This window comes from Ranitomeya variabilis, chromosome 7 (genome assembly GCF_051348905.1).
Source record: "Ranitomeya variabilis isolate aRanVar5 chromosome 7, aRanVar5.hap1, whole genome shotgun sequence".
Taxonomy (NCBI): Eukaryota; Metazoa; Chordata; class Amphibia; order Anura; family Dendrobatidae; genus Ranitomeya; species Ranitomeya variabilis.
Window position 1 is genome coordinate 9,181,144 of NC_135238.1, and position 72,089 is coordinate 9,253,232.

Here is a 72,089-nt window from a genome sequence, read left to right on the forward strand (position 1 = left end):
TGACCATAAGATCCATTAAGTCCTCAAAACTGTTAACAGAAAGTCCCCTAATCCATTGGTGGAACGTGGTCCTCAAGGTGCTCACAACATCCGCATAGCTGTCAGTTGATCCACGTTGTAGGTTACGGAACTTTCTCCGATACACTTCTGGTGTCAGGTTGTATTTCCTGACCAGGGCCTCTTTTATGGCCTCATAGTTCGCATCTAGCTCTGGTGGGAGGCCAGCAAAAACTTCCAGGGCTTTGCCTCTCAACCCTGAGGTTAGATACTGTGCCCACTGCTCACGGGGTAGATGGTATTGCCTGCAGGTTTTTTCAAATCCCCGCAGGAAAGTATCTAAGTCCGTATCCTTCTCCATCACAGGAAAGTTTTCTAGACGTGGTCTCCTTAGATTTATGTCCTGGGAGGGGGTTATCTGAGGACTGATACCTGCTCTATTTGAGCCATCTGAAGCTGGAAAGCTCTGTCCTCCCGGTGTTCTGCAGCCTCTCTTAGCCTGTCAGTCCCTGTGTTCTGCAGCCTCTCTCTCAGCCCAGTCCCGGCGTTCTGCAGCTTCTCTCTCAGCCCGGTCCCGGCATTCTGCAGCCTCTCTCTCCTCCCGGCGTTCCGCAGCCTCTCTCTCGGCCTGGTCCCGGCGTTCTGCAGCAGCAGCCTGTCGGTACTGTAGAATCAGCTGCATGCGCAGATTGGGATCACTTGTTCCCAGCCGTTGGAAGTCCATTTGCAAAGTACAGTCCATAGGCTCCTCAGCACTGGCATTGCTGACACTTCCATCAGGCACCTCCGGTGCAAGAGCTGACATTGCTGGGTCTCTCTGAGGTGGGCTCTCTCCTTGGCCAGATGTTCCAGCACTTTGCTCTATGTCCTGCTCGACCAAGGCACATATCAGCAGCTCCCTGGATCTGTCGGCCGTCTCTATTCCTCTCTGCTCACAGAGGTCGGTCAGAGCCTCTTTGCTCTGCTTCTTGTACTGGGCTGCCATATCGATGAACAGCCTTTGCCAAATAAAAGATAGAAAAAAAAAAAAAGGGGAAGGGAAACTGTTTGCAAGTATGTCTAAGTAAGCACTGAGTTGAACCTTGAAGAACTGGTGCACTCCTCGCAAGGATACCAATTCTTTAGTACAGGGAATAATTGCTTAAACCATGCACTAATGCTCTAATAGAAATAATTCTATCCCACCGCTCTGCCACCAATTGTCACGGATCCCTACTCCGTGGTTTCACTAATTCATCACGTGCCCGCTCTCAGCACGCGACTTGGGTTGTGCCTGCGAGGGTTAATCTATCTCCCCCCTCTCAGTCCAGCATTCAGCCTCTGTCCTATGCTGTAATGGGAGCATAAATCACACACCGACCCAGGCCACACACCCATTCATACACGCTGCCACCACTCACCGAATACACGGGCGATGAGTCCCGGAAATGTTAATACTAATAATGTCTACCACTCATAAGGCTCACACACCTTAGGCTATGGATTATTTAGAACATACAAGGTTCAACTGTTAAAGTTTTATGTTTTAATACAAAAAGGTACAGTGCTTACAATAAAGAAAAAGCTATAAAAATATGGTAATAAAAAGACATACAATTATGCAAAACAGTATAAAATAAACAGGAGAACTTACAGAAATAGCTAACTTGTAGTCTGCTTCTGCTCCCTGAGGGTAGGATGAATATAGACTGGAACAAAATCAGCTTCCCAGGCTGCCCGCACATGTGAACAATTTTGAATGTATACAAGCCAAATTTATAGAGTCACCCTGGAGGTCAGATTTCTAGACCAGCCACTCAAGTTGATATTCTAATTGCTTGTTTTTGATTGGACCACGGCCGCGCCCCCAATGAATATATTTTCTCTGAGATTCCCTGTGTAAAGCTTCCCACAGATAGTGTCAAGCTGTAATTGACATCTCTCTTCAAAGAACTAGGAGGTGTCAAATGTTCCCTTTCTTCTTGGTTCCCAGCACGACCCCCTGGTGAGATCGGAGACAGTAGACTGCCTTCTCAAGAAAATACATATTAACCCCTGGGTGATACCTGCAGCCTTTAGGACAGGTGTTAGATTATTACTAGTCACACAATAATCCTATACATAGTTCACTGCACACATATATATATATATATATATACATATTTCACTACAGTATGCAATCATAGAATGCTACTGTTTCTTTTTTCTGCTCTTTCATTTTTCCGTCCCCTTCTTCCAAGGCCGGTTTCACGCGTCCATTTATTTCCGGTACAGGAGATATCCGTGTCCATGTGTGTAATACTGGCGGCACATGTGCTGCAACCCTGAGCCGTACCACACAGACTGCCGGCAGGGAAGAAGTGCTACAGTAAGCACTGTTCCCCGATGCTGCACACGGCTATCATCATTCTCCCCTGCTCTGCCAGCGATCAGCACAAGAAGGGGAGAATGATGAGAGGCCAGGGTCACACTTGCGAAAACTTGCACATCAATACCCAGCGCTGCCGCCAGGTATTGATGCGCACAGACTCATTCATTTGGGTCTATGTGTGCCAGTGTCTCCGGTCCGTGTGAAAACCGTCACCACACGGACCGGACACACTGATGTGTGAAAGACGCCCAAGAGCCGTAACTATGACTTTGTCAGCAGGAAAATAAATAATGTTGTGTGGGCTTGTGTGTGTTTTCTATTTTATTTGGGTGAAAAAAATTGAGAAATTCATAACAAAAAAATTACTCGAGTTGCAATTTTCCAAAACGTCTGGGGCTTCTATATATGAAATGTTGGGGTACATATGATGCTTCGATTCCTTCTTACTGCATTTTTGTCGCATTGTGACCAAAACCCCACAATTCTGTCATTAAACAATTTTTTTTTTCTTTTATAGTTTTTACAGATCGTGTTAATTTTAGATTTAAAATAGATTGTACTTTTGTGGACAGGATTATATTTAAAAAACAAAACAAAAAACCCACTTCTTTATTAGGGCTCTCTCACACGTCAGTATGTTCGGTACTTGTGGTGACCGTTTCTACGCGTATCGGAGACACTGACACACAGATGAGTCTGCGCACATCAGTGTGTTTCCACAGACCGCGTGTCCTGGACGACAGCACAAATCACACGGAGCCATCCAAGTCAACGAGTGACACGGGCCCCACATGGATGCCACACGGGCGACACATATGGGAGCCTGGAATCACCGAATGCTGAACGCTGCCCTCATCATGGTTCCCTGCACCAGCAGGGGATAATGATGAGAGTAGTAGTCTGCTCCACATGTAAAAAGAAGGCTAAAATACAAAAATAGTAGTTACTCACCGATAACGGTGTTTCTCTGAGCCCATGACGGCACCACGGAGAGAGGGGATCCGCCCACCAAGGACAGGAAACCTACAGATAAAAAGGCGGTACCTCTCTCCCGCATCAGTTTGTTTACAGAGCATAAAGGGAACATCAGGTTAACGATCACAAATGTTTCAACATTACTAAACCTTAATAAAGATACCGCGTGCTTAATGATTATATACATAACTAAACATTGTAAGAACGTGCACACCCACGCGTGAGGGAGGGAATGTACGGGTGCCGTCATGGGCTCAGAGAAACACCGTTATCGGTGAGTAACTATTATTTTCTCTGTCCCCCATGACGGCACCACGGAGAGAATTGCAGAGACTGTACATTAGGGAGGGACTACCGCTTCCAGAACCCTTCTACCAAGGGTAAGGTCTGAAGAAGAAGTTAAGTCCAACCGATAGTGCTTAAAGAAAGTTGAGGGTGAAGACCAAGTAGCAGCTCTACATATCTGGTCTATTGTTGCTCCGGCTCTCTCTGCCCAGGAGGCCGCCATCGCCCTAGTTGAATGAGCTTTAACTTCCCCTGGAGCTGGCATCCCGCTTGAGGTATACGCAAGGTTGATGGCATCTCTGATCCATCTTGCCAATGTACCCTTGGAGGCCTTTTTGCCTTTCCGAGGGCCCTGAAAACACACAAAAAGAGATCCTTCCTCTCTACACTCCCTAGTAGCCTCCAGGTAATGGATGAGACACCTTCTAACATCCAATGTGTGTAGTGATTTTTCCCCCTCGTTCTTAGGGTTAGGACAGAAGGAGGGAAGAGAGATCTCTTGGGACCTATGGAACCGGGAGGCCACTTTTGGTAAGTATGCCGGATCAGTTTTTAATACCACCCTGTCCTCCAATATTAGCGTGAAGGGTGGCCCGGCTGACAAGGCTTGTATGTCGCTAATTCTTCGGGCTGAAGTGAGGGCTATCAAAAGGGAGGTTTTAAAGGATAGAATCTTTAAGGGAAGTTATTTTAAGGGCTCAACGGGGGTTTTGGTAAGGGCTGTGAGAACTAGATTTAAATCCCACTGTGGGGCTCTACGTAAGGGTAGAGGCCTAGATCTTTCTGCCGCCTTAATGAATCTGGAAACCCAACGGTTCTTTGCTAGATTGTAATTAAACAGTGCCCCAAGTGCGGCAATATGAACCTTTAGTGCATTAGTGGCTAGGCCTTTTTCCAGCCCATTTTGCAGAAATTCTAACACTGATTTGAGAGGGATTCCTTCGGAGACTTTAGCACCTGAGGAAGAGGGGAATTTTTTCCAGATTTTACCATACTGTTTAGTAGTTGTTAATTTTCTACTTTTTAAGAGGGTTGAACCTTGAGAAAAGCCTTTCTCTATCAGTAACCCCCTCTCAAATTCCAAGCTGTCATGTGTAACCTCGCTACCTGCGGGTGTGATACTGGTCCCTGGAATAGGAGATTGGGTAGGTCTGGGAGTATCCAAGGGTCTGTTATGGACATCCTTCTGACCCAGGAAAACCAAGTTCTCTTCGGCCAGAAAGGGGCAATCAATATCACCCGGGCGCTGTCCTCCCTTATCTTCCTCAGAACCGCTGGTATCAGTGTGATAGGGGGAAACTCATAAGCCAGTTTGTGCTTCCAAGGAATCAGGAAAGCATTCAGCGCCACCGGGTTCCCTGCTGGGTTTATGGAACAAAAGGTGGTCACCTTCCGATTTAGGTTGTTTGCGAACAGATCTATTGTCGGAGTTCCCCACATCTCCGTTATCTGATTGAATATGGACTGGTTCAGTTCCCATTCCCCCTGTTTTAGGCAGACCCGACTTAGGTAGTGTGCCTTGAAATTGTCCACCCTTTTATGTGAAGTGCCGTCAAGGATGCTAAATTGTTCTCGGCCATCTGTAAGATTGAATGTGTCACTTCCATCAGTGGTTGAGAGTGTGTTCCCCCCTGATGGTTTATGTATGCCACTACCACTCTGTTGTCTGAAAACAGTCTTACATGATGTGAGTGAAGGGGTTTTTGGAACTCTGTAAGAGCGAATTTTACTGCCAGCAATTCCTTCATGTTGGAGGATGCTTCTTTTAAGTCGTCTGACCATGTCCCCTGAACCACTAGATCGTGTAGGTGAGCCCCCTAGCCGATGGGACTTGCGTCTGTGGTTACTACCTTTGACACTGGGACCATGGTAGACCGCAGCCCAGATTGCTGTCTTTTGTCCACCAATCTAGTGAGAGAATTGTGTTTGACGAGAAGGTGAACTGACTTTCTAAATTTCCCTTCAGGGAAATTTCTTCTGCTAATATTTGCCATTGCAGTTCCCTTGTATGTGACTGGGCCCATTGGACGGCAGAAATGCAGGCTGTCATGGACCCGAGGAGAGACATTGCCTCTCGAAGTGATATAGAGGGGAGACCCCTTGCCCGGGACACTAACACTACCATCTTTTGGATTTTTTCTTGGGGTAGGCACCATTCCTGGGAGATGGAATCCAGCGTGATTCCCAGGTATTCCTGAATCTGATTCGGTATTAGTCTGGACTTCTTCAGATTCAGGAGCCACCCCAAGCTTTCCAAAGAGTCCATAACTAACTCTAGCTGGTTTTTGCAATGTTGGGGAGAGTTGCCTATTATCAGGAAATCGTCCAGATAAGGGACGATTAGGGTGTTTTGTTTTCTCAGGTCTGCCATGACTTCCGCTATCAATTTGGTGAATACCCGTGGGGCTATTGCGAGACCGAACGGGAGGGCTGTAAACTGATAATGCTTTACCATCCCTTCTATTTCGATTGCCACCCTGAGGAATTTTTGGAAGTCTTTGTGAATGGGGACGTGGTAGTATGCGTCCTTTAAGTCGAGTACTACCATGAAACAATGCGGAAACAACATTTTGACTGCTTTCTTTATTGTTTCCATTTTGAAAGGTTCCACAATCAGGTGTTTGTTTAAGTTTTTTAAATTGATAATTGTCCTGAAAGACCCGTCTGGCTTTTTCCTGAGAAAAATCGGAGAGTAGAACCCTCTCCCTTTTTCCTGGAGGGGGACCTCCCGAAGAACCCCTTTGTTCAATAATGTTGTGACTTCCTGTTCCAGAGCTATCCGCTCCTGTGGAGAAGCTCTCTGAGATGTCACCAGGAAGGACGGCTGAGGGAACGTAAGAAATTTGAACTTCAGTCCCGATTGTACCAAGTCCAGAATCCAGGCACTGCTGGTTATCTTTTCCCAGGCTGAGAGGAAGAGGGACAATCTTCCTCCCACCTGGGGCAAAAGTTCATTGTGAGGGTTTTTTGGTATCGGTGGGGCTTTTGTTGAAAATAAACCCTTTATTCTTATTCTTTTTATCTTCCCATCTGTCCTGTGGCCTAGGGGGCTTCCTACGGAAAAAATTTTTACTCCGAAAAGGACGTTTATAAGATGGGTATTGCAGGACGGGAAAGGACTTCTTTTTGTCCCCTGCTTTCTCCAAAATGTCATCCAGAGTAGAGCCGAAAAGAAATTCTCCCTCACAAGGAATATTACAAAGTTTTGTCTTTGTTTGGAGGTCTCCGGGCCAACATTTGAGCCAGAGGGCTCTTCTGGCTGCATTGGAGAACACCGCTGACCTGGCCGAAAGCCTGATGGAGTCTGCTGACGCATCGGCCAGAAAAGCGGCTGCCCCTTTCATTACTGGTAGGGTATTTAGTATACTGTCTCTGGATGCTTTATCCTTGAGCTGAGATTCCAGCTGGTCAAGCCACACCATAAGGGAGCAGGAAGTGCAAGCTGCGGCCACCGCTGGTTTTAGGCCCCCTCCTGCTGCGTCCCAGGAACTTTTTAGGAAAGCATCCGCTTTTTTATCCATGGGATCCTTTAAAGGGAACCTGTCACCACGTTTTTGGAAGATGGGATAAAAATAGCGTTAAATAGGGGCAGAGGTGGGCGTTACATTAGTGTGTGTGTTATGCGTTTATTACCCACCTAAGTTGCCGAAATAACTTTGCAAAGTCTCCGTTTTCGCCTGTCAATCAGGCTGGTCAGGTCACATGGGCGTGGTGTCTTCACCCAGATTTGGCGTAGTTTTCCGTTGGTGGCGTAGTGGTGTGCGCATGCCCAAAGTCCGGAATCCTCTTCCAGGGGATTTAAAATAGCGCGGTGTTCGTTATTGCATTGGTGATCGGTGGGCGCGGCCATCTTCCTTTGGCCGCGCGTGCGCAGAAGCGGCGCTCTGCTGGCCGCGGCTTCAGGAAAATGGCCGCGGGATGCCGCGCGTGCGCAGATGGATATCGCGGCGGCCATTTTCCTGAAGCCGCGGCCAGCAGAGCGCCGCTTCTGCGCACGCGCGGCCAAAGGAAGATGGCCGCGCCCACCGATCACCAATGCAATAACGAACACCGCGCTATTTTAAATCCCCTGGAAGAGGATTCCGGACTTTGGGCATGCGCACACCACTACGCCACCAACGGAAAACTACGCCAAATCTGGGGGAAGACAACGCCCATGCGACCTGACCAGCCTGATTGACAGGCGAAAACGGAGACTTTGCAAAGTTATTTCGGCAACTTAGGTGGGTAATAAACGCATAACACACACACTAATGTAACGCCCACCTCTGCCCCTATTTAACGCTATTTTTATCCCATCTTCCAAAAACGTGGTGACAGGTTCCCTTTAAGACCCCCATGTCCTCAAAAGGTAGGGCAAACTTTTTTGACGCTTTAGCAATTGCTACGTCTAATTTGGGTGCTTTTTCCCAAAAGGAGCATGTAGGGTCTTCAAAGGGGTATTTCCTTTTGGGCGTAAGCAGGGCCTTTCCTAAAGGTTTTTTCCACTCTTTATTGATTAGGGCTTGTATTTTATCATTAAGAGGAAACACCCTTCTTTTTTTCTGCTCCAGTCCACCGAACATGATATCTTGGACTGATTTTTTAGTGTGGGAATCAGCTAGACCCATGGTGCTTCTGACAGCTTTAATTAGGGAGTCCGTTTCTTCTAATGGGAAGCAACTACGGCCTCCCTGAGAAGAGGACGATGAAGAGGATGATGAAGAATCAGAGGAATTTGAACTAATCTCCCCGCTATCCGAGTCACTAGAGTCAGATATAGGGGTTTTTTGTTTAAATTTTTTTACGTTTTTTTACTCTCCTGGAGAGACTTAAAGGTATCTTCCACCTGAGTTTTAATTAGAGTTTTGAGTTCTGTGGCGAACCCTGGAAGCCCTTCACAGCCTCCATACAGGATTTACATAATCTTTTTTCCCATGAGGCAGGTAAATCTTCTTTACAAAGCGCGCAGATCCTGTGTTTGGACTTCCCTGCACTCTTCCTTCCCTAAAACAAGCAAGAGAAAGGTAGGCTCTATTAGCCGGAGCATTCACGGAGATCACTCACCACCTGGTGTACCCTCAGTACCGGCTGTGGATGGTCCGTATCGACTGTATGGTGCTCCTTTGATCCGGATGCAGCACTAGAATTCTTGCTGTGCTGAGATCCAGACCGTGCTCCAGCTCCACGCCGCTGGACATGAGAGGTCCCTTTCCCCTGCTGCCGGCGTTTCTGCTGCTGCTGCCTGCGGTTGCTGCGCCGGTGAGCCCTGCAATTCGGGGTCACTCATAGCTGCTGGGGAACACTGGCTGGACTCCATTAGAGCAACCAGCCAGGGAGTCAAGCTCCATTTAAATATCCCGCACGCCGATTTTCGCGCACTCTCCGACGCTTTGCTGTGCGCATGCGTGAATCCCAGCATGCCCCGCGTCGTCCCAGCAAGCCCCACGCCGCCCAGAATGCCCTGCTCCGACCAGAAGGCATTGCGGCACCCGCGCATGCGCATTACTAACCAGGAAGTCCGGCACCACGCCGCTGGTGCTTCCTGATGCGCCGTTCAAGCGCGCATTGTCGCGCCATGCTCTACCTATGGAGGGACCCCTCACAGTGGTTTTCGCGCGGGTGTGCCATCTGGAACCCCCACATACCGGTTTTTACGTACCGGTAATAGGATTTTAGAGTCCACGACAGCACCCACAACGAGAGAGGGGATCCGCCCACCTTCCGGACAGGAACCTACAGGTTAAAAAGGGGCGGTCCCCCTCGCCCTCCAGTTTGTGTTCCAGAGTACAAGGGATACCGCCAATGAATCAGTACATGACAATATTATCTTAAACACTACTAAATACCACCACCTCTATAGAGTGATCTCTAAGGCACACCTTCCAACAGAGTGCAGGAATAAGTAACTAAATACGGGGGGGAATGTATGGGTGCTGTCGTGGACTCTGTAAAATCCTATTACCGGTACGTAAAAACCGGTTTTCCTATCGCCACGACAGCACCCACAACGAGAGACTTTCAAAGACTATTAACTGGGAGGGACCACAGCACTAAGTACTGAACGGCCAAACTGTAAGCTGGAATTAGCAGATAGATCAAGACGATAGTGCTTATAAAAGGTGGAAGGTGATGACCAAGTTGCCGCTTTACATATCATTTCAATGGGAACATCTGCCTTCTCCGCCCAGGATGAAGCCATGGCCCGAGTGGAGTGCGCCCTGATGCCTTCTGGTGGTGTTACTCCCCTGGCAGAGTAGGCAAGACATATCGCTTCTCTAATCCATCTGGCGATAGAGTTTTTCGTGACACCAGAACCCTTTTTCCGATTCTGGAAAGAAATAAACAGAGCCCTACTCTGTCTCCAGCTTTGTGTCCTATCCAGGTATTCTAATATTGCCCTCTTAACATCTAGGGTATGATATTTTTTCTCCTCTTCTGAACCTGGATTTTCATAGAAAGATGGTAAATAAATCTCCTGACTTCTATGAAATTTAGTTGCTACTTTTGGCAAGTATGCAGGATCAGGTTTTAAGACAATCTTATCCTGGAGAATTATTAGGTAAGGAGGATCTACTGATAACGCATGTATATCACTGACCCTCCTGGCAGACGTTAATGCTAAAAGTAGGGCTGTTTTTAAGGTTAAATTTTTTATCGAAATAGAGTCTAAAGGCTCAAAGGGAGGTTCGGTCAACGCCTCAAGCACCAAATTTAGATCCCAAGGGGGTATTCTTACAATATGGATCGGGTTAGAACGCTGACAAGCCTTAATAAACCTAGCAACCCATCTATTACCAGCTATATCGCTATTATATAGAGCTCCCAAGGCTGAAACATGAACTCTTAGAGTGTTGACTGCTAAACCCAATTCCCAGCCTTTCTGAAGAAATTCTAAAATAGTTGGAATTGGAGCATTATCTCCTAATGGTTGCTGATAAAACATAAGGAACTTCTTCCAAATTTTTGTATAGATCTTTGTAGTAACCTCCTTCCTACTTTTCAATAAGGTAGCTATTAAAGCACTAGAGAACCCCCTCTCCTTCAGAAGCTCCCTCTCAAGTTCCAAGCCGTTAAGTGAAGAGTCTGCAAATTTGGATGATGAAATGGACCCTGAGAAAGGAGTTCCGGAACCACTGGCAACACCCAGGGATCGGTCACCGACATTGTCCTGAGGAGAGAAAACCAAGGCCTCCTGGGCCAGAAGGGAGCAATTAAAATCACTCTGGCTCTTTCCTCTCGGATCTTCCTGAGAACTATCGGAATTAGACACATAGGGGGAAAGGCATATGCTAGCTGGAAGTCCCAACGGACACGAAGGGAATCCACTATGAATGGTTGGTCTGCTATGTGTAAGGATGCGAACCTCCTGACCTTCCTGTTCTCCCTGGTAGCAAATAGATCTATTATCGGCAACCCCCACAGATTGACTATTTGATCGAATATGTGTTGGTTTAGGGACCATTCTCCCGGACGCAGGGTATGGCGACTGAGGTAGTCCGCCTGTATATTGAGCTCCCCTTTTATATGAACCGCCGACAGGGATTGTAAGTGATTCTCGGCCAGAGACAATATCTGTGCTGTAGTGATCATTAGGGATCGTGATCTTGTCCCCCCCTGATGATTGATGTAGGCCACCACAGTCATATTGTCTGTTTGTATTTGTACATGCGAATTCCTCAGGGATGGTAGGAAGCAAAGAAGGGCTTGATTGACTGCAGCAAGCTCTCTTAGATTTGAGGAATTCTGGGACTCTTGAGTCGACCAACGTCCCTGGATTAGACCGTCTCCCATATGGGCTCCCCAACCGAATGGACTGGCATCTGTTGTAACTATGTTGTCCGGAGTGATGGCCCAGAGAACTCCTTTTGATAAATATGCCAGATTGAGCCACCATCTGAGGTCGTGAAGAGTGGCGGTTGATAGACTGAACCTTCTGCTCAGAGCACCGTGAAGATCTCTTTCTGCTTGAAGAACTTCGTATTGAAGCATTCGGGTATGAGCCTGAGCCCATCTCACCGCCGATATACATGCAGTCAGAGATCCTAGCAGAGACATTGCGTCTCTTAAACTTAAGCTTGGAGCTTCCCTTACGGCCGTGATCCTTTGAATGATCTTCTGCTTCTTTTCTTCTGGTAGGAAGGATAACTGATTTTCCGAGTCTAGAAGAACTCCTAGGAACATTTGACGTCTTGTGGGTTCCAGTTTTGACTTTTCCCAGTTGACTATCCATCCGAGTTCCTGTAGGGATGATATTATGGCATTTACCCTAGACGTACACTGAGCAATTGAATTTCCAACTATTAAAAAATCGTCTAGATCGGGCACTACAAGGGTTTCCTTTTCCCTGATATGGGCCATTACTTCCGAAACAACTTTTGTAAAAATTCTAGGAGCCATGGACAGGCCAAAGGGCATTGCTAAAAATTGGAAATGTTTAATCTGATGGTTTACCCATACTGCCATCCTGAGAAATTGCTGGTGATTTCTGTGAACTAGAAGATGGTAGTACGCATCTTTTAGATCCAAAACCGACATGTAGCACCTAGGAAACAAAAGCTTAGTTGTTGATTTAATGGATTCCATCTTAAAAGCGCGGTACTGAAGATATTCATTCAATTTACGTAAATTTATGATAGTCCTAAAGGACCCATCAGGTTTAGAGATTAAGAACAGGGGAGAATAAAAACCCGTCTTCTCCTGATGTTTTGGTACTTCTTCAATAACTCGCTTTCTAAGCAATTGTTGAATCTCTAATTCTAAGGCCTGTTGTTGGGCCGGAGTGTCCAGTGATGTTATAACAAAATGATTTGGGGGAGTTCTCAAAAATTCTAATTTTAATCCTGACTCGACTACCCCCATTATCCAGGCACTAGAAGTTATCCTTTTCCATTCTGCTGAGAAGAATCTTAGTCTTCCTCCTACTGGTAGATCTATTCTATCTGTAATTACGTCTACGTCTTGAGAAAGATGAAGGGTTTTTATAGTATCCACCTTTCTTCTTTTGATCCGACGTCTCCCAGTCACGATTATATCCCTGCTGGTCTGACTGGAATTTTCTGAAGGGCATGCGTCTCCGGAAGGCATTCCTAAAAGTGGGATTAAATATTTTAGGAAATCCCTTCTTTCTGTCTTCTGCCTTTGCAAGGATGTCATCCAGCACTGGGCCGAATAGGTACTCACCCCTACACGGAATGGAGCACAATTTGGCTTTTGCCTGAGCATCACCCTTCCAGGTCTTTAGCCAGAGCGCCCGTCGGGCTGCATTCGAGAGACCCGCCGATCTTGCAGCCAATTTCAGGGAATCAATCGAGGCATCCGCTAGATAAGCTGCTCCTTCTCTGACCTGAGACAGGGAGTTTAACAATTTATCCCTAGGTGCTTTAGCTTTAAGCTGTTCTTCCAGCTGAGTCACCCAGACCATGATAGATCTCGCCATACAGGTGCCTGCGATTGCCGGCTTAAAGGCTCCAGATGATGCTTCCCACGTTTTCTTAAGAAGCATGTCAGCCTTCCTGTCTGAAGGATCTTTAAGGAGTCCCACATCCTCTAATGGTAGCGAGGCTGTTTTCGAGGTAGAGGCCACTGCCGCATCTACTTTTGGGATCTTCATCCACTGGGATAAGGTGTCATCCTCAAAGGGGTACCTTCTTTTTGCGGCCGAAGGTAAGGACCCTTTATCCAGCTTGTCCCACTCCCGTCTAACCAGATCTTTAACGGTATCAACCACTGGGAAAGCTTTGCGACTTTTCTGGCTCAGCCCTGCGAACATGATCTCTTGGGTTGTTTTCGGCTCTTTACTCTCTGCCATACCCATAGTTGAACGGACAGCCTTAATTAAAGTCTCCATATTTTCGGTGGAAAAGCAAGGCCTTCCCTCCTCATCTGAGGAGGATGGTGATGAGCTCTCCGAGCACTCGCCCTCTTGCAACGAAGGGCTGGAATCGGATACCATTTCCACACTATTCTTCTCATGCCGTCTAGATTTAAGGGACGATTTAATTTCTTCCCTAATTACTTCCCTCAAATCCGATACACGGAGGGGGGCTTCTTCTAACGTACGGCATATACACGACTGACATAACTTCTTTAAGTAGGTGTCAGGTAGTGCCTCTGTGCATAACGCGCACTGCTTATGCTTAGTCTTTGAGACCTTCTTTCCCTATAACAAAGCATAGTATAGAAGACAGATGTATCAGCCAATGGCTCAGATATTAACTCACCATTGCTGATGAACTTAGAGTACCGGTTTCTGAGGGGGTGAGGTGTGACGTGACGTGACGTGCCCGCAGGGGCGTAGCTAGAGCTTTTGCCGCCCGGGGCTGTTCCCGAGTTTGGCGCCCCCCCCCCCCCCCAGAATGTATGCGATTTTCACACTTAGTCATGTACCGACGAGCTCCTCTCCCTTAAGCTCCCAATGTTAAGTGAAAAACTGAGAGAAGCAGAAGAGAAGCTCGTTGTTACAGGACCACGAGTATGAAAATCGCATATGAGTGACGTGTCCATGTGTCGACGACTGGAACCTGCAGAGCTGAATCCTGACATCGCAGCTTCTGAATTCTCACAACTAATGCACTGCACACTTTTAGGATTCTCCCTGGCCGGTGGACGGTCATGTCAGCACAAGCATGCGATTTGTATACTTCTGACCACATTCCGACTAGACGTGCCTGGCCTCGCTCAGTTCATTATCATAGAGTGAGGCCACACATGTCTAGTCAGCATGTGACCGCATGTATGTAAATCGCCAGCACGAGAGAATCCTGACAGTGTGCAGGGCACACTGTGAGAAGTCAGAAGTCTGCAGTCACAAAGAATGACTGCAGACTCATTACAAACCTGGACATGCCCTTTAATGCTCCTAACATAAATAAAAACATGAGAGTTAGTTAGTATCACAAATAACATTTACATCCAGGTACCTTATAGATGACGTCGCCTCTGGAGTTGTTCTCCTTCATTTCTTCATATTGTCCAGACCCCATGATGAGTTTTCTGATCCACAGCCGTCTCTGCAGACTTCCATCTTCTCCGTTCTTTTGCAGAAAATCTCCACATGATGCCCTTAAAGATACAAGTGTCATTATAATGCTCCTGAATAAAAAATTGCCCCTCACTATATTGTCTGCATAAAATATGACCCCCACACTGTCCGTCTTATGGTACTTGCTCTTCACACTGACCTCTCCTTTCTATACCGGACCCCTCTTCACACTGACCTCTCACACTGTGTCCCCCCTATAGGGCCCAGTATTTATACTGTACTCTCTCATCACACTCCCCCTCCTTTGTATACTATCCCCTCCTGGCTGTGCCCTTACACTGTCCCCCATGCTACGCATGCACACATCCCAACACCCTCACTCCCCGTACTCTGTCCACATACGTTTTTCACATCGCTACTCATACTGTGTCTGCATACATCCCCCCGTTTGACCCCAAGCTGTCTGCACCCATCCCCCATACTGTTTCCTCATATATGCCCCCCCATCTCCCCCTTTGCTCTTCATTTTGTGTCCTCAGATCTCCCCCACACATTAAATCCCCCATCTCCACTCACATTAAATATCCCCAATCCAATAATATATCCCACTATCCCCACTCACATTAAATCCCCCCCACTCACAGTAAATCCCCCCCACAATATATGCCCCCCATCCCCACTCACATTAAATCCCCCCCACAATATATGCCCCCATCCCCACTCACAGTAAATCCCCCCCACAATATATGCCCCCCATCCCCGCACATTAAATCCCCCCCACAATATATGCCCCCCATCCCCGCACATTAAATCCCCCCCACAATATATCCCCCCCATCCCCGCACATTAAATCCCCCCCACAATATATGCCCCCCATCCCCACTCACAGTAAATCCCCCCCACAATATATGCCCCCCATCCCCTCACATTAAATCCCCCCCACAATATATGCCCCCATCCCCTCACATTAAATCCCCCCCCACAATATATGCCCCCCATCCCCTCACATTAAATCCCCCCCACAATATATGCCCCCCATCCCCTCACATTAAATCCCCCCCACAATATATGCCCCCCATCCCCACTCACAGTAAATCCCCCCCACAATATATGCCCCCCATCCCCTCACATTAAATCCCCCCCAACAATATATGCCCCCCATCCCCTCACATTAAATCCCCCCCACAATATATGCCCCCCATCCCCTCACATTAAATCCCCCCCACAATATATCCCCCCATCCCCGCACATTAAATCCCCCCCACAATATATCCCCCCCATCCCCACTCACAGTAAATCCCCCCCACAATATATGCCCCCCATCCCCTCACATTAAATCCCCCCCACAATACATGCCCCCCATCCCCTCACATTAAATCCCCCCCACAATAAATGCCCCCATTCCCACTCACAGTAAATCCCCCCCACAATATATGCCCCCCATCCCCTCACATTAAATCCCCCCCACAATATATGCCCCCCATCCCCACTCACAGTAAATCCCCCCCACAATATATGCCCCCCATCCCCTCACATTAAATCCCCCCCACAATATATGCCCCCCATCCCCTCACATTAAATCCCCCCCACAATATATCCCCCCCATCCCCGCACATTAAATCCCCCCCACAATATATCCCCCCCATCCCCACTCACAGTAAATCCCCCCCACAATATATGCCCCCCATCCCCTCACATTAAATCCCCCCCACAATATATGCCCCCCATCCCCTCACATTAAATCCCCCCCACAATAAATGCCCCCATTCCCACTCACAGTAAATCCCCCCCACAATATATGCCCCCCATCCCCTCACATTAAATCCCCCCCACAATATATGCCCCCCTTCCCCACACAGTAAATTCCCCCCCTGCACCTTCGGTGTCTTCAGCTCCACTGGAGCACTTACCACCGCTCTGCATCTCCTGCTCTGCCGCGCAGGTGAGTGACGTCAGCAGCGTGATCACATGACCTGATCACGCTGCTGGCGTCGCTCTGACCCGGCAGTCAGAGCTTCAATTGTACTCGCATCACAGATACGAGTACAATTGAACACTGGGAGCCGGCGCGCCGCAGCTTCTCTGTGCCGGCTGTCAGCTTGACAGTCGGCACAGAGAACAGCTGACTCCCAGTGCTGGGGGCGGCAGAATGCAGCCGCCGGGGGAGACACTGCGGACCGCCGCTTTAGGCGGCCCGACTGCGCCCCCCTGCCGGCTGCGCCCCCCTAGATACGCCACTGACTCACCCCCGCATTGTGCCGCCCCCCCGCATTGTGCCGCCCGGGGCGGACCGCCCCCCCCGCACCCCCCTTCCTACGCCACTGCGTGCCCGGGTCCTGCTGCCCGCGTGCCTCTCCACAACGAGATTTGCTGCTGCTCCTTTCTCCTAACTGTCGGTGTTCGGCGTCTCCTGTGGAAGACATGTTGCCGCACACCACTCACCAAGCGCTGCCTGCCTTTCAAAGGTCCCGCGCTCCTCCTCCCGGCCTCCTCCGGAAGTCGTTAGATCACTTCCGGGTCATAAGCGCCGACCTGCTCCTGCAGCGTCGCGCGCGCGTGGACGACCCGGGGCGGCGCGCCTTCCCCCGGGAACGCCACCTCGACCGCTCGGTCATGCCGCCAGACGAGGGGGGAAGCTGGACACAGGACTTCCCCTGACGCTGCTTCCGGGCCCCCGACTCTGCCGTTCTCACCTGGACACCGCACAGAGGCTTGGCGGACCCGGGTAAGCGATCGAAACCTGTAGGCTCCCGCCGTCCGGACAGGAACCCAAACTGGAGGGCGAGGGGGACCGCCCCTTTTTAACCTGTAGGTTCCTGTCCGGAAGGTGGGCGGATCCCCTCTCTCGTTGTGGGTGCTGTCGTGGCGATAGGAAAAGTGAGGATTCCTCTAGGAGCCGCAGCGCTGATGCTGCGGTCCCCCGCTCACCGTAGAGACCTACTGATCCCAGCGGTGGCGCTTCGGGTGGCCCAGCATAGCCGAGGCAGGGAACCCCAGCTGCCTGAACCGGTCTGACTGGCCCCGGAATCCAACGATGATCTGAGGTAAGATCTGCTGCAGGTCCCGTCAAGGACAGGAAACCAGACTGATGCGGGAGAGAGGTACCGCCTTTTTATCTGTAGGTTTCCTGTCCTTGGTGGGCGGATCCCCTCTCCGTGGTGCCGTCATGGGGGACAGAGAAAAATCCTAATACTCGCCTGTCCTAAATGTCCCCACTGTAATCCATGGGACCCATCATGCAGAGGAGCCTGGGAGGATGACGCCCGCAGAGGAGCCGGGGAGGATGACGCCTGCGGTGAGCAGCCCCGGTCCTTGCTGCACTTAGCGAGCCGCATCCTGTCACTGAGGTCCGGGCCGCTCACATTACAGGGGGACGATTAGGACGGGGGGGGGAACATGGACGGTAGAAACTAATGCAAGTCACACAAGAGACAGGAGCGAGGGCCTGGACCCAAGTGCTTATAATCTGAGAACATGGCAGTGCTACAAAGCCTTCACTAGGCACCTGGGCAGCTGTATAACGAGGCCCAGGATTTATAGTGAAGGGAGATGAAAGTAGCGCAATGTGCCAGAAGCACCGGCCGGCCATCACTAGGAGCGGCAGCAGCTCCCACACACTGACACTACAGAGGACCTTCCAAGTGCAAACTCCCAGCCTGGCCCCGCTCCCCCGTGCTTTACACCACAGCTTGTTTGTTTAGGCCGCAGCCACAAAGAGCGGGAATCCACCACGTGCAGTGACACCTCTGTGTGCGGAATGTCCCGCTGCAGCCTCCTCCGCTCCCGCCGGGGCACAGCGCCCTCTGCTGGCGGCACCTGCCTCTCCACGTGCGGGGCCGGAGGCCGCCATTATATTGTCCTACAAGACGGAAAACGCGGCAACTGCAGGAGAGCGGCGCATGCGCACTAAGCAGCGTAGAAGCCGGCGCGCAGTCCAGCCTCGGTGTTCAGGCCCCCCGCTCCTGTGTGTGAGGTGACAGTGTCCAGGCCTCCCGCTCTCCGCTCCCGCAGACATGGCCTCTACCGCGCACACCGATGTCTCCGAGCTGGAGAAGAAAGACGTCCTGGCCGGGGACGAGGCGGACAACCCCGAGGAGCCCATGGAGGAGGAGGACGACGATAACGAAGAGGCCGGAGATGGCGACGACGGGGACGTGGAGGAAGATGTGATCGTGCAGATCGGAGCCACGTACTCGTGCAAGAGGCAGGACGGCTCCTACCGTGAGTGATAGGCCCGACCCCTATATACCGTGTATCCCCCTATATACTATATATACAGGATGGCTCCTACAGTGAGTGATAGGCCCGACCCCTATATACCGTGTATCCCCCTATATACTATATATACAGGACGGCTCCTACCGTGAGTGATAGGCCCGATCCCTATATACCGTGTATCCCCCTATATACTATATATACAGGACGGCTCCTACCGTGAGTGATAGGCCCGATCCCTATATACCGTGTATACCCCTATATACTATATATACAGGACGGCTCCTACCGTCAGTGATAGGCCCGATCCCTATATACCATGTATCCCCCTATATACTATATATACAGGACGGCTCCTACCGTGAGTGATAGGCCCGACCCCTATATACCGTGTATCCCCCTATATACTATATATACAGGACGGCTCCTACCGTGAGTGATAGGCCCGATCCCTATATACCATGTATCCCCCTATATACTATATATACAGGACGGCTCCTACCGTGAGTGATAGGCCCGACCCCTATATACCGTGTATCCCCCTATATACTATATATACAGGACGGCTCCTACCGTGAGTGATAGGCCCGACCCCTATATACCGTGTATACCCCTATATACTATATATACAGGACAGCTCCTACCGTCAGTGATAGGCCCGATCCCTATATACCGTGTATCCCCCTATATACTATATATACAGGACGGCTCCTACCGTCAGTGATAGGCCCGATCCCTATATACCGTGTATACCCCTATATACTATATATACAGGACCGCTCCTACCGTGAGTGATAGGCCCGATCCCTATATACCGTGTATACCCCTATATACTATATATACAGGACCGCTCCTACCGTGAGTGATAGGCCCGACCCCTATATACCGTGTATCCCCCTATATACTATATATACAGGACGGCTCCTACCGTGAGTGATAGGCCCGACCCCTATATACCGTGTATACCCCTATATACTATATATACAGGACGGCTCCTACCGTGAGTGATAGGCCCGATCCCTATATACCGAGTATCCTCCTATATACTATATATACAGGACGGCTCCTACCGTGAGTGATAGGCCCGACCCCTATATACCGTGTATCCCCCTATATACTATATATACAGGACGGCTCCTACCGTGAGTGATAGGCCCGATCCCTATATACCGAGTATCCTCCTATATACTATATATACAGGACGGCTCCTACCGTGAGTGATAGGCCCGATCCCTATATACCGTGTATACCCCTATATACTATATATACAGGACGGCTACTACCGTGAGTGATAGGCCCGATCCCTATATACTGTGTATCCCCCTATATACTATATATACAGGACGGCTCCTACCGTCAGTGATAGGCCCGATCCCTATATACTGTGTATCCCCCTATATATACAGGACGGCTCCTACCGTGAGTGATAGGCCCGACCCCTATATACCGTGTATCCCCCTATATACTATATATACAGGACGGCTCCTACCGTGAGTGATAGGCCCGATCCCTATATACCGAGTATCCTCCTATATACTATATATACAGGACGGCTCCTACCGTGAGTGATAGGCCTGACCCCTATATACCGTGTATCCCTCTATATACTATATATACAGGACGGCTCCTACCGTCAGTGATAGGCCCGATCCCTATATACCGTGTATACCCCTATATACTATATATACAGGACGGCTACTACCGTGAGTGATAGGCCCGATCCCTATATACTGTGTATCCCCCTATATACTATATATACAGGACGGCTCCTACCGTGAGTGATAGGCCTGATCCCTATATACCATGTATCCCCCTATATACTATATATACAGGACGGCTTCTACCGTCAGTGATAGGCCCGATCCCTATATACTGTGTATCCCCCTATATATACAGGACGGCTCCTACCGTGAGTGATAGGCTCGATCCCTATATACTGTGTATCCCCCTATATACTATACTAGATGGTGGCCCGATTCTAACGCATCGGGTATTCTAGAATATGTATATAGGAGCCATGTAGTATATAGCAGACAAATACTACGTGGCCTGTGCTATATACTATGTGGCTGCTATATACATACATACATACATATTGTAGAATACCGGCTGTGTTAATACAGGCCACGCAGTATATAACATAGCCACGTTAGTATATAGCACAGAGATGTAGTATATAACACAGCTCACGTAGTATATGGGGCACTATATGCGTGGTTAACCCCTTCATGACCCAGCCTATTTTGTCCTTAATGACCTTGCCATTTTTTGCAATTCTGACCAGTGTCCCTTTATGAGGTAATAACTCAGGAACGCTTCAACGGATCCTAGCGATTCTGAGACTGTTTTTTCGTGACATATTGGGCTTCATGTTAGTGGTAAATTTAGGTCGATAATTTCTGAGTTTATTTGTGAAAAAAACGGAAATTTGGCAAAAATTTTGAAAATTTTGCAATTTTCACATTTTGAATTTTTATTCTGTTAAACCAGAGAGTTATGTGACACAAAATAGTTAATAAATAACGTTTCCCACATGTCTACTTTACATCAGCACAATTTTGGAAACAAATTTTTTTTTTGCTAGGAAGTTATAAGGGTTAAAATTTGACCAGTGATTTCTCATTTTACAACAAAATTTACAAAACCATTTTTTTTAGGGACCACCTCACATTTGAAGTCAGTTTGAGGGTTCTATATGGCTGAAAATACCCAAAAGTGACACCATTCTAAAAACTGCACCCCTCAAGGTGCTCAAAACCACATTCAAGAAGTTTATTAACCCTTCAGGTGTTTCACAGCAGCAGAAGCAACATGGAAGGAAAAAATGAACATTTAACTTTTTAGTCAAGAAAAAGATCTTTTAGCAACAATTTTTTTATTTTCCCAAGGGTAAAAGGAGAAACTGGACCATGGACGTTGTTGTCCAATATGTCCTGAGTACGCTGATACCTCATATGTGGGGGTAAACCACTGTTTGGGTGCACGGCAGGGCTCGGAAGGGAAGGCACGCCATTTGGCTTTTTGAATGGAAAATTAGCTCCAATCGTTAGCGGACACCATGTCGCGTTTGGAGAGCCCCCGTGTGCCTAAACATTGGAGCTCCCCCACAAGTGACCCCATTTTGGAAACTAGACCTCCCAAGGAACTTATCTAGATATGTTATGAGAACTTTAAACCCCCAAGTGCTTCACAGAAGTTTATAAAGCAGAACCGTGAAAATAAAAAAATCATTTTTCTTTCCTCAAAAATTATTTTTTAGCCCTCAATTTTTTATTTTCACAAGAGTAACAGGAGAAATTGGACCCCAAAAGTTGTTGTCCTGAGTACGCTGATACCCCATATGTGGGGGGGAACCACTGTTTGGGCACACGTTGGGGCACGGAAGGGAAGTAGTGACGTTTTGGAATGCAGACTTTGATGGAATGGTCTGCGGGCATCATGTTACGGTTGCAGAGTCCCTGATGTGCCTAAGCAGTACAAACCCCCCACAAGTGACCCCATTTTGGAAACTAGACCTCCCAAGGAACTTATCTAGATGTGCGGTGAGCACTTTAAACCAAAAAGTGCTTCACAGAAGTTATAACGCAGAGCCTTGAAAATAAAAAATCATTTTTCTTTCCTCAAAAATTATCCTATTGAGGAACAGGGGTAAAACGCTGCGGAATCCGCACAAAGAATTGACATACTGCGGAAAATACAATGCAGTTTTTCCGCGCGGTATTTTCCGCACCATGGGCACAGCGGATTTGGATTTCCATAGGTTTACATGGTACTGTAAAAACCTGATGGAAAACTGCTACAAATCCACAGCGGCCAATCCGCCGCGGATCCGCAGCCAAATCCGCACCGTGTGCACATAGCCTAATTCTATCCTCAGCCCTAACCCTAGTTCTAGCCCTAACCCTAGTTCTAGCCCTAACCCTAGTTCTAGCCCTAACCCTAGTTCTAGCCCTAACCCTAGTTCTAGCCCTAACCCTAGTTCTAGCCCTAACCCTAGTTCTAGCCCTAACCCTAGTTCTAGCCCTAACCCTAGTTCTAGCCCTAACCCTAGTTCTAGCCCTAACCCTAGTTCTAGCCCTAACCCTAGTTCTAGCCCTAACCCTAGTTCTAGCCCTAACCCTAGTTCTAGCCCTAACCCTAGTTCTAGCCCTAACCCTAGTTCTAGCCCTAACCCTAGTTCTAGCCCTAACCCTAGTTCTAGCCCTAACCCTAGTTCTAGCCCTAACCCTAGTTCTAGCCCTAACCCTAGTTCTAGCCCTAACCCTAGTTCTAGCCCTAACCCTAGTTCTAGCCCTAACCCTAGTTCTAGCCCTAACCCTAGTTCTAGCCCTAACCCTAGTTCTAGCCCTAACCCTAGTTCTAGCCCTAACCCTAGTTCTAGCCCTAACCCTAGTTCTAGCCCTAACCCTAGTTCTAGCCCTAACCCTAGTTCTAGCCCTAACCCTAGTTCTAGCCCTAACCCTAGTTCTAGCCCTAACCCTAGTTCTAGCCCTAACCCTAGTTCTAGCCCTAACCCTAGTTCTAGCCCTAACCCTAGTTCTAGCCCTAACCCTAGTTCTAGCCCTAACCCTAGTTCTAGCCCTAACCCTAGTTCTAGCCCTAACCCTAGTTCTAGCCCTAACCCTAGTTCTAGCCCTAACCCTAGTTCTAGCCCTAACCCTAGTTCTAGCCCTAACCCTAGTTCTAGCCCTAACCCTAGTTCTAGCCCTAACCCTAGTTCTAGCCCTAACCCTAGTTCTAGCCCTAACCCTAGTTCTAGCCCTAACCCTAGTTCTAGCCCTAACCCTAGTTCTAGCCCTAACCCTAGTTCTAGCCCTAACCCTAGTTCTAGCCCTAACCCTAGTTCTAGCCCTAACCCTAGTTCTAGCCCTAACCCTAGTTCTAGCCCTAACCCTAGTTCTAGCCCTAACCCTAGTTCTAGCCCTAACCCTAGTTCTAGCCCTAACCCTAGTTCAAAAATAAAAGTAAATATATTTTCTTTATTTTTATTATTGTCCCTACCAATGGAGGTGATAAGGGGGGGGGGGGGGGGGGGTTCATTTACTATTTTTTTTATTTTGATCACTGTGATAGGTTTTATCACAGTGATCAAAATGTACCTGGAACGAATCTGCCGGCTGGCAGATTTGGCGGGCGCACTGCGCATGCGCCCGCCATTTTGGAAGATGGTGGCGCCCATGAAGCAGACGGACGGACACCGGGAGGCTCGGTAAGTATGAGGGGGGGGGGATCGGAGAATGGGGGGAGCGGACAGGCGGACGGAGCGGAGCACAGGACGGAGGACTGGGGAGGCGATCGGTGGCTGGGGGGGGGGGGGGGGGCAGTTCAGGGCTTCCAGCCATGGCCGATGATATTGCAGCATCGGCCATGGCTGGATTGTAATATTTCACCATTTTCATAGGTGAAATATTACAAATCGCTCTGATTGGCTGTTGAAAGTCAGCCAATCAGAGCAATCGAAGCCACGGGGGGGGGAGGTGAAGCCACCCCCCCTGGGCTGAAGTACCACTCCTCCTGTCCCTGCAGATCGGGTGAAATTGGAGTTAACCCTTTCACCCAATCTGCAGGGACGCGATCCCTCCATGACGCCACATAGGCGTCACAGGGCGGATTGGCACCGACTTTCATGACGCCTACGTGGCGTCACAGGTCGGGAAGGGGTTAATTAAGACTTAAAATAAAAAAATAAACATATACTCACCTTCTGAAGGCCCCTTGAAGTCCTGGCGCCGGTGTGCTGTGCACGCGGCAGCTTCTGGTCCCAGGGTTGGTATGAGCACAGGACCTGTGATGACGTCGCGGTCACATGACCGTGACGTCATGGCAGGTCCTTCTCGCATAGCATCCTTGGCACCGGAGCTTGCCGCTTGCACTGTCGAGGACAGCGGGCGACGTCGTGGGGTGAGAATAACCTTTTTTTTATTCTTATTTGTAACATTAGATCTTTTTACTATTGATGCTGCATAAGCAGCATCAATAGTAAAAATTTGGTCACACAGGGTTAATAGCTGCGTAACCGGAGTGTGTTACACCGCGGTCCGGTAACTCTGGCATTAACCCTGTGTGAGGGCTGACTGGAGGGGAGTATGGAGCGAGCACTGACTGCAGGGAGGAAGGAGCGGCCATTTTGCCGCCGGACTATAGCCGTCGCTGATTGGTCGTGGCAAAACGCCCAATCAGCGACTTGGATTTCCATGACACAGAGGCCGCGACCAATGAATATCCGAGAAAGACAGAAGAACAGACTGAAGTGACCCTTAGACAATTATATACTACTAGATGTATATAATTGTAGTATATGGCCCAGCCACGTACGTAGTATATTGGCCCAGCCACGTACGTAGTATATTGGCCCAAAATAAACATATACTCACCCTCTGAAGGCCCGTTGAAGTCCTGGCCCTGTGCTCGGTGCAGGTGTCAGCTTCCAGTTCCAAGGTGTGATGACGTCGCGGTCACATGACCGTGACGACCGCAGGTGGCAGCTTCCGGTCCCAGGATGGTATGCCAGAAGGACCTTCCATGACGTCACGGTCGTGTGACAGCGACGTCATGGAAGGTCCTTCTCGCAGGGCCTGTGATCACGTCGCGGTCACATGACTGTGACGTCATGGAAGGTCCTTCTCGCATACCATCCTGGGACCGGAACCTGCTGCTTGCATGGAGCGGTCACCGGAGCGTCGCTAGGAGCGCGAAAGGCGGCGGATGGTGAGTATAGCAGTTTTTTTTTATTATTATTATTTTTAACATGACATATTTTTACTATTGATTCTGCATAGGCAGCGTCAATAGTAAATAGTTGGGGACACACAGGGTTAATAGCAGCGGTAATGGAGTGCGTTACACCGCGGCCCGTTACCGCTGCCATTAACCCTGTGTGAGCGGTGACTGGAGGGGAAGGGGATTATGGAGAGGGCGCCGGGCAGTGACTGCAGGGGAGTAGGGGAGGGACTAATCAGACTGTGGCCGTCGCTGATTGGTCGCGGCAGCCATGACAGGCAGCTGCCGAGACCAATCAGCGACTTGGATTCCATGACAGACAGAGGCCGCGACCAATGAATATCCGGGACAGACGGAAGTACCCCTTAGACAATTATATATATATAGATATATACAGGACGGCTCCTACCGTCAGTGATAGGCCCGATCCCTATATACCGTGTATACCCCTATATACTATATATACAGGACGGCTCCTACCGTCAGTGATAGGCCCGATCCCTCTATACTCGGTTGTTTGTACATCCATCTATACGCACGGTCGCCATTATCCAGGATGGTGCCGTCTCCGGCCCCTCTTCCCTCTGTACAGGGGGATGTTCGGCCTCCGATCTCATGTTTGTCTGAGACTCCATCTCTACTTCTGGTATTTCTCCTGGAGGAAGCAGCGCGGCCGACACAACCTTGTTGTTCCCATTATAATGAGCGACCCCAGTATCAGCGGGGGGCTCCGCTGTGGTGTGTCCGTCACGTGAGGGCCCAGTCCTGTATGAGTCCAAACTGTCTGTGTTCTCAGCAACCAATCAGAGCCTAGCTTTCACTTTACCTCAGCAACCAATCAGAGCCTAGCTTTCGCTTTACCTCCGCCATGTAAGAGCTGACATTGGGCAGTGTCTCCTTCCTGTCAGTCAGTACACAGCTGTCTGTGAGCAGGCACATGCGGCGGTTTCGAGCTCTGACGCCCGGTGTCGCACTGCTGGACACACGTAATACATCAGTGGCACAGAGCAGAGCTGTGGAGTCTACGCTAAAACTCCGACTCCTTAATTTCCATGACTCCGGCTCCCTCATACATGGCTCATGTTAAAGTGATAAGTTTACTGCAGTAAAATAGTAACCTAGGGCTTTTAATCATTTATTATGATACAATAATCAAGCCAATTAGATAGAACATAAAATATATTTATTGGAATACAACTTTAGAATTACCTTTTTCATATTTACAATTTATTATTTACTGTGCAATAAGTGTATAAAAAAAAAAATTAAAAGATTTCAACAAAGACGTACTGAATAGCAATTGTGCAGTCTATGAATGTTATGAGAAATAGTATCACCTCCATCAGATCCTCCTCCATAGATGACCTCACATCTGACCTAATTATTTTAAGGCCAGAGAACGACCTCTCTACACTAACATGAGTTGGTGATAAAGCAGTGACCACATGGGCAACATGTCTAACAATTTCAGGGTGTAAAGGAATTGCCTCGTGCACAGTCAGTTTTGATGAACAATTGAACTCTTCTAGTTTTTTGAGCAAGTGAAAAATGTTGCTGAAATATGGTCAATCTGTTTTCTAGTGGAATCTTTCCCTGCAGCAACTCTTTGCCTGCTCCATGTCATCCAGATACTTGTCGAAATCAAACTCCTCATCTGATGATGAAGGAACAGCAGCACTGGCAGGACCCGAGTCCTCTTCCTCTTGGCCGTCCTGTAGCCACTCATCCTAACTGCTACCTCAGTCAGAGCTGCTTTTCCTTTAGTAAGCTGTTGATCGTCCAGCAATATACGATGACTCGGGTCCACATAAACAGCTGCTAGAAGAGTTTTATTTTCTAATAGCAGTGTCTCTCTCCATTTCAGTGAAGCAGCAATGCCATCTGCGATTATACCTCCTCTTTGGGACAGGCAAAACAACAAGTTCTTCCACTCCTTTATAAAAATGCCAGGAGTTAAATCCTCAGCTTGTAACTTTTTAGTCACTGTAAATGGGTGATGAAGCAATTCCTTCAATTCAGCCACCTGTGTCCATTGACCTTCATGTAGTGTTGCCTGAGGGTTGGCAATATCTACAAGGAAGGGTTTCAGCTCAAGTAATCGCTCAGTCATTAAATATGTGCTGCCCCACCGAGTGGCTTGAACCATAATTGCCCTTTTTCCAGCACGTCTCTTCAAGTTGGAATCAATTTTAGGGGTTCTGGCAGCAATAGCCAATTTCCTCACTTTGCTAATCAGAGTTCCAGCATGTCCCTCTTGCAGACTCTCTTATTGCCAGCTGCAGCGTGTGCACAACACAGCGCATGTGATGAATATTAAAGAGGTGTGAAGCAGCTTCAACAAGATCATCTAATTGTAAAGAATCATTTTGCTGTTCTTCAGTAGTAATATCTGTTTGTTCCTCCGTTATGGGAACAGGACTGTGGCCTTCCATCTCCAACACTGGATGTGAAATGTTCTTCTAGCTGCTGTTCACCATCATTATTGTCACTCATTGGTTTAATTGTACTTATCATGTTTGCAGCATTATCAGTTACAATAGCAAGAACCTGTTCTTTTTTGAGTTCATAATCTTGCACAACTTTATCCACTAAGGTCTGGAGAAACTGGCTGCTGTGAAGAGCTTTAGTATCTTTTACTGCCGGCGTCTTAGTAACAATTTTTTGTTGTCGCAAACAAATCGAACATTAATAGTAAAACAGTTCACTCTGTGACATGTGCAGGCATCTATTTTAAGAAACACAAAGCGTCTCTTGAGAGTCTTTTTAAGATCATCCTTTTGGTTAAGGGCTTCTTCCATCACTAATTTTCTAATACTTCCTCTTTCCGGAGAAATACCAGGTTTGCGAGCCACTTCTCCATTAAGAGCTGTAAAAGCTGGTCATGCAAATAATGATAATGGTACACAGTCCTTCACAACAAGCTCAATGCGCTGTCTTTTAAAGACAACTTCTGTCATTGTTACAGTAACTTTGTCACTTACAAAATATCTTGTAACTGTTTGAGACACTCTTTCCACCTCCTTTGCCTGGCAGGAAGTGCTGGTTTCTTGGTGTTGCTGTGATCTTTTTCAATCACAGCTTGGTAAAATTCTGGGTGGCAGCTTTGTAAATGTCTTTTTAGATTGGAAGCTCTTGAAGAAACATTTTTATCACTGCCTGAGTATGCACTGATTTTGGCATCACAGCATTTGGTTTAATCTGGGTCACTTATACACTGACCCACAAAATGTTTATTATCTTATGTCACTGTGAAATGCTCAAATACAGGGACTTCATAAGATGCTTATGAGACATTTTGTAATTCTGTTAATTCGCTCTCAAAATATTTGTCCTGTAAAAAAAAGGTATATTGTAATTCTTGCAAGAATAGGGAATCATGCACTGTATAATTTAGGATATAAATAAAACAATCTTTGCATAAATCAATAGGACAGATAAGTATAAAGTTTGTAAAATATGTTGGCTTTATTTTGAACTTTCATTGTCAGGCTTGTCTCAGGGTACAGCTCACTAAATGCTTCACAGTCTATGAAGAGGGGTGGAGGGAAGGGAGCATGTTTGTTCTGAATAACATTGCAGAACACACACAAATATATATGTTCTCATCGATCCTGTTACTGTATTTCTGAATTTGAGATGTTTGAAAAAAAAATTTTCCCCTTATATTCTATGTATAGTGTATATAAGTCATCAGAGCAGCTAATTTCTCCAAACATGAGCTAAGAGGAAAAACAAACTAAAACATCAAGCACACGGCAACAACATATACTGGACTATTGATTTATGCACAGTTTATTGACAGTTTAGATATGCTTTCAGAAGTACTTACCTTGATCCTGCTTTCTTGTTCACTCCAGAAGTTCTGAGATGAATGCAGGCATTCCTTCCCTGTGTGTTTATTTTTTCCCTCTTATCTGTAGCGGAGCTTCACTACTTATGAACATAAACTGCAGCACAGATTCATCTCAGCTAAAAGTCTAGACCTTAGATCAGGAATAGGACAGACATTTATAGGACATTTCATAACTTACCCAAATTCTTGTGAAAAGAATATTCCCCACAAACTGCTTTGAACTACTGTACCCAATTTATTATACATTTTCAGAGTCGGTCCATTTTATACTGACTCCAACTCCATCAAAATGGGCTCAGATTCCGACTCTCCAACTCCACAGCCAATGTGCACGGGATGGCGCGGGTACATGGTGTATGTAGCTGCGGGGCAGATCCCTCGTCCGCTCATCTTCCTTTTTTTTTTTTTTTTCCAGATGACGCAGAGGTGGTGAAGACCCGGATGAATAAGCAGGCGGGCCGCGAGGAGTTCTTCGTCCATTACATTGGCTGTAAGTGATGGTCTTTCCACGGTGTGACGAGCTGCAGTACGGAGCACGGCCACTACACGGTGCGAGGCGCTGCAGTACTGAGCACGGCCTCTACACGGTGCGAGGCGCTGCAGTACCGAGCACGGCCACTACACGGTGTGAGGCGCTGCAGTACCGAGCACGGCCACTACACGGTGTGAGGCGCTGCAGTACCGAGCACGGCCACTACACGGTGTGAGGCGCTGCAGTACCGAGCACGGCCACTACACGGTGTGAGGCGCTGCAGTACCGAGCACGGCCACTACACGGTGTGAGGCGCTGCAGTACCGAGCACGGCCACTACACGGTGTGAGGCGCTGCAGTACCGAGCACGGCCACTACACGGTGTGAGGCGCTGCAGTACCGAGCACGGCCACTACACGGTGTGAGGCGCTGCAGTACCGAGCACGGCCACTACACGGTGTGAGGCGCTGCAGTACCGAGCACGGCCACTACACGGTGTGAGGCGCTGCAGTACCGAGCACGGCCACTACACGGTGTGAGGCGCTGCAGTACCGAGCACGGCCACTACACGGTGTGAGGCGCTGCAGTACCGAGCACGGCCACTACACGGTGTGAGGCGCTGCAGTACCGAGCACGGCCACTACACGGTGTGAGGCGCTGCAGTACCGAGCACGGCCACTACACGGTGTGAGGCGCTGCAGTACCGAGCACGGCCACTACACGGTGCGAGGCGCTGCAGTACCGAGCACGGCCACTACACGGTGCGAGGCGCTGCAGTACCGAGCACGGCCACTACACGGTGCGAGGCGCTGCAGTACCGAGCACGGCCACTACACGGTGCGAGGCGCTGCAGTACCGAGCACGGCCACTACACGGTGCGAGGCGCTGCAGTACCGAGCACGGCCACTACACGGTGCGAGGCGCTGCAGTACCGAGCACGGCCACTACACGGTGCGAGGCGCTGCAGTACCGAGCACGGCCACTACACGGTGCGAGGCGCTGCAGTACCGAGCACGGCCACTACACGGTGCGAGGCGCTGCAGTACCGAGCACGGCCACTACACGGTGCGAGGCGCTGCAGTACCGAGCACGGCCACTACACGGTGCGAGGCGCTGCAGTACCGAGCACGGCCACTACACGGTGCGAGGCGCTGCAGTACCGAGCACGGCCACTACACGGTGCGAGGCGCTGCAGTACCGAGCACGGCCACTACACGGTGCGAGGCGCTGCAGTACCGAGCACGGCCACTACACGGTGCGAGGCGCTGCAGTACCGAGCACGGCCACTACACGGTGCGAGGCGCTGCAGTACCGAGCACGGCCACTACACGGTGCGAGGCGCTGCAGTACCGAGCACGGCCACTACACGGTGCGAGGCGCTGCAGTACCGAGCACGGCCACTACACGGTGCGAGGCGCTGCAGTACCGAGCACGGCCACTACACGGTGCGAGGCGCTGCAGTACCGAGCACGGCCACTACACGGTGCGAGGCGCTGCAGTACCGAGCACGGCCACTACACGGTGCGAGGAGCTGCCGTGCACAGGGGCCTCCTGACATGATGTCCGGGGTAGATGGGGCTCAGAGCCCGACCCTTAGCTTCTCTTACGAGATCAGCGACTGTCAGGAGTGACGGCGGTTTTCTATCTCTCCCCATAGAAGGCACATGAATGAACCACACATCCATGTGTATGGGGGACCCGGCGAAGATGGCTGACGGCCATTAGCTGTCACGTGTGCAGAGGCCGTTCCTTCACCTGAGCTCGCTTGTTTCCACAGTGAACCGTCGCCAAAACGAATGGGTGGAAAAAACCCGACTGGTGATTCCTAAACCAGTGAAAGAGGGGCAGGCGGCTAACAGCGCTGAGCCAGAAGTGACCGAAGACGGAAAAGCCTCCCTGAAACGGAAAAACGAGGACGGCGCACCTGACGCAAAGGTAAGGGGGCGTTCAGTTCTCCCGTCTGCCCCGACATGTCGCCAGCCTCTCCAAACATTGGTCCTTTGGAGCTCCGATCGTGTACGTAGCAGATTTCTCCGAGATCTGAGGCCACGTCTGTCAGCTCATCTCATTGTCGTCCTTAATGCTGAGCCGAGCTCTTCAGGACGTGCTTGTATCAGAAATCTATGGAAGACGCTTCTTCCTGCACTGATGGGCACAGGGCGGTGGACGTCTTGTCCTTTCTGTACGGCAGCCTTGTATTCGCCCCTGTACAGCCCCATGCAGTCACTGCACAGACTGGAGGAGTTTTGTTAGACATATTTTTCTTTTTTTTGGGGGGGGCATACACCTGATGCTGCCACATACTTACGGTAAGTCCGAAAACTCCAGATGGAGTTTCTTCTCTGCATAGCAGCTTTTCCATTTGTCTTCAGGATCCCTTTGTCCCCTGCCCAGCTCACGTAAATCTCTTTATAATCCCAAGAAAGCCTTTGTTGGGGTCTTCGGGTAACGACGCGCTGCCCTGATGGTCCTCCCTGCAGGGCTGTGGAGTCAGTATAAAATGAACCGACTCTTATCATATATAACACACTGGGTGCGGTAGTACAATGCAGGATGTGCTGTGAATGTTTCCATAATTGGGAAAGTTCTGGAATGTCCTATAAATGTCTGTTCTGTTCCGTTCCTGATCTGGGAATCTGGGCTTTTATTGGAGATGAATCTGTGCTGCACTGTATGTCCATTCTGAGTGGTGACCGGGGCTGTGGAGTTGGAGGTTTGGCTTACTCCATAGCTCTGCTTCCCTGGATCATCTCCTGGATATTACATACGACTGAGCAGCCATTTACTGGACGTATGGGGAAAGGTCACTGTCTCATATCGTCTGATGGATCCTGTGTACTCCCTGATCCCAATTATTCTCTTTGTTTCTTTAGAAAGTAAAAGTTGACACTGAAAATGATTCCTCAGTCAATTCGGTGATGGCGTCCGAGGCCTTTGCTGAAGAACTGACCTGCCTCCTGTGCAGCGAGCTCTTTAAGTATCCCGTCATGGTGGAGTGCGGCCATAACTTCTGCAGGAACTGCATTGACAAGGCCTGGGACGGGCAGGAATCCTTCACCTGCCCGGACTGTAAGGAAGTCATCACTGACAAGAGGTACACCACCAACCGAGCCCTGGCCAACCTGGTGAAGAAGACAGTGGGGACCAGCTCCTCCAGCCTGACCCCTGCGAAGCCCAAACTGGCCGAGAACTGCCCTGAGCACGACGAGCGGCTGAAGCTGTACTGCAAGGACGACGGCACACTGAGCTGCGTCATCTGCCGTGACTCGCTCAAACACGCCAGTCACAACTTCCTGCCCATCCTGGATGCCGTCGGGGTGTACCGGGTAAGTGGTGAGGAAATCCTCCCCAGATCTCTCAGCCGGCAGAGCTGTCGGCCATCGTGGCCACATTAGAAGAAGCCTTCTCTGTACTTTGCAAATAAATTCTCGCGCAAAAGGGGTGTGGTTCATCATAAAATAGGCATGGCCTAACATGCCACACACAGCGCCAGAATCGTGGCCCCAGGAGGAACGTTCAGTGAATGCCGGGTGTAAACTCAGACCAGACAGGTATAAGCTCAGGGCCGGCTGGCTTTTGTTTCCCCTTTTCAGTGGACACTTTGAGCTGGGCATTGAGGTGGTCTCCCATGGCGGTGCGCCCACTAGTCAGCCCAGTCCTTCTCACCCCCTCTCCACATGCAGTCACTTAACAATCGCTAAGGTTTATAATATTAGAGTTAGGACAGTCCCAATTACAGTCACCGTGAAGTGGTGGGATGGCAATCAAAAAAACATGTTCACTAAGTACCGTATATTATTTTCATGCACTGTTACTTACTTACTGCAGGGTATTTAATCGTTATGTTTCTGTCTTTTTTTTTTTTTTTTTTTTTTTTTAATCTGTTCAGTGGCCGGTGTGAACATGTGCTTACACGCTGCCTGCGCACCGCTTTATATCTCAGTTCATACCTTTTGGGTTTTTTTTTTTTTTGGTTTGATCAGACAAGTTGTCCAATTTTTAATGTTTGGGGTTTTTTAGCGCTGTTTTAGGGCTTTATATAATTTACCAAGTGACTTTTTTTTTTCTTGCACACAAATAGAGAAAAGCTTTTATTTTTTTCCATGTTTTACGCCAAATAACCTGTTGAATGATGTCTCAAGGTTGTTCGTCGTGCCCATGCTTAATGTGTCTTTTTTTAGATATATTTATATTTCTGATGACATTTATTTTATATGAAAAGGAATGTTTGTCTTAGAACCTTTTTTTATCACTTTTTTCCTTGTTTTTTTTTTTTTTTGTTATACATTTACATATTTTTTTCTTTTTAATGTTATATATTTTTTTATTTTTACACAATTTGTCTCCAAGGATGTCGGTGTGGGTCTTTTTTTTTTTTTTTTTTTTTTTTTTTTTTTTTTTTTTTTTTACAGCATTGGCTTTTTTTTCTATACTAACTGGGGCATTCATACTGGGGCACTGACTCTGGCTTTCAGTGGCAGAGCTGATGGGTGTCTGCTAGAGCAGGCAGACATGCAGCGATCACTATTTCCAGGTCCTCACTGAGCGCTGGGTATTCCGTGTCCTAGAAGACAGAAGCGGTGATAAGCTGCTTCTGTCTTCTCGCCAGGGTCTGCAGCTCTGTCTGACAGCCAGGATTGGAGCTGGCATAAAAGCTGTGGATTTGCAGTGGCGCAGAGTTAAGTCCCCGCACCAAGCACCGTACTTTTAACCTCTGTGGCGCATTTTAAGACCATCTAGTCTAAGCTCGCACCACCTAATAATTGGATTACCTTTGTGGCCAATGGGAGACTGCTCCTAAATTGAGCGCAGCTCAACATTACAGGAAGTTTTATATCCTAATATAATGACCTTTCCACGTAATCTTCCTCTCCAGACAGAGCTGTCGGCCATCGTGGCCCCATTAGAAGAAGCTCAGAAGGTGACGGAGCAGCTGACTGACGAGCAGAAGGAGAAGGTGGAGCAGCACAAGGTGAGCGATAGCCGAGAAGCTGAATGTCATGTCTGCCACTGACATCCTGGGTGATTCTCATCATTCCGTCCACCTCAGAGCAACGTCTCCGAGTCCCGGCTCCACATTGTGTCAGAGTTCGAGAAGATGCGCGCGTTCTTTAAGGAACAAGAGGAGAAGCTTCTGGAAAACCTGAAGGAACAAGGCGACAACCTGCTGAAGGAGATGGAGGCCAACGTGATGAAGATGCAGGAGAACCAGGACAACATTAGGCAGACCATCACCATGGCCAACGAGCGAGCTGACGACACAGACTCCATCTCATTCCTCACGGTAAGTTCCGCCGTCTGGCGAGGATCATGGCGCCGACTGCTTGGCTCTCGCTTCTGCATTCCTAATCCCGCTCTTTTTTTTTTTTTTTTCCTGCAGGGCATCAAATCGTTCATTGAGAAGTAAGTGTGCGGCACATTTTCTGTGACTGATGTGTGATTTCTGCTGCGGGTTGTGCTGATCTGTACACCTCAATGTCCAGGTGCCAGGAGCAGCAGAAGGATGTGATGGTGGCTGGGAACACGCTTCTCTCCAAGGATCTGTGTCATGGGACTTTCAAGGGGCCCATCCAGTACGCCGCATGGAAGCTGATGAAATTCTCCATAGTGCCGTGTAAGTGCCGACTCTGAGTCACCAGTGCTTTCCCTATAGGATAATGGCGGCGCAGGCTCCCTCCCGTGAACCGCACACTCGCATTTTATTTCTCCTCTGTATTATCGCTACCTCTCAATGTCCGTAATGATATCGGCCCTCGTCTGACCTTCAGGATGAGGGCGATCAATAGACACGAATATTGGGATAAACACCGATCTGCCATAACATTAACCCTTTCAGATGCTTATTTTTCTTTTATTGAGGGAGGTCCGGCCCTTAAAGGGAATTTGTTATAAAAAAAATGACCTATTGTTTAAATCGGGCTTTTGCATTTACAAGTATTTTTAACCCCTGGAGGTATTTTCTTTTGTCGCTCCCCTTCTTCCCAGAGCCATAACTTTTTTATTTTTCCGTCAATTTGGCCATGTGAGGGCTTATTTTTTGCGGGACAAGTTGCACTTTTGAACAACACCATTGGTTTTACCATGTCGTGTACTAGAAAACGGGGAAAAAAAATTCCAAGTGCGGTGAAATTGCAGAAAAACTGCACACTCACACTTGTTTTTTGTTTGGCTATTTTGCTAGGTTCACTAAATGCTAAAACTGACCTGCTATTGTGATTCTCCAGGTCATTACGAGTTCATAGACACCTAACATGTCTAGATTCTTTTTTTATTTGAGGTGGAAAAAAAATCCAAAATGTGTTTGTCATTTTGAATGGGGCCAAAGGGGAGTAATTTAAACTTTTATTTTTTATATATTTTTAAAGACTTTTTTTTTTTTTTACTTTTGCCATGCTTGAATAGTCTCCATAGTAGACTAGAAGCTGGCACAACTCGATCGGCTCTGCTACATAGAGGCGATTGTGCGTAACCCATGTGCCAAGGAAGGACGGCAACCAATGAACCAACAACGAGGTCTTCTGCGCCTGAGCATCTGTCTGGAGCTTCAGAAGAGCGACAACCAGGAAATCATTGAACTATCGTAGAAAGGTGTCAGAACACACTGAGCGATCTGCGGCCACACACAGCAAGCTGCGCTGCTCTGAGTGCCCCCGATGACCGCTTTCCACTGCCAGAAACCCCTAATTGGACACATGAGCATCATATCTGGACTATGGAGAAGGCGGTCGGTGCTGTCCCTTTGTCAATCATGTTGCAGCAGTGTGTGTGCACATCGACTTTCCCAGAGAAGAGTTGGCATCGGGATGCACTATGAGGAGAAAAGCCGGCGGAGGTAGTGTGAGAGAGCATCACTTATCTAAACCACGGGCAGCGCCTCATGGAAATGGGATTCCCTAGTGCTAGCGCCTCTTTTGGCAATAATGGCAGGCACGGTACTAATAAAGGAACCTGCCTCTGACTGCGGAGCCACCATATGGATAATGTTAGAAGAAAATCGTGGTCAGTGCCATTCCCCTCCACCACCACCCTTCTAACACTCCTCAGGTGATGCACCAATTGGGACGCCCTACTGACCAACCGGTTTAAAGGGGAAGGGGTGACCGGCCACACCTACATGAGTTAAATTCAGGTGCAGGGGTCAGTAACTTCCTCTTTTCCCCTGCTGACCCCGGAACCCTCTGCAGCCATGTCTGACGCCATGATTGATGCCCTGTGGCAGAGAGCAACACAGGAAGGTGAGCAATGGCTTCAAGCCCTTATTACTGGCCTCGGCGCTCACCTCCCTGTGCCGTCTCATGACCCCCTAATAGTGCCTCGGCCTCCGTCCTCGCCGGCCCCTCCTGACCTCTCACTCTACCATTCCGCATAATCCCCTATGGCCTCCCCTAATACTGGGTTAACCACGGCCGTCACCTCCCCTGTGTCGCTCCCTTTTTGTGGTCCACCTCTAACAGCTGCCATTCTCGGAGATCCGTCCTCATCCTCCAGTCCGCCCGCGGCCTCCCCGTCCTCCGGTGCTCCGGAGGCTGCGGCAGCTGTGCATTGCAGCAGGCAGTCGGGAAGGCGCTTCCATCCTCCCAAACGGCTCGATGTCGGTGGAGACGCGCTGGCGACCGGACATCTCGTTCCTCCACCACCTTAGTCACACCTCGTTCCAGGGCTCGGGCCAGGACGTGCCAGGCCCGAGCCCCTGCTGTCACCGCCCGCTTCCCGGCGCGTCACTCTGGCCACCTTCACACAGGCCTTCCGGCCAGCGTCAGAAGATTTCCGGATCAGCCAAGGTTCGGTGCACTCCGTCCCTCCTGCAGGCCCAGCTGCTGTGCCTGCATGGGGGGACGCAAAGACAGGATCGAGGTCCCTCAATGACACTGCAATCCAACCAATCTCTGCGCTCTTCAGCAGCAAGCCAGCAGTAATAATCTAAATGTAATCGCACCAAACACTCTACCCCAAATGACTGCCAATAACAGATGGTACATTAACCCCTGCCCTCCCATACATGGCCCGTAATATCGGTTAGTGACGTAGTGCCACCTCCCATATTACACACCACTTCCAGCTACGTCTCTCAAAACCCTTAACGAACCCCTTATCGCCCCCAACACGTCCCACAGCAGCAGCAAACCCAGGCATAGACGCCACAGGACCTCCTACTCCTCCTCAGACGACTCCCGTCACCATTCCGCTATCCCTCTAAAAGATGTTCATTCGACAAGGCGGTAGAGCTGGCGCAGCCGGGCCCAGCGCACTGCTAGCTAAATCAGACCTAGTCGGCATTCCGCCTATTACCCGTGCATCCCGACTGCTTCCACCTATTAGGTTGTAAAGTGGACCAGCAATATTAATTTGACATGTGCCTGCCGATGGGATGTTCCATTTCATGTCACTATTTCGAGCTTTTCAGTACTTTCCTTCACTGGGTAGTCCGGTATGAAACAGGCAGCAATTGTCTGATTCACTACCTCGACGAGCAAATATACTCATTACTCGGGTTTTCCCGAGCACGCTCGGGGGTCCTCTGAGTATTTTTTTAGTGCTCGGAGATTTAGTTTTCATCGCCACAGCTGCATGATTTACATCTGTTAGCCAGTATAAGTACATGTGGGGGTTGCTAGGGAATCCCCACATGTAATCAAGCTGGCTAGTAGCTGTAAATCATCCACCTGCGGCGAAGAAAACTAAATTTCTGAGCACTAACAAATACTCGGAGGACCTCGAGCATGATGGGGAAATCTCGAGTAACGAGTATATTCGCTCATCACTATTCTCTATTCGTCAGCCCCAAAGTTCAAACCTCTGCTCATTCCTTCTCGAAAAATTTAAATTTCTAGCATGGCATTTCGGTGTTCTGCCATCAACCAAATAACAAAATCGGACATTGTATTGTATTGCCTTTCCTTGGCATCGAAATAGACACCAATTTGATGGTGTTTCGTTTACCAGCTGAGAAAATACAGAAACCACTGCATATGTTGGAGGGTTCCTGTGAAGATGAAAAGGTCACCCTTGCAGTCCTTGCTGGGTCTTAACATTCGCCAGCCGCGTAATGCCGGTCGGCAGAACCTTCTCTCGCCGATTATCGTTGGCAACTAAGGCCATTTCCCAGCCAGGACATAGGATTAGAATTACACGCTCATTGAGGGCAGACTTACTAGTCTTGAAGACATTCCTACAATGGCCATACCTGCGTCAGGGCAAAAGAAATGGCAAGCAAAGAACTAGGTCTCGTAGCAGGAGGGCGCGTTAAAGAGGGTTTTGCAGCAAAATACAAAAACGAATGGTGCAAAAGCAGCTGGCCAGAGCTATGGACCACAGCAAACTGGGGATGTGATCCAGCCCTGTTACAAATTTTTGCAATAGTATCATCAGTTGAGCTATGGGTTACCCAATTGAAAAACACGAACATTCGAAGTATAATGAAAAATCCGGGAACCGCAAAGAGCTTAAACCATGTCTTCTGCATCACTGCCCTTACTCGCCCTTTTACACCGGCTAGCACTACTGTGCCTGAAACACAACATCTGGTGTCGCGCCAGATTACTGTCCAACATAGATGATCATCTCGTTAACTCACTTTCTCTTCTGATTGGCAGGCGTTCAGAGTGCTTCTCCCCAGGGCACAACCAGCGGGGATCCAGTGTCCTCCATCCCTATGGGACACAGTGACGAATCACTAACGCCACTAATACGCTCCTCCGTTACATCGGCTACCTGGCAGGTCCATGGTAAGGCGTGGGAAGAGTGGTGTGCTCTAATTCAGGGTAGGCCCGTCGATAAGTGAGATCGGGCAAGATGCGAGGTGTCTGCAGAATTCTTGATTCGTCTCAGAGAAAGAGGGGCGTTGGGTACATCGGCACAACGACCATCATCGGGATTAGCCTGTTTCTTTCAACTAATGGGGTGGGCGGACGTTACTAAGTTCTTTTTCTTCAGACAAGCCATTAAAGGCTGGAAAAGGCTTCAACCGAGTCAGGAATATCGTCGCCCCATTTCCCTTCAATTATTACATGACGTTATTTCAATATCCCCCATCCGTATGCAAGTCGCAGTACGAGGCGATCTTCATATCGGCAGCTTTCGCTATCGCTTTTTTTCGGTGCACTTCGCATTAGCGACTTGTTGCCACCGTCAAAAACTGCGTCGGAAGGCGGTTTGATCAATGAGGACCAAGTCATATGCAGCGACGCTCTGTACATTCGGGTGCGTAAATCCGAGTGCGATCATGCCGGTAGGGGCATGTAGGTCCTAGTTAACTCATCAGATAGCCCAGTAAAAATAGTTAAACACTACGCGGTAATAAGACACGCAAGCAGATTTTTTTTTTTTCTCACACACAGAGAGGTCCCCTCTTAGGCTACTGTCACACATCAGGTTTTGTGTTTCAGGCACATCCGGCAAGCTTTTTAAAAAAAAAAAAAAAACAGATCCTTTTTTTTTTATTATTATTATTATGCCGGATCCGTTTTTTTCTCATAGACTTGCATTAGCGCCGGATTGCGCCTGATGGGCAGACATTTCATCGTTTTTTTTTCCGGATCCGTCCAAATAGTCATTTCCGGTAGACGGAGAAAACGTCCAGAGGAACGTATTTTTGTCCGGCGGGAAAAAGCGCAGTGACAGAACCGGCCAAAAACGCGTGAAACAATCCAGTGTACGGATCCGGTTTTCCAAGCATTTTCCATTTAAATAATGCATATTTTACGTTCTGGGGTCTCTCACACACTCACACACACCCACACTCTCACACTCTCTCTCTCTCTCTCTCTCTCTCACTCACTCACTCACTCACTCACTCACTCACTCTCACCCTCTCACTCTCACCCTCTCACTCACTCTCACCCTCTCTCTCACTCTCTCTCTCACTCTCTCTCTCTCTCTCTCTCTCTCTCTCACTCTCACTCTCACTCTCACTCACACTCTCTCTCACTCACTCTCTCTATCTTTCTCTCTTTCTCTTCCAGAAAGTCACTATAAACTTTATGTTAAAAATAAAAAACTGGGTCCGGCAGAAAAACAGATCCATCGCATCATTTTTTTCACTATTTGCAACAGATCGGTTTTTTACAACATTAGCCGGATTCTGCCTGAAACAAAAAAACCTGATGTGTGAAAGTAGTCTTATCAAGTATCAGTTTCAGGCAATCTTTAAGCAATGATTACAAAAAACGGCGCTAATCCGAAGGAGTACGGGACGCATTCTTTCCAAATTGGGGCAGTCACCGAAGCAACTAAGGCAGGAGTATCGGAGGCCAAAGTGCAGAGAATGGGTCGTTGGAAATCCGCATGTTTCGCCAGATATATAAGACCTGATTTGCTGAAGTAACACATCTTGTCTCTTACAGGCATATTTAGGCCAGCTGTCTATATTTTGGGACATTCATATGTCTACCGAGCGGCTAAGAGGGCCGAGCTTTGCCCGGGAGGAAAAAATCTAGGCTTCCAGGGGCTGGAGATCAACTGGAGAGGCTTCGGAGGGCTCCAGTGGCAACGGGTTATCCCAGAAATAGTCAAGATCGCTAAGGTGGCCAATGGGCCGGTGATATTAGTGTTACACGCTGGTGGCAATGATTTGGTTGTACGAAAAGGCAATGAGCTCCGTACGTTGATGACAACAGACATAGAGCGTTTCAAATCTCTTCTACCACAGATGATATTGGTGTGGTCGGAAATCGTGTCACGAGACGTTTGGATCGGAGCACTTGACCCAACAGCCATAGAGCGATCAAGAAGAAAGGTTAATGCGTGGATGGCGAAATTTGTAAGGGAACAAGGCGGCATTGTGGTCCGCCACCATCAGCTGGAAGGAGATAATTCTGCACTATTAAATCCGGATGGAATTCACCTGACGGACGCTGGTCTTGACATATTTTTGTCCAACTTGCAGTTCGGAGTCGAGCAGGCCCTAACGCTGATGGGTGAGGGTCTGAGTCCTGTGTAGGTCATACACATGATCCTCTGTGGCTAAAGTTGTAGAGAGAGGCAAAGGTTTGTAACGGCTCATTGGCTTGCTCGCTTGTCGGTCGCAGACAGGGCCTTCGGCGATGAGCCCGTTGCGAAATGTAATTGCCTTTCTCTGCTTTTGTAAGTAATAAACTGACCAACCTGTTTCAAACCATCTAAGCCTGTCCGTGTGTTCATTACGGGACTGGTGGGAGGAGGGAAGGCACTGTTTGAGACACATGGGTCTCCGCAGTCTAGGTTTGTAATGGTTTGAGGAATGTGATGACTTTTTTCCAAATTCTCAGATCTCAATCTGCTTGACAAACTCTGTGCTAGAGAAACCAATCCATAGAGGCCGCACCAGACAAAGCACAACAGTCTACTTCCACTGGTTGCTCATTTTACAAGGATGAGCCTACTGAGTGTCAGGCAGGTGGTTTTAATGTTATGGCTGATGTCTGTTCGATATGTAAAACCCCTGGCAAAAATTATGGAATCATCGGCCTTGGAAGATGTTCATTCAGTTGTTTAATTTTGTAGAAAAAAAAAAAGCAGATCACAGTCATGGCACAAAAGTAAAGTCATTTCAGATGCAAATTTCTGGCTTTAGAAACACTAAAAGAAATCAAGAACAAAAAATGTGGTAGTCAGTAATGGTTACTTTTTTTTAACCAAGCATAAGGGGGAAAATTATGGAATCGCTCAATTCTGAGGAAAAAATTATGGAATCATGAAAAACAAACAAAAAACCCTCCAACACATCACTAGTATTTTGTTGCACCACCTCTGGCTTTTCTAACAGCTTGCAGTCTCTGAGGCCTGGACTTAATGAGGGTCACACAGGACTCTTCACCAATCTGGCTCCAACTTTCTCTGATTGCTGCTGCCAGATCAGCTTTGCAGGTTGGAGCCTTGTTATGGACCATTTTCTTCAACTTCCGCCAAATATTGTCAATTGGATTGAGATCCGGACTATTTGCAGGCCATGACATTGACCTTGTGTCTTTTTTTCAAGGAATGTTTGCACAGTTTTTGCTCTATGGCAGGATGCATTATCAATTATCATCTTAAAAAAAATGATTTCATCATCCCCAAACATCCTTTCAATTGATGGGATAAGAAAAGTGTCCAAAATATCAACATAAACTTGTGCATTTATTGAAGATGTAATGACAGCCATCTCCCCAGTGCCTTTACCTGACATGCAGCCCCAGATCATCAATGACTGCGGAAATTTGCATGTTCTCTTCAGGCAGTCATCTTTATAAATCTCATTGGAACGGCACCAAAGTTCCAGCATCATCACCTTGCCCAATAAGATATGACTTTCATCCAGTCATCCACAGTCCACGATTGCTTTTCCTTAGCCCAGTGTAACCTTGTTTTTTTCTGTTTAGGTGTTAATGATGGCTTTCGTTTAGCTTTTCTGTATGTAAATCCCATTTCCTTTAGGCGGTTTCTTACAGTTCGGTCACAGACGTTGAGTCCAGTTTCCACCCATTCATTCCTCATTTGTTTTGTTGTGCATTTCCTGTTTCGGAGACATATTGCTTTGAGTTTCCGGTCTTGACGCTTTGATGTCTTCCTTGGTCTACCAGTATGTTTGCCTTTAACAACCTTCCCATGTTTGTATTTGGTCCAGATTTTAGACACAGCTGACTGTGAACAACCAACATCTTTTGCAACATTGCGTGATGATTTACCCTCTTTTTAAGAGTAAGATAATCCTCTCCTTTGTTTCAATTGACATCTCTCGTGTTGCAGCCATGATTCATGTCAGTCCACTTGGTGCAACAGCTCTCCAAGGTGTGATCACTCCTTTTTAGATGCAGACTAACGAGCAGATCTAATTTGATGCAGGTGTTATTTTTGGGTATGAAAATTTATAGGGTGATTCCATAATTTTTTCACTATGCTTGGTTAAAAAGAGTAACAATTACTGACTACCACATATTTCGTTCTTGATTTCTTTTAGTGTTTCTTAAAGCCAGAAAGTTGCCATTTGAAATGACTTTAGTTTTGTGCCATGTCTGTGATCTGCTTTTTTTTTCTACAAAATTAAACAACTGAATGAACATCCTCCGAGGCCGGTGATTCAATAATTTTTGCCAGGGGTTGTATATACATATGGGCAGAGTTGAGTGCTACAATTAACATGAGGGATGAGAAAGTCGTCGCTTGCACCATTGGACTCCGTATGTGTGTGGATAAAATGCAAACTGCAGTCCCAGCCACTTTACCTGGATGTCACCAGGTCGATCTTTCTCGTCATATGAATTTCTTGTCTTACTGATAATTTACAAACTAAAATGTTTTTTTTTTTTCCTCCCTTGCTGTTTCTGTTCAGACTTGTCCCCTATGATGCTGGACCCGTCCACTTCGCACCCCAACCTAATCCTGTCTGATGGCCTGACCAGTGTGAAGTACGGTGACAACAAGCTCGTGCTCCCCGATAACCCCAAACGCTTCAGCCAGTGCATCCTGGTCCTGGGGTCTCAGGGCTTCGATTCTGGCCGCCATTATTGGGAGGTGGAAGTGGGAAACAAGACCGCCTGGGATGTGGGCATGGCCAGCGAGTCCAGCAACCGCAAGGGGAAGATCAAGCTGAACCCCAAGAACGGCTACTGGGCCATATGGCTGAGGAATGGTGATGCCTACAAGGCTCTGGAGTCTCCCTCCAGGACCCTGATCCTCAACGCCAAGCCCAAGAGGATCGGAGTGTACGTAGATTACGAGGGCGGTCAGATCTCCTTCTACAACGCCGACGACATGACTGCCATCTACACGTTCAGAGCCACATTCACAGAGAAGCTGTACCCGTACCTGTCCCCGTTCCTGCACGACTCCGGACGCAACTCTGAACCCCTGCGTGTTGTTCACAACTGAGCATTAAGGTGGTCTCGCTGTTCCAGAAATGGTCATTGCATTCCCAAGTTTGTTTTAGTTCAGTCGGCTTCTCCGCTTAAGTTGGCGGTTACATTTCTTGTGAGATGTTAGGTTTGTGATTCTGTGATTTTACATTAGTTTTTAAATTTCTTGTTTGTTTTTATTTTTTTTTATTGGTTTCAAATTAAATAAATGACTTGTGAACCTGGTTCCTTTTCATTATTATTTTTTTGTTTTTACCCGTAATATTTTAATGATAAAAGTAAAAGTTGGTCTTTTAGCCTGGATAGGGGACATATAACCCAATTAGTGTGTCTGGCCATTACAAGTCATCTCTCGGCATGGTCAGTCACATTCTTGCCCATTGCTGCTGCTTCCATCACCTTCAGGGCTAACTGAGCTTATCCCTTTTTGTCACAATGTAATCCATGTTTCTCACCTCGTTTTCTGACCGTTGTAACATCCATGAGAAGACTCCTAAACTAGCGTACTTCTCCCGGGATTTCACAGCTGGCAATCTAGTCTAATATTGCGCCAAAATGTCTCTTTCCAGGTCACCACCTGACAGCACCATGGAGGTTGTTCTTCTTATCCATAGTGGGACAGGAAACCACGAGAGTACAAAAGGACCCTCACCCTACCACCAATCTGTTTTTCCTGCCCCACTGTGGATAGGAACGACGAGAGTAACGCTGACAGGCTCCTTTTGGGGGTGTGGATTGGGGGGTCTCGGCCCTTGTTACCCTTCCCACCTCAAGACCTCCGTATGCTGAAACCCGACACGGTCCCTCAGCTTACCCAATGCAGCGCTGCTGCTGGGATATCCAGTCGCTTACTCCTGAAGGGGGCTCTTAACCATGCACGCCGCCCGGAGTATTTCCTGGTCCGGGGCCACCTCTGTGGACTGAAGGTGTCGTCGTGCGGTCCCGGAGTGGTGTAGCAGTGGCCATTGCCGAGACACCGCACGCTACAACCCGGCGTAGTCACTTCTGGGTTGCGGTGGGCGCTGTCTCACTGGAGCTGTTTCCGGGGCGAGTCGGTGAGCGCAGCTGAGGTGCTCCAACGGGATCACGCTGTGGATATAAGGTAAATGGGGTTTAGGGGCAACGTCTTCGCTGAGCAGGGCGCATTCCGTGCATTATGGAGGATACCGCCAGGTTGGAGATGGATAGCCAGGTGCATGTGAGTACCTTGGAAATGGGTTATCACTTAATCCCCAACACCCACCCACCAGTGTGCAGCTTTTTAAAACAGTTACTACTGTTTTATAGGGCACCTCTACCTCTACGGACAAAAAAGTAAAAAAAATAGGGGAAATACAGAAAGTGTCCTATTTGCACCATCAGGCTGTAGGATTCATGTCAAAAACCCCTTTGTGAGACATGCACTAATCGTACTGTGGGAGAAGAACAAGCCTCTCTTATGTCAAATATGAGGACTTATCAGAGAGGAGGTGCAGGCGTCGGTTTTTGGCCTTGTTCCTCAACCCACGCAGCCTGAAAACCTATCCAGGAAAAGGATGAGAGATTCGGTCTCCTCTTGTGAGGGAGCTTTGTCCGGAGTCTGATCTGGAGGAGGATGAGTATAGAGATCCTCCAGAAAGAGGGAAGAGGTATTTTGTGGACACGGACGAGCTACTAGGTGCAGTGAGATGCACCATGCAGATTGAGGAGGAACCTCCAACATCTTGCTCAATACAGGATGAAATGTTTGGCGGGTTACGTACTCAAACTTCAAAAGTTTTCCCTGTAAACCCTCATATTCGATCTATGATTCTGGAAGAATGGGAGGAGGCAGAGAAACGTCTGACTATTCCCAAAGACTTTAAACGTCGTCTTCCTTTTGATTCAGAAGAGGTCAAAGACTGGGAGGACATTTCCAAAATATACATTTCTTTAGCCAGAGTCTTCAAGAGAACCGGCATTCCCTTTGAAGACTCCTCTAACCTAAAGGAGCCTATGGATAGGAAGGCAGACGGTCTCTTAAAAAGAGCCTGGGAGAGTTCGGCAGCTGTGATACGTGCAAATATAGCGGCAACATCAGTGGCGCGATCTATGCACTTATGGGTAGATGATTTGGTAGATCAACTATCATCCAAAACTCCTAGAAAGACTATAATGAAATCCCTACCCCTTCTAAAAATGGCAACCGATTTTCTTGCAGATGCCTCAGCAGAATCGGTGAGGTTCACGGCCAGGAGTCAATCCTTGTCAAATACAGCCAGAAGAGCCATCTGGCTCAAACTGGTCAGGGAAAATGCATTCTAAAAATAAGCTTTGTGCTATTCCATTTTCAGGTGGAAGAGTATTTGGGCCGGTTCTTGACGACATTTTAGAAAAGGCCTCAGATGATAAAAAGGGGTTTCTGGAAGAGAAACGCAAAAAATTTCAGACCATTTGTAGGCCCCGTTTTAACCAGAGAACTGACTATTGGGGGGAAAGGGAAACAAGGGAGGTGGAGCTATCCAAAAGGTGGGGATACTAGAACCAAATGTAAAGAGTCCACCTTACCTGGATGACTTTCTAGTAATAGCGGATACGGTAAATCAGCTCAGGACTGACTGTCAGTCTTTGATCTCCACATTGCAGAATTTGGGGTGGATCGTGAATTGGTCAAAATCCGATCTAGTACCCAGAGAATAAAATTTCTCGGAGTCATACTAGACTCAAGTGTAAGAATGTCCTTTTTACCAGAAGAGAAATTGGCATAGTAAACGGAGTTCATCAGTTCACAAAAAAACGAGTATCTATCAGGGAAGCCATGAAGGTCCTGGGGCTGATGACGGCCTGCGTAAATTGGAGTCAGTTTCACTCTCGACGACTTCAGCAAGCGATTCTTGCATCCTGGGACAGAAGACGGGTCATTGGACAAGGTAATACATCTGTCACCTCGAGTAAAGTCTTCCTTACACTGGTGGACAAATCCCAAGAACCTGCAAAAGGGAGTTGCTTGGATTCATTCTCCCAAAGTTGTAATCACCACGGACGTTAGTCAGCAAGGCTGGGGAGGACATATCCAGGAAAGGTATTACCAGGGTCAGTTGAGTCTGAAAGACCGCAGGGAGTCCTCGAATTACAGAGAGCTGCTCGCAGTCTGGAAAGTTCTGTCCTCCACCCAGTCCTGGATAAGAAACAAACGTGAAAGTACTATTGGACAACACAACAGCAGTAGCCTTTCTTTGTCATCAAGGGGGTCCGAGTAACTTGGCACTGCAGCAGCTGGCAGAGCGAATCTTTGGATGGGCAGAGAAAAGAGTACTCAATCTCGGCAGTACATCTAGAAGATACCAGAAACCAGGTGGTGGACTTCCTAAGCAGGAAGACAGTCTTATCAACGGAAAGGGAATTAACAAAGTATTCAGAGACTTATGCCATCGTTGGGGAAATCCAGACGTAGACCTCTTTGCAGCCAGACTGAATGCAAAGGTCAGCACCTTTTACTCACTGAACCCTCAAGAGGACCCAGCCGGGATTGATGCCTTTACCCAGTCATGGAGCAGAGGCCTGTTATACGACGGAGCAAGAGTCCTACTTGTAGTACCGTTCTGGCCAAGGAGAAGTTGGTTCAACTTACTAAAGAAAATGTCAAAGGAGAAACCCATTTTTATTCCCCGGAGAAGAGACCTTCTCTATCAGCTACCTATTTTTCACCAGAATCCAGAATCTCTTCGGTTATCAGCCTGGATCCTGAACGCCAGGTTCTGAAATCAAAGGGCTTGTTGGATGAAGTTATTTCCACACTACAAGCAAGTAGGAAGCCGGTAACTTCTTCCATCTATACTAAAATTTGGAAAAAATTCTGCAGCTATTGTGGAGAGGCGACAGTGGATACTGATCTCCCTAATATTACCAAAATCCTTGACTTCTTGCAATCAGGTTTTAGGGCAGGTCTTAGACCCAGTACCTTAAGGGTACAAGTGGCAACCCTTAGTGTCTTCTATGACTCTACCTTATCATCTCACCCCTGGATAAGTCGGTTTTCCAGAGCAGTTGCGGGGTTAAAACCATTGATAAGGAAAACTGTCCCACCATGGGACCTAAATTTAGTCCTTAATGAACTATGCAGACACCCGTATGATTTAGGGAGCGAACTAGATATTAGTAAATTGTCCCTAAAAACTGCTTTCCTTGTAGCCAACACTTCGGCGAAGAGACTGGGTGAGCTCCAGGCCCTTTCTATCCAGGATCCTTATTTGCAGGTCGTTAACGACAGGTTGGTTTTGAAACTTGATCCAGCCTTTCTCCCGAAAATGGTCTCGGATTCAAATATGAATCAGGAGGTCATACTCCCCTCTTTTTTCCAATCACCTAAAAATCAAAAAGAAGCCCTCTACCATAACCTAGACGTTAGAGAAACGGTCCTTAAATACCTAGAAGTAACTGCACCCTGGAGGCAGGATAATAATCTTTTTGTTCAATTTAGAGGCCCAAACAAAGGTAGAAAGGCGTCTAAATCTACTATCGCGAGGTGGATTAGATCCACAATTATTTCTGCCTATAAAGCTCAGGGAAAGAAGCCCTCAGGCAATATCAAAGCACATTCGTCTAGATCAATGGCAGCCTCATGGGCAGAGAGAGAGAAGGGGGGGGGGTGGGCTACAGCAGATCAAATTTGCAACGCCGCGTCCTGGTCTAATCTCAGGACCTTTAGCAAACATTATAAACTAGATCTAATGTCGACAGAACTAGGGTTTGGCAGGAAGGTACTCCAAGCAGTAGTCCCACCCTAAGAACCAATCTTTGGTACTTCTCCATGGTGCTGTCAGGTGGTGACCTGGAAGACGGTAATTAGACCTACCGGTAATTGTGTTTCCAGGCATCCATCCTGACAGCACTATTAGTTTCCCTCCCTATACTAAATCATTAAAAACTAATGTGATGTAACATTTGTATCTTGTTTTGTGATTTAAATGATCTATTCTTTTTTGCATCTATCCAGATGTGGTACTTTGGAAAATCACTGATGGGTGGTGGTAAGGGGAGGGTCCTTTTGTACTCTTGTGGTTTCCTGTCCAACTATGGATAAGAAGGACAACCTCCATGGTGCTGTCAGGAGGGATTCCTGGAAATAATTACCGTTTTTTACAAATTGAGAGAATATAAACAGCAGAGAGAGAGAGAACATGAAATCGCAAGCTTAAGTGACTAGAAACCACTGGAAATAACATGAATGTGCCTGCTAAGAAATCTTGTATATTTGAGAAATTTTATTAGATGAAAGCTTCCTCCTGGCCAATGTAGCTTTAACCCTGTCGCGACTGATGACGTATATTTAAGTCATCGGTAGTGTCCCTGCCTTTGATTCGGGCTCACACGCGTGATGCTGTACTGCTCAGCCATCAAGTGCCTCTAACAGCCGTGGGTGGATCCAAGCCAGATTAATCACTGACGGTGGGATTTTTAACTCGCTAGACGATGATAGCTTCAAGTCTCCTAATGGGACTATTAAATAAAGTAAAAAAAAAGTTTTATAAAAAAAACAAGTTCAAATCACCCAACTTTTGCCCCAATAAAAATAAAACCATTATAAAAAAATACACCTATTTGGTATCGGAGTTTAGAAATGTCTGAGCTATCAAATTATAAAAATTGTAATCTGATCAGTAAATGAGAAAAAAAAATTCAAAACACCAGAATCACGGGGGTTTTTTTGGGTCGTTGCAACATTGCGATGAATACATTTTACTGATACCATTTTGGGTAGACACAAATGTCAATTCAGGGCACAAAAAATAAGCCTAAACCCTAACCCAACCCTAGAGCCCGAAAAACTAAAACACATGGGTCTCGGAAAAAACGGCGACTAAAGCAAATATATATTTTTTCACCACTTCAATAGAAATAAAATATGTTTGGTATCTGCGTATTCGTACGGACCTGGTGAAGCATTTTGCCAGGTCAGTTTTACCATATATTGAAGATGGTAAATGAGAACCCCACAAAAAAAAAAAAAAACAGACTGAATCGCACTTTTTTTTTTTTTTTACAATTTCACTGCACTTGGTATTTTGTTCCTGTTTTTCAGTACACTATGACAGAATGAATGGTGTCATTCAAAAGTTCAACTAGTGATGCAAAAAACGAGCCCTCGGACGACAATATGGCTGGAAAAGTAAAAAAGTTATGGTTCTTTGAAGAAGGGGAAAAGAAAACTGAAAATTGCCCAGGGATGAAGGGGTTAATACATATGTGCCCTCCCCCCCCCCCCCCCAAAAGCATCCAGAAGTGTGGTCACAGGGGAAGGATGTGTGAATATTGGGAAAGGTGATGATGAAATTAGCATTGATCGATCAGAAAGCTGATCACAGAATCCAAAGATGAACAAGTAAAAAAAAATAATTCTCATGTCAATGCTGAGTCTAAAACTCAGGACCTCTGATATGAGGCAGCTACACTAACAGTGAGCCACAAGCTTCAAAACTGTGTAGTAATTTTGTGGAACCTACATGATCATCTTTTGTAAGGTTAAATGTATTGGTATATACAGATATCTGTACATATTATTTATATTATTTGTCTCGGGCATGAACCGTGAACCGTAAACTTTAATATGGTGCACGAGAATTTTCACCCATTGTTCAGAAGTCTACAGGGTTATCAGTAAATTTACTGTAGATACAGGAATAACTTTGCATTTGAACAAGCATCCGGCTCTGGAAAGTGAGAGCCATGATTAGGAGACCTGCTCTGAAAACTGCCAATACTGGAGCCGAGGGATTTTGAGTCTGCATGACTTAGGCTATGTGCACATGCTGCAGATTTTGCTGCGGATCCGCAGCGTTATTGCAGCTGCGGATCCGCAGCAGTTTCCCATGAGTTTACAGTACAATGTAAACCTATGGGAAACAAAATCCGCAGTGCACATGCTGCGGAAAAAGCCGCGGTTTATTTTCCGCAGCATGTCAATTCTTTGTGCGGATTCCGCAGCGGGTTTCCACCTGGGCCAATAGAAATCTCCAGGTGAAAACCCGCAGAGGAAACCGCAAAAGAAACCGCGATAAAATCCGCAGTGAAAACCGCAGCGGTTTTTCACTGCGGATTTTGCAAATCCGCTGCGGAAAATTCCGCAGCAGAATCCGCAACGTGTGCACATGGCCTAATAAGAGCAGCACGGTCAGGAGCTGACAGGGAGGGGAGTGAGATGCTAATTGTTGTGCAGAAATCAGTGGGCTGAAAAGCTTATCTCATAGTGGAGAATGACAACAGACAGGAAAAGCAAGTCAATTGAAAATGTACTTATTTAATGCAAATTGAAACAATTTAATAACACAAGTAAACCCTTTTAATTCTGCTAGGAGGAATGTTTAGAGCTGATCAAAATTGGGATAAAATGATGACAAAAATGGAGTAAATATTAGGTTATTAAGAGTTTCACTATCCTGATGTGTCCTCTTGAGCATACTAGACCCCCAATGTCATGATGTGCACTGCGCCGTGACTTCATAGGCCCCAATAAATGCTGGAGAGGCGCTCAGGATGCCAAGCATAGACCTGAAGACTGCTCTGATCTAGCTGCCATGGAGGATTGGATTGGACACCAGAATAGGGCAGAGTGAATCATTTTGCTCAACTCTATTCAATAACTGTAATGCACTAAAACAATTATAAAAAAAAAAAATATTAAATTTAAAGTTTATGCTACTGATCACTGGGGGTCTGGCTGCTGTCCAGCGTCCCTGAGAACAGAGCGCAGTAGAGCTCCATCGTGAGTGGACCTCCAGGCATTGTCTATGGGACTGCCAGAGATAGGGTATAACTTTAAGGTCTGGGAATAACTTTAACATGCATTTCGGAGAAATAGAGGGATTTTTGTGTACTCACCGTAAAATCCTTTTCTCCGAGCCAATCATTCGGGGACGCAGACCGTGGGTGTTATGCTGCTTGCCACTAGGAGGACACTAAGTAATACAAAGAAAGTTAGCTCCTCCCCTGCAGTATACACCCTCCTGCTGGCCCTCAGCTAACCAGTTCGGTGCAAAAAGCAGTAGGAGATCAGTAACAACATATTAGCTTACAGCATGTCATATTATATATGAGAGTATAGCATATCGGATTATAAAAACAAGCATAAGCCAATACTAGGGTAGGAGCTGTGTCCCCCAATGATTGGCTCGGAGAAAAGGATTTTACGGTGAGTACACAAAAATCCCTCTTTCTCCTACGCCTCATTGGGGGACACAGACCGTGGGACGTACCAAAGCAGTCCCTGGGTGGGGACAACATCAGATCAGGCCCTGTGTAACTGCTACTTACAAGTGCGCCACCGCGGCCTGCAGAGTCCACCTGCCCAGAGTCACATCTGTGGAAGTCTGGGAATTATAATGCTTCAAGAATGCATGCGGACTGGACGAATCCGCAAGCTTGCAGGCGTGTCTTGTTGACGCCTGGTGCCTAGAACCCACAATAGACAGGGAGATAGGCTGTCATCTAACACGGAAGGACTCCTGGATGGTGAAGGAATACACCAGGCTAAATGGCCGATGGAGACGGCCAAACCCTTCCTGTAAAAGTCAGGAGGCCTTCCTCTTACCGTTAGGAAACCCAAGATACAGTGTCCAACCTTCGGAAGGACGCCGTCCTCAAGACGTACCTACTCGGAGCACTCGCTTTGTCCGGAATATGGGGACCTCATTCCATTTTGTGGAGTGGTGACAAAAGAGATGAGGGAAGAACTATGCCCTCATGACAGTAGTAATACAATACCACCTTGGTAACTAGGGACAGGGAAGGCTTGAGAACAACCTTGCCTTGAAGGAAATAAGAGAAAAAAGTCTGAAAAAAACCCGTAAGCACCGAAGACTCGTCAGGATGAGGATATCGCCGAGAGAAAAAGGGGGGAACCTTCCCTAATAGAATAGATCCCAATGATCTAACAGGATGCAATAGGGAAGAACTACATGTGAAAACGTCCTGCGAGGTGGTCCCTACTTGCAGTTTGTTGCAGAAAAAAACTACCAGCTCCGCAAGCGAACTGACGTGGTCAGTGCGGATTTCCGAGGATCCTGGGGCCCTTTCTGCTTCTGAAAAGCTTCCGGAAGTGGAAACTGGTACCACGGAATAACCGGAGCATGCAGTGCGAAGGCTCCTGGATCTCGAGGCCGAACAACAAACTCCAGTACACAGGCGAACGGTCAGGACGCCATCCGAACTACAACTGTAGAGCTCCAGTGAAAAGCGGGTCTGATGGAATACTTCCGGTCAAGTTCCCACTCACTTGAGGTGAAACCCTGACGGCTAAATATATTCGCAGCCCAGAGTTCTACTCCTGGGATATGTATTGCCAAGATCACCGAGTGATAGATCTCGGCCCATGTGAGGTACTTTGGCCATAGTGCATGAACGTGGGTACTCGCTAGATGATTGACGTATGACACAGCCGTGGCGTTGTCCAATTGAATTCAGATGGGTTGACCCGCCAGAAGGAGTGGACCTACTATAGGACTACCCTTGAGATCTCCAGAGCAATGATCGGGAGAAGAGGACTGGCATTGGAAGTTACTAGTAACCATGGAACTGGGAGAAAAAACTCCGGATGAGGAAGGAGCTCAGAAACTATAGTCTGAAAAGGCTGCTTGACTTGCTGAAAAACTAACGGAGCGAAGGAAATTGCTTCCATTGCCGTCTCCGTTTTTTTTTTTTTTTTTTTTGGGAACCCTCCCAGCAAATCGAATGAAATGAGGGGATGAGTGAGCAAGAGCGCGAGCTCCCTGTTGAAAAATCATGACCTTGTCTAGATTTACCACCCTTCTGGAAGAATACTGGATCATCCTCAAAAAAGGATATCTGCTGGGCTGGAAATGAGGAGTTGTCTAAGTCTAGCCACCAGCCGAGGTGAGAGGGTATCGCAAGGATATAGACGACTTAGCGTAGTCCTGCAAGGGCGGGAAAGCAGTCGGCCAAACAGGATAGGACGGCCACGCCTCTATGCAAGATGACAGCCGCCATGACCCCTGCGAACACCCCGGGTGCGTTAGCAAGGTCGACGGACAAGGTCGTGACTTAAATGCTGTTCACGAATGGAAAAGCAAAGGAATTTTTGAAGAGGTTAGGCATCCCAAATGACGATGGATGCCAGAAACTGCACTTTTTTTTTTTTTGGTGAAGTAATGGCTGAGCGGAGGAGACTCCATTCGAAGAAGAAGAACCTTGTGAAAAGATTGTTAGAAGTTTGAGGTCCGGGATCGGTCCTACTTCTAGTTCCCCTTTTTGGAACCAAGATCCCTAAGATCTAGACTGTCCTGGACAACCCTTTCACTGTTGGTCGGGGCTGCGGGAACGTACGATTCTACGTTAGTCACCCGCTCAAATATATGATTGACCAGCTGAACTGTCTTCAGGAAAGAGATACTGGTGTGAATCAAATTAGTTAAGGACTCCAAGCAGGAGACCGTTGCTCTAGCAATCCATGCGGCGGATAGGGAGGTTAAAGGGCTGGACCCGTAGCTGCCAAACGGAACAAACTAGATGTGCTATTTGACAGATCGTGGCATTTTTAATTGAGGACATATCGGGCAGGGATACTGGTAGGTAAACCACAGGAGATTGTACCCGGTTAATCTACCGAGTGGCAGAATGCGCCGTTGCTTCGAGCAGGTCATTGCAGAGTTAAAAATTAGGAGCCTCGATCCACCATTCTCTTAACAAGGAAGTGGAGAGGGAACATTGCCTACTTGCATCTTCTGTTAAATAGTGGTGATGCAGAGGGGGGTGCTCAGACGCCCGAAAAAAGGTTGCCTCTGTACATCCACAGAGTTCAGGTCTCCGGGTGGACAGGACAGGTTGTCTGGCGTTAGGTCTGGACCTTCGTGTGCCCGTCTGTTGATGGTGTGGGGAGACCGGCGCCCATTAAAGTGCCTGTCGCCCTTGAAAATCAGACCAGGCATAGCGTCCCACGTAGAGGCTTCTGTCCAGTGAATCGCATATCCGGACTGGATGGCAAAAGCTCTACGAGGGAGTTTTGACTGAGGGAACTAGTTACACTTGGATAAACTGGGCTCAGCGGCAGAGGGCTGCTTATTTATGACCAGATTCGGATTGGTCATGGTGCCCTCAAGACCAGGGAATACTGGTCGTGTGCCTTTAAGACCAGGGAATACTGGTCGTGTGCCTTTAAGACCAGGGAATACTGGTCGTGTGCCTCTAAGACCAGGGAATACTGGTCGTGTGCCTTTAAGACCAGGGAATACTGGTCGTGTGCCTTTAAGACCAGGGAAAACTGGTCGTGTGCCTTTAAGACCAGGGAATACTGGTCGTGTGCCTTTAAGACCAGGGAATTCTGGTCGTGTGCCTTTAAGACCAGGGAAAACTGGTCGTGTGCCTTTAAGACCAGGGAATACTGGTCGTGTGCCTTTAAGACCAGGGAATTCTGGTCGTGTGCCTTTAAGACCAGGGAAAACTGGTCGTGTGCCTTTAAGACCAGGGAATACTGGTCGTGTGCCTTTAAGACCAGGGAATACTGGTCGCGTGCCTTTAAGACCAGGGATTACTGGTCGTGTGGCTTTAAGACCAGAGAATGCTGTTCGTGTGACTTTAAGACCAGGGAATACTTACTGGTCCCGTGTCTTTAAGACCCGGGAATTCTGGTCACGCGCCTTTAAGACCAGGGAATACTGGTCACGCGCCGTTAAGACCAGGGAATACTGGTCACGTGCCTTTAAGACCAGGGAATACTGGTCACATGCCCTTAAGACCAGGGAATACTGGTCACGTGCCTTTAAGACCAGGGAATACTGGTCACGTGCCTTTAAGACCAGAGAATACTGGTCGTGTGACTTTAAGACCAGGAATACTGGTCATGCGGTTTAGTAAAATCTCGCAGCGAGCGAGAAGCGCCAATTCAGGAGGCGGAGCCACAGGCACGACGTGGGCGGAGCCTCGAGACTTCCATGAATAGGCCCCAGCCGGGGCGTAAATTTCTGCAGCCGGCGTCAGCGTAGAAGTTAGGGGTGGTCACCCGTTGCTCGAGAAAATTGAGCGCTTCCGCGTCAGGCGAAAAACGCCAGGAAAAAAGGCTAAGCCGCCTTGAGGCGACACAGTGCGCTCCTGGGGTGCGGCCTGCACATCGGCCGAAGCCGGGAGCTAAATTTTTTAGCCGGCTGGAGCGTTATGGCCACAGGGAAGCCTGAGACTGCCTGTGAATATCCCGCTGCAGAAGCCCATCGCTGGCAGGATCCACTTACCAATGGTGCGCGTCCCGGCATGGAGCCGCCGCGGATGTCGGGTATTGCAGCGTGGACGGTGCAGGGATAGAGAGATAAACCTCAATCCATCATCCCTTTGTTAGGGAGGTGGAGAGGAACCGTCCGCCTCCTTGTCCGCTTTCACAGTGGTGGAGGCTGCCCGGACCATGGAGGGGGGCTTCACCATGAAGGCACCTCCGCTCCTGAAAGGGATTTCAACTGCGGCCTAGTCCGGCTGCAAAAGCCGGGGACTAAATTTATGGAGCCTGCCGGTGGAGCGCGTCGGCGGGCCGCGCGCCGAATGATTGCCGCTGGCGTACCGGCCAGTGGCACCCCCAGGACCATACCTCCCAACTTTAGGGGAAGGGAAAGAGGGACAAAGTCAGCGGCGCGCATAGCGCGCCGCGGCAAATTTTAGGCCACACCCATTTCACAACTAGCCACGCCCCAACCACACCCATTTAGCACTTCTGATCACAATGTTTCGTTAACAATAATTATGAACAAAAAAATATGGCCACACACGACGCTCCATACTGTACAATGGCCATTGGCCACATTATGCTCCATACTGTATAATGGCCCCACATGATGCTGCGTACAGTATACTTGCCCCACGTGATGGGGCACGTATAAAATGCCCCATAGCATAAAATACGCTGACACACCCTGACTACGGATCAATATTTTGGGGACATTTCTCCGTATTACGCCCGTAGTACGGCCGTATAATACGTGGCGTATTGTCTTACGCCGAGTGTGACGCCGGCCTTACTGGTATAATTATTATAGGGGCTAAGTCCCTTTTGTATATATCTCCCTGATATACACCGAGCACCATTTTGTGTTCATGTAATTTGTGTTATGGGTTCGACAGGGCTAAAAACATAGTAACACCCACGGAGCACATCTGCCCGGCACCAGGTCCTCCTGACCCCCGGAGTGCGCATACGTGAAGTGCGACCGAAGATTCCTGAGGCGGTGGAGTCAGAGGTGAGTAACGGGGTGAGGGGTCGGCATGCTGCTGCCGTATTTAGCATTTTGGGTGACAATACCCCTTTAACGATAACCATGGGGAGAGGGGTGCTGCACCAGGTTGGTGGAGAATCCGATGGATGGGTACCAGGGGGAGAGTGGGAGCGGGGTGCGCTGCATGGGGAGACAAAGTTTGTGTCAGTCCTCCTAATGCTGTCAGATCAGAGTCTCTGCTGTAACGGGCAGCGCTGCATGGAGAGGGGGAGAGACACATTCACTTACAGTCAGTCTGCAGATCCCCGCTCGCTGCTCCCGCGGTCACGAGAAACCAGTCCGGGTGCTGGCGCTGCCGCTCTAGTGTCCTCAGAGTCCGCCCACGTTGAGGAGGAAGCCGGAGGCGGGCGGTGAGGCAACTCTAGGGGGCGTGGCTACAACACAGACAGTCCCAGGCAGGGAACGGAACGAACAGCTGCGGGTACAGTAATCGGGCTCTCTCTACGTCCCGGAAGTGGGCGGGGCTTCACTGGCGGCCGCAAATTCGGGATTTTAAATGCCCGAAGCGGGACAGCGGGACCCCGGTGCCAAAGCGGGACTGTCCCGCTGAAATCGGGACGGTTGGGAGGTATGCCCAGGACCGCATCTTCCAGGCAGGCAGAGTGAGGAAGAATGGCCCCCGAGATCTGCAGGGCGCCTCTCGTCCCAGACGAGAAGCGCCGATATAGGGGGCGGGGTTACGGCCGTGGTAGGGATCTGCCCACTGCGGCCTAATCCAGCTGAAAAGCCGGGGACTAAATTTCCAGCCTGCCTGGGGATGTGCGGCGGCCGCAACGGAGCGACGCTAACCGCCGCAGTTCCCAACCGCCGGCGCCTGTCCCCAGGGGCTCTGCCGCAAGTACCGCCGGCGCCTACCCCATAGAGGCCACTGCGGCCTACTCCGGCTGAAAAGCCGGGGACTAAATTTCCGGCCTGCCCGGCGGTGTGAGGTGGCGTGGCCGCAAAGCGATCCGGAGCGCAGGAGGAGAACTCCTGATGTACTCACAGTCCGGTAATGCAGGTCCCCCTGTCCCTGCGCGCTCCATCTCATCCTCTTCTGCAATCCCTTTGGGCTCCAAGTATGCAACGCCATGTGATGTGGGCCTTGTATGTCGGGCCACCGGAGAGGAACATTAGAGCAGGCTCTATGTGCTCGCCGTCTTGCAGGGGGAAGGGAAATCGGGACCAAAGATGGAAACCCGTTGCCCGAGTAAAATTTGGCGTGCTCCCGCGTCGCAGGAGAGGGACGGGGAGGTATACTCGCCGTGCTCGCCTGTTACTGGTTCGGGGGAGAGTGGGTCCCATAAAAAAGGATCCGTCGCCCCCTTCACTCCGTTGGATAAAAAATAAAAATTTACAGAAAAATAAAAATTAAAATTAAAATAAGAAAGTTGGGGTCTGAAAACAGACCCAAGTGCCTCCTACAGACACTAAGGCCTCTTTCACACTTCAGTCGTTTGGCGTCAGTCACTTCCGACAAAGTGACGGATCGACGGATCCGTCACAATTGTTGAAAAAACGGATGTAACGGATCCGTTTTTTTGACGGATCCGTTACTCGGGGATTGTATATACTTTTTGGAGCATGCGCAATTGAAAAAAATTGAAAAAACGGATTGGGGCGACGGATCCGCCAAAAAACGGATCGCGACGGATCCGTCGCCCATAGGTGGCCATTCTATGAAATGACGGACACGACGGATCCGTCGCGATCCGCCATTTCAACGGAGACAAAAAACGTCTAGATGAACGTCAATGTCTAGATGACGTCCGCTAAATTTTGACGGATCCGTCGCATGACGGATGCAACGGACGACCATCCGTCACAATCCGTCGCTAATGCAAGTCTATGGGGAAAAAAACGGATCCGTCAAAAAAAAAAAACGGATCCGTTTTTTGAGGAAAATGACGGTTTTAGACTGACGTCAAACAACTGAAGTGTGAAAGAGGCCTAAGCAAGAACTGGTTAGCTGAGGGCCAGCAGGAGGGTGTATACTGCAGGGGAGGAGCTAACTTTCTTTGTATTACTTAGTGTCCTCCTAGTGGCAAGCAGCATAACACCCACGGTCTGTGTCCCCCAATGAGGCGTAGGAGAAATAGCATTTTTACACCAATTCTACCCTGGCTGACTTTACAGCAATATTTTTGCTGCAGATTCTAATTTTTTATTTACTAAACGCAAACTTAAAAATCGGCCAGTTTCAAGTGAAAAAAGCAAATGTCAAGCTTGTCAAATTTAGGCATTAGTGATGATCGAGCTCTGAAATGCTCAGTACTCGAACCGGGCAGGTCGGACGGGCTAGACTACAGTACCGAGTGTAATGGAGGACACTAGCAAGAGGGGGGTCAGGAAAATCGCTGAAATGGATGGAAACAGCATGGGGAAGACCCCTGGAAGCATCTGACTCCCAGGCTGCTGCTGGGTACAGTGTTGTCTCAGTATTGCTCTGCTTTTACACACTGACAATAAAACATACAAATCCGAATAGGAAATGAATTTTACAGGAAAAAGTCAGGAAACATTCTTTCCTGTATAATGACTTGTATATAAGGCAAAATTACAAAGAGAAAAAAAATCCACCTCCTCCAGCCCTTGATATCTGGGCCATCTATCACCGTATTTCCCAGTCGCGGATTACTATAGTAGAGGGGGAAATAACACTACACCCACCAGTAGTCACCAATAAATGTAATTTACTGGTGGTGTGTGAATGGTCAGACACATCCTGTATAATTTATAAAGGGCGGATTCTGAGACTGACAAAGCCTATGCGGACAATGCAAGAACTGCCAAAAATTAGAAGAGGGACCTGATAAACCCTATATTAGTCATGACAGTGAGTCATCATCATCTACCTCTTGCGACACTAATTGCCGTTTCCCACCGTCATCGTCTTCTTGCCGTGGGTGCTCAAATATTTAGGCATCACTACACATGATCTCCTCATGATCCTCTTGAAATGTGCAGGGCAATGAATGGAAATATAAGGAACTCCTCAGAGACTGCGAGTATGGGTTCACTTGTGTCCTGGGAATCACCATGGTGGGAGAACGGAGGATCAGGATGAGGATTAATATGGTTCAGACTCTTTGCTAGTGAGACTTGACCTTGTGGAAGACAGGGTGGTGCGGGGAAACAGCATTATCTGCCATCCAGCTGACCAACTGTTCTGGCTTCTAGAGTAGTGTCCCGCGCCCCCCTGCAAAGTGTGACCGGAAGCTAAGTCTTGTTGTGGATGAGCGTGTTTGTTGTGATCCCACAGCAGGCACAGTTTTACCTTGCCCACAACCTCTGCGTTTACCATCAGCAGTACGTCCAATTCCCCATCCCTTACCGAATGCCTTGCGCATTTTAAATTAGGTATATAAAATATTCATGCAAACTTTTCTGTATTAATAGGGAAAATATGTAGCCCTGAAAAGGCCTTTTGTTTTAAGGTTACAGTAGCAGTGGTATACAAGGTCTGCAATAGCAATATTAAACCCTGCCTAGATGCCTCTAATCCTAAAATATCCCTCCTGCACCTGCTATCCCTACACTGAATGCAGGTAACAGCAGTTTTACAATAGAAAGGACAGAATGTTGCCCTGAAAAGGACTTTTGTTTTAATGGTGCAGCAGCGTTATACAAGAACAGTAATATTAAACACTGCCTTTATGCCTGCAATAGTCTAAGCTCTCCATCCTGGATCAATTCTCCCTGAGCTGCTTCCTGAGGAGAGTGTGGCAAGCGTTGCATCAAATGGTCTTACATAAGACCCCATGGCACGATGTGGCTGACCAATCACAGTAATGCCAGTAGCCAACATGAATACGGCATTACTTTGTATAGCAGGCAATCCTCGCATGTTTAATGGCTACCCAACAGCCACAAAACATGCGGGGCGGGGACTCTAGCATGGCGGTCAAGCACCCGCGATACTCGATCGAGTAACAAACATATCCGAGCATCCCGATGATTGAGCATCACTATTAAACATTCCTTTTGTCTCATTAATTTTTCAAATATTTATTTTTCAATTATTTTGTTCACTTCCTGCATTGTGCCTGCACATCATGTATTTATTCTAGGTTTATTTGTTGATGGCCACAATGTTCCTGTGCACCTGCATATCAGTTATTACTAGCAGATGCGCCTTGTTTTTGCTTTAGTTTCTTGTACGCCATACATTTGGGGTGTGGCCGCTCCTCCACCCCCCGGGGCTGTTCATATTTATTTACGCCGCTTTCCACATACAGATCCCACCATTGTCAGACCCAGGTCCTGCAGTGCGCCCATCTATTTTGAAGCCTGCTGGCACATAGTGAGGTGGGTTACTAGAGTAGGGACCATTCTGATTGGGTTCACCTTGTCGTGGCCAGATCAGTTTTAAGTCTTTTGATTGAAAACATAACTAAGCTCCCTCTGTGTGTACAATGGTAACTAAGCCATTAAGCTAAGCTATATACTCCAATAACGTACAATCCTCATTTCATCCCATTGAATTTCTTTACCTTGACTCTGTGGTTGTAATTATAATCTCTGAATTACTGGCACCTCATAGGCGCCTGGTTTGCCCAGCCTTTTGTCCTTTGTCTTGTAGACATTGTCTGTTTTTGTTCCTTATTTAGGAACTGGTCTTGTGGAGCTTCATTCCTGCACCAGGGAGTGTCGGCTCAGAACCAAACAGAAAATAAAAGAATCACAAGACTTGGTTTTGCATTATACTTAGCTTTTAACTTCACTTGGTAAGACATTGATCTGCCATGGCCAAGAAGAACATAGGAAATATCACGGACGACCTCAGCTGTCCAATCTGCCACCAGGTGATCAAGCATCCAGTCGTTCTCCAGTCATGTGGCCACAACTTCTGTCGCGCTTGCCTACAAGGGCAATGGGGAGACATGGAAGGTCATGATAAAACATGTCCTATATGTAAGGAGACATTACCTGCTGACATGTACACCTTCAACATTGCACTGGTGGAAAAGGTTAAAGAACCAGAAACTAAAGAAATGGTAAGAAAAATGATGGATCCTCAGGACATCTCCGACCAACTCACCTGCACCCTCTGCAACAAAACTTTCCGAGATCCAGTTTTCCTGAAGACATGTCGTCACAACTTTTGTCATGAATGCGTGCAAAAGAGATCTACAGATCAGGGGGAGATAGAGTGCCCCGTATGCAAGCTAACATGCCCCAGGGATGGCTATGTTTACAACAGAGTCCTAGCCAACCTGTTGGACAGAATAAATCGTCCAGCAAATCAGGAAGAAGGACAAGCAAATGATCCAATGCATAAATGTGAGGCACACAAGGAGAGGATCACTCTTTTTTGCCTAAATGATGAGACCTTGTGCTGCTTGGTGTGCAGAGACTCCTTCCAACACCAAAGTCACAAGCTGCTTCCACTGACCGAAGCGTCAAATCTAATACAGGTAAGAAAAGCACCAGAATGTGCTGCAAGCCCAAGAACATCAGCAAAGTGTCGTTTTATAGTATCACGTGGTTACATGACCAAAAAGTGCGGAAAAGTCCCATTTGGGCAGCTGCTGAGAACATCTTTACTATTGTAGAGCTTCACAAGAAGCTTAAAGGGTTATTTATAAAAAAGAGAGGTCGAGAATACGTAGGAAGTCGTGCATACAGAGAGAGTAGGTTGTGCATACAGTGGGGGAAATAAGTATTTGATCCCTTGCTGATTTTGTATGTTTGCCCACTGATAAAGACATAAACAGTCTATAATTTTAAGGGTAGGTTAATGTTATCATTGAGAGATAGAATATCAAAAATAAAATCCAGAAAATCACATTGTATAAATTTATATAAATTTGCATTTTGTAGTGAGAAATAAGTTTTTGATCCCTCTGGCAAACAAGACTTAATACTTAGTGGTAAAACCCTTGTTGGCAAGCACAGCAGTCAGACTTTTTTGTAGTTGATGATGAGGTTTGCGCACATGTCAGGAGGAATTTTGGTCCACTCCTCTTTGCAGATCATTAAGATTTTGAGGCTGTTACTTGGCAACTCGGAGCTTCAGCTCCATCCATAAGTTTTCTATGGGATTAAGGTCTGGACACTGGCTAGGCCACTCCATAACCTTAATGTGCTTCTTTTTGAGCCACTCCTTTGTTGCCTTGGCTGTATGTTTTGGGTCATTATTTTGCTGGAAGACCCAGCCACGACTCATTTTTAATGTCCTGGCGGAGGGAAGGAGGTTGTCACTCAGGATTTTACGGTACATGGCTCTATCCATTCTCCCATTGATGCAGTGAACTAGTCCTGTGCCCTTCACAGAGAAACACCCCCAAAACATATTGCTTCCACCTCCATGCTTGATAGTGGGGATGGTGTTCTTTGGGTCATATGCAGCATTTCTCTTCCTCCAAACACCGAGAGTTGAGTTTATAATAACCTCAGTATATGATGCCGCGCTTAGGGAAATATGGCCAGAGATGCCGATGTAAAGAATCGGCAGGTAGAACTAGTCACCTACTACCTCAGCGAGTAAAGTAATGCTAGGTGTTGTATCCTAAATAATCTGCATATTGCCAGATGTAGATCGCCCCTAAATATTACAATAATCTTAATAGTATCTGTTAGTGTCGATCTATCCTTTGATTCCGGCTACTACGGCTGGCCCAACAAACTAAGGGGTTTTGGTACCTCAATAGACACAGGCATATGCGATATGGCACTTACCCTAGTGATGGTGTACCAACGCCTGTGTCCTGGATTACATGCGTGTAGAACAACTTCAAGCACTCTTTAATGAAAACATATGTCATATATATCTTGAATTAATGATGAAATTTTATTCTGGGAAATCACAGCCACGGAAATAGTGTAACAGAAGATATGTCTTTTTCTTGGACCAGCACGCCTCCCATTTGGCACAGAATAAACCCTTGAAAAAGGCCTTTAAGGCCGAAACATTGGGGACAAATGTCCTCTGTGACACCATTTTCGTGGCTGTGAATTCCCAGAATATAGTTTCATCATTAATTCAAGATATATGACATAGGTTTTCATTAATGAGTGCTTGAGGTTGTAATACAATATTGACTTTACTTTTTCCTCTAAAGCACCAATTTATTGGAGTGTGCAGATTTGACCTTGACCATTTTATATGGATTGCATGCAGCTACGCCCAGCTGTTCCGTTTGGTCCCCGCCACCTTACCATCCGCTTCTCAGCAACTTCACGCTCCAAACGGCACAGCCGGGCGTAGCTCCATGCAATCTCTGGCCATATTCCCCTAATTCATACTTGCACAGAATCGGCACATATTGTGATCAGATTCCAGCAGCTGGGGGACTGCCCTCGCTTATACACTTCTGGCCCGACAGTCATTAAGTGGTAAGCGCCAGTGTGACTTAATAATAATTTCCGAGAGTTGAGTTAATGCCAAAGAGCTCAATTTCTGTCTCATCTGACCACAGCATCTTCTCCCAATCACTCACAGAATCATCCAGGTGTTCATTGGCAAACTTCAGATGGGCCGCACATGTGCCTCCTTCAGCAGGGGGACCTTGTGGACACTGCAGGATTATAAACCTTTACGGTGTAATGTGTTACCAATGGTTTTCTTGGTGACTGTGGTCCCAGCTGCCTTGAGATCATTAACGAGTTGCCCATCGTGTAGTTTTAGGCTGATCTCTCACCCTCCTCATGATCAAGGATACCCCAAGAGGTGAGATTTTGCACGGTGCCACAGATCGATGTCGATTCACAGTCATTTTGTTTTTCTTCCATTTTCTTACTATTGCACCAACACCCAGCATCTTACTTATGGTTTCGTAGCCCATTCTCACTTTGTGCAGGTCTAGGATCTTGTCCCTGACATCCTTTATAAAGCTCTGTGGTTTTGCCCATGTTGTAGAGGTCAGAGTCTGATTAACTTGAGTCTGGGGACAGGAATCTTTTATAAAGGTGACTATGTAAGACGGCTGACTTTAATGCAGGTGACGAGTTGATTAGGAGTCTGACTGGTCTGTAGGAGCCAGAACTCTTAATGGTTGGTAGGGGGTCAAATACTTATTTCTCACTGCAAAATGCAAATACATTTATATAATTTATACAATGTGATTTTCTGGATTTTATTTTTGATATTCTATCTCTCAATGTTAAAATTAACCTACCCTTAATATTATAGACTGCTCATGTCTTTGTCAGTGGGCAGCCTTACAAAATCAGCAAGTGATCCAATACTTATTCCCCGCACTGTACATAGAGAGGAGGTCGTGCGTACACTCCTCTGCTCTGTTCTGGACAGGGCTGCAGAGCTTCATTCTCAGGGTCCTAAAGTTGTGATTTGCGAGATTATTAGGAATCCCAGTGGTCGGACTCCAAGTGATCAGCAGGTTATCTTTACACTATGCATAGAGGATAGCTTGTTTTTTTAATAAGCCTCTAAAAATCATCAGTAAATTCTCTTTACTCACACCAATATAGATTGTACATACCACTGCCCCCCCAGAGCCCAGACGCTGTATATCCCACTGACCACTAGAGCCTAGACGATGCGTACACCATTACCTACAAGGAAGCAGCTATTGTGTATACCACCATTTACTACTGTACAATGACCTGCACAAAATACAGAATCAATATTACGACACGGTGTTATGATGGCAAATTTACATTACTAATTTCCATTTTAGGGTAATTTGTTTCGGAATATCCAGAAGCAGCTGGGAATAGTGATGGAAGTGAAAAATGCCAAGACCAAGCAGGAGCAGAAGATCACAGAACATAAGGTAACTAGCACTCAGCGGTGAAGTTACAGCACCAAGAAGGAAACATTGTGGAATAATGGAGATTGCAGGATGGAGACGTTACTGATCTGCAAATTTTAACAAAAAAATGGGAACAAAATTTTAAAAACATCTCGATTTATTCACAGCCACACACAGAAATACACGTGTCGGCATATTACTTGCAAGAAACATTTTAATTCCTTGATTCCTGTATTGGGCGCTCCCTCCATGTTTTAAGTTATACGGTCCACAGCCCTCTTTAGTGCAGTACCTATTTCTTAGTTTGTCAAGACAAGTGCTATCTAATTAACATTCTCAGGTCCGGCCTACACGTTGCTGATACCACACTCATCTTTTTTGCAGTCTCTGGGTCCCCACAAAGCCACAGCTGTACCTTCCTGGGTTCTTGGCTCCGTACCCACTACAGCTGGGATCTACTTCCTTTCTGCCCTTAATTTCCACTTTAACAATCCAGTTCTCTCTTGCTATCTCTGTTTCCTTACTACACACAAACACTGCGGCCTAACAGCTCCACTCCACTGCTCCTCACACTGAGAACCTACAACTGTCGATCATTGCCATTCATTCAGACATTCGTGTACATCGGTCAGATCTCAGACCACAATAAACGGACTGGCAGCTGTCTTGACCGATGTGCACAGACGTCTGACTGAGCCCTTGCTTAAATCTGCCTTTCCCCATTGCAGAACTCCCTGGATCAGCTTTAACTCCCCACTAACCAGTGTAAATCTTGCAGTGTGCCACGAAGTGAGTGTCCTAGAGTGACACGACCCGATGAGTAGTCAGTCACAAAATGGCAAAACACACAAAGGTACACCGGCGACAATTTAACAATGGTGGGCCCTGTCGGTAGGGAACGGGGAATGGATACCTCCTGCACTCACCTGAGGATGTGCCCTGCTCTTACTAACGTCCCTATATGGGTTCTTTCACCCCATTGCCGAGCAGGATACCTAGTCCCTCACGTTCCCTGCTCCTATCCCTAAATAGGGAACTGGCAGGTTAGAGTACTGGTCCCACCGCTGCACTAAAACAACACAAAGTAAGGTAAGACAAACACCACGGGGAAAAGGAAACACAAAACAACACTCAGTTTATCTCTGCTGAAATTCACTGCAAAGCAGAGTAAGGCACCAAATGACAGAATTCAACTGAAGCACCACTGAACCCAGGAAGCTCCTGACTCCAGCTTGGTTGGTCTCCAAAAGGACCTGTATGCCCAACAGTCAGCTGATGCATCATGGTGACCTTTTGAAGGATGGAGGGAGTGGTCACCAACCACATCATCAGACTTAGCAGCAATCCAATTACACCAGCGGCCACCGTGGAAAAACTGCATTAACCCCCGATAGCCTGAGAGGAAAAAAGTTTTAATCTGAGAGGCCAGATCTACCACAGATCCGAACATGGATCGTGACACAGTGTTAGGAGAAACTCAGTAACAGAACATACTAAAACAGCTGCAGGGCCATTACACAAATATATCACACTTGCGTAGGCATTAGTGCACACGTCAATATCATATAATCTTAGTGCAATCTTCAGGGGTACTGTGATCCTTTACTCTGGTAAAACCTGAGTATTTAAGTGTACAGCTGGAATAACCTGGGTGGCTTCAGTATAAAGGTACAGTGAGCCAATACATACGTTGTACACCTTCATACCTAGGTTAGATCAGTGTTTCCTGCCATGTTTCTGGCTCTCCTGTTATTTCCAGGCTCACAAGCAGCAACTCTCTGAACATATGACTAAGGAGTTTGAGAAACTGCGCAAGTTTTTAGATGATGCACAGAAAGAACATCGCCAGCAACTGGACGCCACCTATGATCCCATCTTGAAGGAAATGGAGAGAAACATGGAGAATCTCGTAAAGAAGAAGAAACACCTTGAGAAAAACTTGGAGGAATGTCAGAAGAAGCTAGTAGCCAACGACGTCACGATATTACAGGTCGGGGTCAGCGTCACTAAAGGTAGTGGAATCACTGCGGCATTGTTAGGATATGAATTTCAATGGTCTCTTTTCCCTTCCCGCAGGATATCGCAGAATTCATACCGCGGTAAGTCCCTGATGACAGTGTGTCCGGTTTAATGAAAGGTCAGTATTGTGGTGGACCTGGGATACAGGCAGGAAACACGCAGCATGGACTGAACTGCATAACCGTTACTGCAAGCATCAGACCTAACACCCTGTCGTTAAGGAGCAGGGACTTTATAACTTTTCTGTATATTTTTTCAACAGTCATTGTAAGACGGGACAGATAGAAGAAAATATCACTGTAATGAAGGAAAAGCCACCGGAAGGACTGTTCAAGGGACCGTTCCAGTACTATGCCTGGAAGGATATGCTATCTATAGTGCAACCAGGTAATTTATACACCTGTCAGGACTGGATGGTACTGAAGTAAAGACCGAGATATTCTTGTTTTCCATCAACAGAATAGTGAGTGCAGCTCTGGAGTATAATACAGGATGTATCTCAGGATCAGTAATGTAATGTATGTACACAGTGACTGCACCAGCAGAATAGTGAGTGCAGCTCTGGGGTATAATGCAGGATGTAACTCAGGATCAGTAATGTAATGTATGTACACAGTGACTGCACCAGCAGAATAGTGAGTGCAGCTCTGGAGTATAATACAGGAGGTAACTCGGGATCAGTAATGTAATGTATGTACATAGTGACTGCACCAGCAGAATAGTGAGTGCAGCTCTGGGGTATAATACAGGATATAACTCAGGATCAGTAATGTAATGTATGTACACAGTGACTGCACCAGCAGAATAGTGAGTGCAGCTCTGGAGTATAATACAGGAGGTAACTCGGGATCAGTAATGTAATGTATGTACACAGTGACTGCACCAGCAGAATAGTGAGTGCAGCTCTGGGGTATAATACAGGATGTAACTCAGGATCAGTAATGTAATGTATGTACACAGTGACTGCACCAGCAGAATAGTGAGTGCAGCTCTGGGGTATAATACAGGATATAACTCAGGATCAGTAATGTAATGTATGTACACAGTGACTGCACCAGCAGAATAGTGAGTGCAGCTCTGGGGTATAATACAGGATGTAACTCAGGATCAGTAATGTAATGTATGTACACAGTGACTGCACCAGCAGAATAGTGAGTGCAGCTCTGGGGTATAATACAGGATGTAACTCAGGATCAGTAATGTAATGTATGTACACAGTGACTGCACCAGCAGAATAGTGAGTGCAGCTCTGGAGTATAATACAGGAGGTAATTCAGGATCAGTAATGTATGTATACAGTGACTGCACCAGCAGAATAGTGAGTGCAGCTCTGGAGTATAATACAGGAGGTAATTCGGGATCAGTAATGTAATGTATGTACACAGTGACTGCACCAGCAGAATAGTGAGTGCAGCTCTGGGGTATAATACAGGGTCAGTAATATAACGTATAAATGGAACAGATCTGCTGAAGATTAATGTTTGTTTTCTGCATGATTTGTACAAGACTCTTTCAGAAACATGTGAGAATCCTGCAGTGTAGACAACGGTATCTGTTGTTTATTTGTATCATTCATTTCTGCCATTAGTAAATCTTAAGAAGACCTCTGACACAGGTTGCGAGCTTTAATATTTTAGCCAAAATATCTACTAATACCACATATATTTTTTTCACCTTTACAGGATATAGCCAGGTCTTGCAGTGTTGGTGGGGGAAACTTGTGTGGTTCGTCTTGTGGGGTGCACTCATTTAGTGCCGGCCAGCCGCCTCATCCAATAGTATGGGGTCATTAGGCTGTAAGATGGCGTGGTGCACTACAAGTATCTGTGTGACTTGCTCCCAGGGCCAGCGCTAGGGGCAGGCAGACTAGACAGCTGCCTAAGGCCCCCGCTCTCCCAGCCCGTGGCATGCCGCTAATAGCCCACACCACACAGATGCTATGGGGCCCATCCGGTGCCAGCGCCGCCCCCCACCCCGCATTCAACTGTATTGGGATTGTAGATGCAGATACAGTTGAAAGCTATAATGGAGGAGAGAAAGCGTCAGATGACGTCCCCCCCTCATCATTCCCCTCTGCTACTGATGCAGTGGGTGCGATGACGTCAATTCATCGCGCAGCGTGCTGGGCAGACGGCAGTGCAGCTGCTGAGACAGGAGCAGAGCCGGGATCAATGGGGAACGGGGAGGAGAGGTGAGGATTGAGGGGGTTTTTTTTCTACTGCATTGTGTTCCACAGGGGAAGGCTGCTTTATACTATTTGAGGAGGCTACATTATATTCTGTGGTGTGGAGCTGCATTATACTATATAAGGGGCAATATTATACTCTATGGGGGCTGCATTATATTCTATGGAGGGCTGCATTATACTATATGAGGGGCACTGCATTATATTCTATGGGGGGTTACAATATATTCTGCGGGTGACTGCATTATACTATGTGAGGGGGCTGCATTATATTCTATGGGAGAGCTGCGTTACACCCTGTGAGGGGGCACTGCATTATATTCTATGGGGGGGCTATGAACTAAGGAAAGCTCTCCCATGTTTTATCGATGTGTGAGAGGTTGTTTTAGTAGCAGTTTACATCTGTGCTGCCTCCATCTTTTATCATGGAGGCCTTCTGCAATATATTAATACTGTGACCAAGTATTGGTATGAATTGTTGTTTTTTGTTTGTCATGTTTAAAAGGTTTGTGCCAAGTTTTGACATTATCCCATAATCATTGGATAGGGAATAATTTCTCGACCACTGGGACCCCGACCAATTTCTACTACAGGGCCCTGAAGAGTCTCGTCGGAGGTAGAGCGGACGCGGAGCAAGTGCACCTCTGTTTCATTCAGTCTGTGGAAATGCTGGATATAGCCAGATCCTTTAGTCATAGACATGAAGTGTACAACTTATGCTTTTTAGGAGACAGATCCTGGATAAAGTCAGAAATATTAGCATCTATATGTTTCAAGTAATCTTCAAGCTCTTCCATGTTATCTTATTCCATAGTTGCCTCACCTCTGACGCTAGATCCCGAGACAGCTCACCGCAATCTCCTGTTGTCTGATGACTTGACCAGGCTCTCCTACAAGCCCAGCGTCTTTAGGAGGGTTGTAGACAGGTGAGATGGGAACGACTGTGTCCATGTCTTAGAAGTGAGAAGCCTCAATCCACTGAGGCCAAAGTTTCAGCTAAATGTTACCAGAAGTTTACACGGTGCAAATTACATCATCAAAAGTTGCATAACAAGCAATGAAAAGATACCTGATACAAATAACATGTCCACAAGATGCTGGACAGTTGTATTAAATGCATAATCTTCAACCTCCATGGTATAATCTGCTGGAAAGCACAAGGAAATAAATTCCCGCCTCCGCAAAAGGTAAAGATGACTTTTAATAGAGTCATTAAACGTAAAAAAATAAAAAGCGGGGAAGGGAAGGGGAAAACAGGGGAAGGACAGGTCTACACGTTTCAGGCTCACAAGCTGGAATTTCGTTCCTTGTGCTGTTCCTGCCCAG

At 47.5% G+C, this 72,089-nt stretch overlaps 2 protein-coding genes across 5 annotated transcripts in view; both read left to right on the plus strand.

Moving 5' to 3' along the window:
- The first annotated feature begins 18,358 nt into the window (after nt 1-18,358).
- LOC143785166 (nuclear factor 7, brain-like) lies at nt 18,359-44,865 on the plus strand. 3 transcript variants are annotated; one of them, XM_077273859.1, is made up of 10 exons: nt 18,464-18,791; nt 29,774-29,848; nt 31,608-31,765; nt 32,704-33,156; nt 34,707-34,802; nt 34,881-35,114; nt 35,211-35,233; nt 35,314-35,444; nt 39,424-39,555; nt 41,173-41,945. In XM_077273859.1, exons 1-10 carry the CDS (start codon nt 18,584-18,586, stop codon nt 41,766-41,768), a joined length of 2,106 nt encoding a protein of 701 aa, XP_077129974.1. In that variant the 5' UTR covers nt 18,464-18,583; the 3' UTR covers nt 41,769-41,945. The 3 variants fall into 3 exon arrangements, with proteins under 3 accessions (XP_077129975.1, XP_077129974.1, XP_077129976.1); XM_077273861.1 differs by lacking the exon at nt 18,464-18,791 and adding an exon at nt 25,977-25,986; XM_077273860.1 differs by lacking the exons at nt 39,424-39,555; nt 41,173-41,945 and adding an exon at nt 44,118-44,865 and having other exon boundaries at nt 18,359-18,791.
- Nucleotides 44,866-62,414: 17,549 nt separating this feature from the next.
- The window catches only part of LOC143785170 (zinc-binding protein A33-like), a 12,629-nt gene continuing 2,954 nt past the window's right edge, over nt 62,415-72,089 (plus strand). Inside the window, exons 1-6 of one of the 2 annotated variants that reach the window (XM_077273864.1) lie at nt 62,416-63,259; nt 66,485-66,580; nt 68,319-68,549; nt 68,636-68,658; nt 68,841-68,965; nt 71,578-71,689. In XM_077273864.1, the coding sequence (XP_077129979.1) occupies nt 62,588-63,259; nt 66,485-66,580; nt 68,319-68,549; nt 68,636-68,658; nt 68,841-68,965; nt 71,578-71,689 (1,259 nt within the window). In that variant the 5' untranslated portion in view covers nt 62,416-62,587. Of the gene's footprint in view, nt 63,260-66,484; nt 66,581-68,318; nt 68,550-68,635; nt 68,659-68,840; nt 68,966-71,577; nt 71,690-72,089 lie in introns of both variants that reach the window. The other variant, XM_077273865.1, reaches the window with a different exon arrangement.

Bases quoted from the DNA above. Each gene is read 5' to 3' on its own strand.
- LOC143785166 (XM_077273859.1), top strand. From the start codon at position 18,584: ATGGCCTCTACCGCGCACACCGATGTCTCCGAGCTGGAGAAGAAAGAC. The intron at 29,849-31,607 runs GTAAGTGATGGT...TTGTTTCCACAG, and splicing joins CTTCGTCCATTACATTGGCT to TGAACCGTCGCCAAAACGAA. The intron at 39,556-41,172 runs GTAAGGCGTGGG...TGTCTCTTACAG, and splicing joins GGCTACCTGGCAGGTCCATG to GCATATTTAGGCCAGCTGTC.